The following is a 72089-nucleotide window of genomic DNA, read 5'->3' as shown; positions in this document are numbered from 1 at the left end:
CTGACTTTTACTAGTCACACCAAATTGTGTCTGACTTAGTTAATTTGTCTTAAGTTATCTAAAGTGTCAGTGCCTTTTCCTTAAGAGAATTCATACTTACATTAATCGAGTTTATTACTCTTCCATTATTTTATAAAGTGTATTTTTGAGAAAAAGGGTTTGAGTGAACTCTTGTAAGTGTGAGAAAGCTTTGAGTGAAGCAAAGAGAAAGAGAAAGGAACTTCGAGTGAAGTTTGAGAGAAAACGTCAGTTTTGGGAACTGTCGTTGGGAACTTGAGTTAGTGACTTAAGTTGAGAATCGAGAGAAAAGTAATAGGTTGTAATCAGAGTTGTTTTGGCCTATTATAGTGGAAAGTTGTTTAAAATCCCTTGTGGTCGAGGTTGTTTCTTCCTACTAGGCCTAGGAAGTTTTTCCTCGTAAAATCTCTCGTGTTCCCATTGTTTGTTCCCAAGTTTACTTTTAATTCCGCAAAAAGTATAGCTTATTCTCTCACTATAATTCACCCCCCCTCTTATAGTGCTCATATTATACAATAGATGAGATTGATTAATTGGTTTCCAATTGTCAATTGGTTTAATTGATTTGCCATATGACATGTCAACAAACTACATGAATATTATAATGACTATCATCTTGCAAAAAAATTTCATCAACTCAATTTCCTTTTATTCTATATGTAAAGTTCAAGTGAAGATCGACATTCCTAAAAAAATTTGGATTATGAGATGGAGCATTACTAATTTACTACAATATGAGATGGAGGATTGAGTATAAGCAAGCAAGAACGATATGAAACGATGCAGGTGTATATTTGTATAACATAGCCAGCAAGAATTATATATGTGTATCATTTTCATATACTATGTCATAATATTTCAAGACAAGTAGTTAGGTGCTGATTTGAATTATGTGGACTTGGTATAATTTGGTTGCATATTTCTATAACGTAGTATTTTTTTTTTTGTAGTATATGGCAGATGAAATGAATTACTGCCAAAGACTCATGGTAATAAGATAGATATATTTTGCAAAGAAAAATATTTCAGTATAACAACAATTATTGTTTATTCACAATCACTTTGTTTTTCGTGATCAATATTATTGTTCTACATTGCCTCTAAAATTGTGTACTAATTATAGTATTGGAAATTTATGAGCAAAAGCACAAAAATATCATGAAACATGCATTATTACGAATAATAGTCATGATGAAACTTGGTCATCTAATAAAAGTATAGATGAAACACAGTTATCTGACAAAATTATAGTAATGGGATTATTTTTATTCAGGATAACATCATTCATATTTATAAAACAAAATTTCTCATAACATAATTTTCATTCAAGATAACATCATAATTCATATATTTAAATATTAAGCCGGTCTATTAGATCGTCATATTAAATTTCTTATAACTTAAAGTATTTCATATACCTTTTTAATCATTTTATCTTATAGTAATAAGAAACTGGAAGGAAGAACGATAAATTATTGGAGTTTTGATGTTTGATTTAGAAAAACATACTATAAGATTCCAGAATTTGATAAGCCATGGAAGAATAAAACTTTTTAACACATATGCATGAACCTCGATTTTGTTTGTTGTTGACAAAAACCGATTATTTGACTAGACAAATAATTTGAGAAGATAAATACTCGATGTCTTTGATTTGATTATCTAATTGATGACATGATTTTTTTGGAGTATTTAGAGACGTCAATTAGAATCGGTTTGGTGTGTAAGCTAAATGGTTGAAATGGAAGTTTTGGCATTTTGAAGATGGAGCCATTAGAAAATTTAGGAAATGAGAGCATGAGTTTCTTTTCCTAAAATGGTTGAAAATAGAATGGGTTTAATAAGTATGCATATCAATTGTCGGATAATGGTTCTAGAAGATATAAGAAATGGGTGATTGTTCTAAAATAGCTAACATAATGGGCCTACCAAAAAAAAAAAGCTAACACAATGGGATGTCATCTACAAAGTTGATAATATTATTGGTAAAATATTTTGTTTATTAAAAAAATCCATGAAATGATTTAAAGTATGTTTTTCTTATAGATTATACATCGGTGCCACTAAGTTTTGGTTTCTAAAAACATCTATAAATTATTTTTAGATTAGGTCGATTAAAATTGAGTCGTATAAGTGACTATTAAGTATTACATTCACCTTAATTTTAGTCATTATAAGATTCTTGATTTTCAACTTATTTTCGCAGTTATAGAAAATAATAAGTTCATATGTGTTATTGTTCGAACCCAGTTAAGATGATTTCAGATTTAATATAAAAACAAAAAATGTAAGGTTTGACATACTACAAAAAGATAGGGTATAAGAAGTCAGCTAAGTTCATTTATAACAAGGATATATGGGAGTGAAACCGAATGAAGAAAGTCTTATAATAATATAAGAAGGTGGAGAACAAACAAATATAAAGAAAAACAAAATGTAAAGATAATATGACACTCACACTTTTAGGAATAATTGATACTGTATTTAGCTCTACATCATGTTACACATACACTATTAATTATGCACTATTATACCAAAAGGCATATTAGCAATTAATTTGGAAAAATAAATTAAAGGTAAAAAAAGTTTATATGAGTTCGAGAAGTGAGTATGCGATAAGTTTGAGCATTAATAATTTATCAATTGAAAGTTACTTAACTTACCTTTAGCATGTGCATTTTTAACTTTAGTGTGAGTTCTAAATACTTCATCCGTTTCAATTTAGACCTTACATATAGAAAATGTGAAGCTTTAAGAAACTTAAAGAGAGAAAGTGGAGGACCAGATTAAGCTACCACTTTCTTGAATTAAAAAAAAAAACTACTATGTTAATGTAAATGTAATATATCATTCTACCATTATCATTTACAGAAAATTACCCAAGAATTTCTAATGATATAATTCATCATTTTTTTTACAAGAATTATATAGTTCATGATTATCTATTGGGAAAAAAAATAAAGTCGTTCTATTAGTATTGTAATTTGGGAATTTTCATTGTGTGACGAATAAAACATGGATCTCATCTTAATAAAATAGTCTATACTTGTGTTGTGTATCAATGACACCAATGATTAAGTTTGAGTAACATATTTTCCTTCACATTCTAAAGCATTGTAAGAAATATATGTACGAAACAAGTGAAATAGGAAAGGGGGATCAGTCCATAGAATTTTCACTTCAAGAGTTAATATTTGGAGAGAGAAAATACTTTGTTAGTATATCTATCTAATACTATGAAACAAAATCACTTAGCTACGTGCAAATTTGTTAAGTATTTTCAAATATGTTCACTACATGATGAACTCAAGGTTTTACAAATCTAATGTTTCGAATGATAAGCGAGGTTCAAATTTGTGAAGCATTTCCATTGTTTGTCTTTGACAACATGATTTCAAGGATATGCTGAGAGAAATTACAACTATATACTTTCAGCTTCTTTCAAGGATTTAGTTAAGCAAAAAACTTGAAAAATTAAACTGAAGGATTGCTTTCAAACCGTCAAAAACGATCTACAAGCAGAGGAGTTTTGAGCATTCTGAGAATCACATCAAGTGATATTAGTGAAGACATTTGATTTAGTAAGTAATGTAATAAGTATTGATTTACTTATTGTCTTAGGCTGGTGTTCATAGATTGATATTTTGTCGGGCCTAAATTCCAAACTTGATGTGTTGAATTTCTTTAAATATAATAATTAGATTTACAAAGATATAATACAACAAGGATTCCAAAAGATATAAGTGTTAGTTCAACAACAATTAATTATCAAGAATATCTTTTACATCTTTTACTAGGTTTTGGACCCGTGCATAATGCACGGGAACTTTAATACAATAAAAATGTTTATATATCTGCTACATTGAAAACATATAAACGATTATTTACGTCTACTTGATCAAAAACTTTGTGTTTAAGAGAAATACACATTTATATTAATTATAAAGTTGTTTAACAGATACATGATATTCATATATTTTGGAAGACTTCTTTTTAGAGCAAAACAAAATGTTTTAGGAAGCTACTTCATCCGTTCGTAGTCTAATATAACAATGAGATTTTTACACTATTCATTCACTATCATACCCTTTCACTATATATTGTTATTTTTATGTAAAGACAAATATAGTCATGTGGGGTATTGTTAGATTTGTCTTGATATATACTTTCAAAATATCAAATGTGTATAATTTTACTAAATAGTAAATAAAGATATTAATAGTAAAAATTGAGCATTGGCAAGCGTGAAAACCCAATTGCTGCAGTAGAAAAAGAACGGAGGAAGTATAATATAGTCGGAAGCAATTATATCATCATAAGTAAAGCCAACAACACCTTAGGAGGAAGATTGGAATTCCAGATTTTCTTCCACACTTCCGATACAATAGGATCGCCAACAACTGTATGGGAATTCTTAAAAAAATTAATAAAGTGATGGTCTTATTTAGTAGAACATACCAATTTTGGTGTAGCCCCATAGAAAGCCATTATCTAAAGGTTGAGATGGTAAAGGTTAAGGATCTCAACCGCCTCAACAGGGAGAAAATTTGCACGAACTTGGTTTTCGTCCCAGTAACCAGTGGGGGGGTCAATCGTCTCAGAAACTCTCTCTACATTACATCTTCATTTTTTCCTCGAAATGGCCTTAAAGTATTAGACTTCCCATTATCTTTCTGATATAGGAGTACTATTAGGCAATTTTTACCAATGACGGATAAATGACTACATAAAATTGGCCATGACTGAGAACTGGTATCGGGAGATACAAACCCACCATGCGATAGGGATTGTCCTTGACTTTTGACACACGACCAACTAAAATTGCCTTTTTTGAAACCTCAGAGGAAATTTGTTCCATCTGACGGAATGAGTACCATACGGGGTATAAATACCTTATTCCACGTTGCTACCTAAAATGACCACAATTTCGATGATATATTGTATCATACTTTATTCCCCATTTCATCTGGTGGAATGAGTATCATACAGGGTTTCCCCATCTACTTTTTTCCTAAATACCTTATTCCCCGTTGCTACTTGAAATGATCACAATTTCGATGATATATTGTATCATACCTTATTTCCCATTCCATCTGACGGAATGAGTATAATACAGGGTTTCTCAATTTACTTTTCACCTCCCAAAGACTACCTCAAGTGACTTCAATGGTCCACAATTAACCCTTATTCATTAATTTCTTCCTAAAACCAATTTTCGAATATATTAAGCGAACTAAAGTTTTAATATTCATTAAGACTAATTTAGAAAATGTAAACAAATATAAATACGCGCACTACTTGTATAATATATGTGTGTTTTATAGGTTCTTTAAAAATGTACATTTCAATATTATCTTCTACATCAAAGAAAAAAAAAACCAAAACAAAGTTAAATAAATTAACAACTTTTCCAATTCAATAACTTTATTTGATCTTTTCAAAACAGTTTCACTCTATTATAAACCAATTAAACTTGAATACTTATAAATCCCCCTTTTTTTTTTACGTATAAGCTTGACAATTAACTCGTCTTGTTGATTCACCTTCTAAATTAGTGTCGCAATGCTCATTAGATATCTCTCTTTCCAGTCTAATATCGTCCACACGATTTATGGTTTAAAAATTGTAACATTACTTTTATATAAAATTATAAGATAATTATTTTACTTGTAGTTCCCTAAAATGACCACAATTTTGATGATATATTTTATGTTACATCATTCCCCATTTCATCTAACTGAATGAGTATCATACAATATTAATTATATAAGAAAATCATGGCGCTGCTTAACTTTAATGATGAATAAGTGAGAAATATATATTTTAGCAAGGAAACTATATTTAATCATGCATATAAGAAATAATTATTGATATCCTATAATGTCAACTACTTCATGATTCACTCATACTTTCATATATAATTTGAGTTTAGGATGTTAAATTTATGAACAGTTATATTAGTTTTTTTTTTGCAAGAATAATTAGTTAAAGAATATTGGATTATATTGAAGAAAAATAATTACTATTCTTAGTTTCTTAATACACGCAACATATTTATTTTTGGGATATTTCATAAAACTTGCAAAATAATTCGCAAACTATTATAAAAATTAAAGAAAGATTTATTTTATAATTTAAGCACATGTGTCATGTTTTCACTCTCTCTCCTACTCTTTTATTTTATAATTTTTATAGAATGGGCCAAATTCAAAGTGTGTGAATTTTCTTTAAAAATGATATTAGTATCAAGCGTAAGTTCATAAGTGTATGTACTTATATCGTTTGTTTCATTTGAATGTAAGAATGTGGGAAAATATTTGAGTGACCCTAGTCCCTAAGCCTAAGGTTGTCAACCTTCTTAGTCGCAATAATAGAATAATATATTAATATATATCCAATAAATTGAGAGAGAATTGCCATAGATTAATGTTTTAATGTACTCTTGACCTTAACTTTTTAGTAGTGAGAAAAATATCCATTTTTATCTTTAAACAACTTATCTTGTCTGACATTTTCTTAATTCTCCCTTAAGTTGTCTGAAAAACACTTAATTATTATATCTAAATTTGTTTAATCTTATCTAAATTTTCCAAACTTATATTATCATAGTTATGTCAAAATTAGTTAAAGTAGACAGATGCTTATATATTGGTTTTCATTTTTTTTTACCTAATTCAATTTCTTGAACATATATATAGATGAACTCTTATTTTACCTCTCTCACTTTAACTTTGTTTTTAAAAAAAAATACTTTTAGTATGTATTGGTCATGGATATGATTTTTTTATGATTATCATATTAGCTTACCTAAACCACTTTGGGACTAAAAATTGAATATTTGAATTATTATTGTTTTTGTTATATGTAATCTCTAGTCATAATCATGGTGTGTTATATTTTTTTCAACAAAATCATCTTTTTATTTCTTGTTTGGTAATAAAATAAACTTGCATTACTATTATTATTACATTTGCATATTTTCTTGAAGGGGCTAACATCTCATGATAATGTTGTGGTATTCATTACCAAAAGTGAATAATATTAAAAAAAAAGCTTATTAGACCAATGTACCCATTGGCTTGAAATTAGGTAATTTTTAAATTACTTATATTATATAAGTTTGATAGGTGTGATGAAAAACTTAAAGTTGTTATACCAACGCACCCATTGGCTTGTACTTAGCTAATATTTGTTTTATATTTGAAATTTCATATTTTGACTTTTTGAGTATCTTGTATTAGTGAAAAACTTAAAGTTGTTATATCAATTCATCTTTTTCATTGTATATTTTCTCTCTCCTCTAAATTGGTATTTAGCTTGAAAATAATTCCATAACTGGTTTTTGTGAAAATAATAAGAATGACCGCTAAGATAATATATGATTTTCGTTTTAAAAAAAAAGATAATATTTGATTTGTTTCTTTAATTGATAATTGGTTGATTGATTCCTTTAGTTATTGTAGTTGATATTATTTCATTCATTGTTACACAATCGGAGGAATTAATTGATTATTGTTAAAAATTTTTTTAGCAATGCCACGTGGCATAAGCAAGCATTAGGTCAAAAAGTTGAGGGTGAAGGAGAATAGAGGAAGGTTGAGGTCTTGCCACGTAGGACAATTTTTTCTTACTTTAATATTATATATGATTTTAGATAACTCGTGCGGTGTTTCGTCAATTAAGTGTAGACTAACAACATATGGGTTAGTTGATACTATATCATAAAAGAGAGAGGTTGAGTGAGAATAAGGAATTTAGGAGGAAAAATGGTTGCATGAAGGTAGTGAAAATTGTCATTTTATCTGAACCTCTAAATGAAGCAATGAGTAAAGCGAATATTTTTTTCATTAGATATATAGGTTGAATTATAGTGTTAGCTAGAAAATCTAATAAATGGTTATACAAAATTAAATAAAAGAGCAACTAAAGCGGTACACTATACGATAAAGTACCATTCTGTTTATTTTTTATTCCTTATTAAAAACAAAAAGTTCAATAAATTCAATCAAATTCGTATAATTTCACATAAAATCTAATAACAATTAATAAACTCGGTGAGTTCAGACAAAGACTGTTCAACAAAAATAAAAAGAAAAAAAAGTTCGACATACTCATAAAATAAGGTCTAATAAATTCAGATTTGTTCAAATAAATTCAGTTAAGGTTCAATAATGACTATAAGTTCAAGGAGTTAGGTTTATTTCCAAATGTAAGAAAACATATTGATTATATTATTTAGAAATTTACACGACCCTATTAATCACACCCTATAAGTTAAAACATTCGTAAATCCAAACTTGATGTGTTGAATTTCCTTAAATTATAATATTTATATTTATAAAGTTATAATACAACAAAGATTGCAAAAGCTATAACTGTTAGATCAACAACAATTAATTGTTAAGAATATTTTTTATATTAGATAACACGCGCGGTGTTCAGTCCAAGAAGTGTACACCAACATTAGATGAGTTCATTGATACTATATCACAAAATAGAGGGGTTAAACGAGACAACAGATTCGGGAGCAGTAATGGTTGCATGAAAGGCTGATAGTAATAGTGCAAATTGTCATTTTAGAAGAACCTCTGAATGAAGCAATAATGGGTTAAGCGGATACTTTTTCATTAGATAGGTTGAACTATAGTGTTAGAGAATCTAATAAATGGATCTACAAATTAAACTTAAATAAAAGAACAACCAAAGTGGTGTACTATACGATACTGTACCATTTTGGTTTTTTTAGTCCTTATTAAAAACAAAAAAAATCATTAAATTCAATCAAATTCATATAACTTATGAGAAAATCTAATAAAAATTGATGTGGCCAGATCAGTTGAAACAAAGTCAGTTCAGCAAAAAGAAGAAAAAATAATTTAACATACTCATAAAATATGGTATTATAAATTCATATTTGTTCAAAGAAATTTGGTTAAGATCTAATAATGACTAATAAGTTTAAAAGAGTAGGTTTATTTCCAAACGTATGAAAATCGATTGATTATATTATAGAGACATTTACGCTATCCTATTAATTATACTATATAAGTTTAAATAGTCATAAGGGTAAACTTGACGTGTTGAATTTGCTTAAACATAATATTCAAATAGCAGTAGTAATACTCCCTCCATTTTCGTTTTGTTCTACACACTTTCCTTTTTGATATGTTTCTTTTTAATCTAATATTTTTTGCATTATTTTCTATTCTTGATAACATATTCCATCTACTTTCTCCTCTTTTTTGCACTTCTATCATCTACTTTTTAATAATTTAACCATTTTTAGTTTCTCTCTCTCTCACACACACATTTCAGAATCTCTCCACACCTTTTCAGTTTGAATTTTTCAATTTCTCACTTTATTTGTTTATATGCATATAGTAAAATTCAAATTTCTATATAAATAGGTATATTAGGACAAATTTGCTTAGCGAAAGGTGAAGTCGATACATAGGTACGGTATGGTTTACCTCTATCAATCATTGACAATGTCAAATGCACTTTGTACAATGAATTACTTATAAATGTTAAATATATGTTACTATCTAGATAAGTATATTACTACTTGAATTTTTGGCGCTCAATACATCTATATACCTTTTTATTTAGTTTTCATTGAACGCACAATATTATGTAATGTTTAAAAAATGGATTGATATTGGTGTTGATAGTTTTAGATGATATGATGCATTGCAATAATAAAGTAAATTTTTGCTCTTATGTTAAGGTGGGGGTGGGGTGGGGACGCAAGGGTAGGGTAGGGTAGAGTAGGGTGGGTTGTGGTGGGATTGCAGCGAGGGTTGTGAGGGTTGGGTGAAGGTGCTGGCGGGGGTAGTGATAGTGGTGGCTAGGTGGTAGTGGTTATGGAGGAAGATAGAAGAACTACGGGAGGGAGAAAAAAAAGCTATAAATACGAGCATCAAATAACATATATGTTTATATTATAAGGAATGGTTAATCGTCGAAAAAAAAGACATTTGATTGAAACAAAATAGATGCAATAATGAATAAATGACAAAAAAAATAAGTAAGAAAAAGAAAAAAGAATTTAGTAAAACAAAGTATAATGACATTTTTAATAAAGGGAGAAGTAATATCTTGGGTGACACTAAATAAAAGGATAATATGAATCGAATCCCGTAAGTCTTTGGTGTTGTAAATGAATAATTGACAAGCAAGAAATCTTTTCAAACTTGGTCTCTATTTTCATCCTTCTTCTCTCGAATCACCTTCAGTTCCATCGCCAGCTTGAATACCAATTAAACTAAAGAAAAGTGACATGTACGTTGGAGGATTGCACTTCGAAATTCACTAACATCTAATAAGATATTGAAGGTTGTTTGGTTTGCCTAAACTGTCGAAAATTGATATTTTCCTATTCAAATTCAAGGAAGAAAGATTGGATCAAGAATTTTACTGGATGTTTTTTCTTTTTTAATGGATGAGGAAATGCAGAGGAAAAGATGATGGGTATGAGCCATGAAGTTAGTGTTTAGAGATAAGGGGGGTAAATCTTACCTATATTTGTGTTGAAATTGGGTATGATTATTAGGAAAATAACATGTGGGACCGGTTTAACAAAAAAAATACTATCAACAAATTGCTGGATTATCTATAAAACCTAATCTAAATGTTAAAAAAAATATTAAAAAAGTTATTTACGAAATCCATTGTACCATAAAGATAAAAATTATTAGTCAATACGTCCCCCATTGTATAATAAATGAAACAAGGGGGGCACGAGAATAAAGGAGAGGAGAGCGATACGGAGAAATATAAAAGGGATTCATATGATGAAGATAAAAAATATAATGTAATTCCCAATAAAACTATACTTATTGAACGAAAAAATTCTCAGATCTATAAGGAATTTGTTGTTGATGAATTATGCGGATTCTTAGATTGGATACTAAGCGTAGGAGACGGAAAAGTTGGGCGTCCTAACGATGGTGAAGCTATAATTGAGGTTACAAAAGATCAATATCCTTATAGATCTTGGGGCAGTTCCAATTTCATCAATTGTTGATAACACATACCTAGAACTACAAAAGCATATTTGGGAAGCTAAATACTTCCAATTTCATCAATTGTTGAAAATAAATGAAAAAGTATATTGTATATAATGTAATTTTTTTGAGAAGTAAAAGTATAGTTAAACAAAGGAACATTTAATGCCTATATTATTTCATTCACCTTTATGAATATCTACATAGCATCATTTAAGGAAAAGTATATTTCAAGAGTATTAGAGAGAAATAAACACTTTTAACAATATATCGTGCGTTGGTGAGTAATTAATGATGGTTTTAGTAAGATAAAGTAAGGGTAATAATGTCAACTAGAGTTGTTTTTTATACCAAAAGTAGGAATGTTGCAACAGATGTGAAACTACCCAACGTAGTAATTGTTGCAACAGATGAAGAATTGGAAAATATAATATACTTCTATTATGTAGGGTTCGCAAGAAATATTGTCAATCCTCACAAAGTTGTGATGCGTTACTTCAAATAATAATGAAAACAATTTGAAACTTGGTGACTATTAATGTAATACCATTTCAAGTGACAATATAATAAAACTTCAATTTCATTCATGTGGTTTTTGGATTTAAATACATTAAGACTATAACAAAACATAGAAAGCTCATTCGTTTCATGAATTAATTGCAACATAATCCTTTTCTTTTATAAATATACATTTTGCATATATTATTGGGTATGTTGTAAGATCTATAAGGTTTGTCTTTGAAAACATAATGAATGAAAACTTTACTATACAACAGAAGAAGTGATATTAGTACTTTTAGAATATAATTGGTTCAATTTATAAATTTTGCATTTCTTTATATTAATGTTGGCTTGTAGGCTTATAGCATAATATATACAAATATGTACTTTCTAGGACGGTTAGAGACTTAGAGTTATATATATTGATCGGGTTTCGAATTGCTAACTAATATTCTTAATGTTAAATGAAATTTTTATGAGCTATATACAATATTTCTTTTTAAAAATATTTATGTCATAATAAATGTTTAATGTTAAGCCACCCCTGAGTAAAGTTAGTTTTTGGATCAACCACTATTGATAGACGATTCAGGTAATTAATGTAAATGTTAGATTTCCATAGCTAAATTTATTTAGGAAATAATGGATGATTTAAGCTTAGAACTTTCGACAACTCATGAAGTACCATTGTTTAGCAGCTTCTCTGTCCAAAAGAACAAATGGTCAAATTTGGTGAAGGAAAATAGGAATGGGTTTGGGCTTTAATGAAATTATGTAATAACATAATATGATCTTAATAAGCTTAAATTCTTAAAGAATGGCTCATTAAAACCCAAAACACAATTAAGATAATTTAGAAAAAACTCATTTAGTAGATAATACAAGGTTATGATTGCAAAACTAATATGATATTAGTAATATCTATATTTAAGAGATAAAATTCATATTTTTCATAACATTTAAGAAAGATAAATATTATCACATTATCAAGCTAATAAAATATAACTAGCCTTTAATCAAACTTGCTTAATATTCAGCTATTATACTAAAAGAGGCATTGATTTAGCTATTACAACTCTATAAGGGCATGTTCTCTTCGGCATAAAACAGCTGAACTAAACTGAACTGAATTGAACTGAATTGAACTGAACTGAACTGAAATGAATAGTGATATGTGAGAGTAAAAGTATTGTCAAGAGCTGAACTGAACTGAACTGATGATCTGAACTGATCTGAACTGAACTGAATTGAACTGAACTAAACTGAACTGAAAATAAGTTGGGGAGAACAGGCCCTAATTCGGTTTTTTCACCATATACCCCTGACAAATTTTTTTTTGCACCATATACCCTTTCAACTTTTTATCGAATTATTCAATCATCATAAATCATCATCATCAATCATAAATCATCATCACCAGTTCATCATAAGCACAGCACCACCACCACCACACCACGGCTCCACCCCCAACCAACACCACTGCACCACGCAACAGCACCACCACCGCACCAACATCACACACCAGCATCACACACCAACCCCACGCACCAACACCACCAGCACAGCACCACCACAGCACCACCACCAGCACCACACACCGACACCACCAGCACCACCACACACCGACACCACCCGCACCGCCACACCCTTCGAACCCCCTAGCCACCATCAGAACCACCACCTACCGCCGCACTCCTACAAATCAACCCCACCCCCATCGAACCCATAACCCCCACAGAACCACCACCTCTAATCGACCCAAATCAACCCCAAACAACCCACCCATTCAAATCGCACCACCTCCACCTTCAAATCGCACCACCACCACCTTCAAACCACCCCCACCCCCATCGAACCCACAAACCGCCACCCCATCCCGTCAAATCGCACCCCCACCCCGCCCACCGTCGAACCCATTCGAACCCCGATCCCGCCCACCGTCGAACCCATTCAAACCCCACAACCACATCATCGCAACCCCAGCCACCCCCGAAAACCCATTCGAACCCCAACCACCCCCGAAAACCCATTCGAACCCCAGCCACCCCCGGAAACCCATTCGAACCCCAACCCCAAAACCCATTCGAACCCCAACCCCAAAACCCATTCAAACCCATCCAGAAAAAAAAAAAAAAAAGAAGAAGAGAGGAGGTCTGTGGTGGTGCCGGTGGTGACGCGAGGGAGGAGAGAGAGTGGGGAGGAGTGCCGGTTTGGTGGTGGTGGCAGAGGTGGTTGGGGGAAGAGAGAGACGGTGAGGAGAGAGAGTGAGGGGGAGAGAGGGTTGGGGTTTAATTAGATTTTGATCTTTTTTTTCTGATTTTTGTTTTTATTTTTTAATTTCTGATTTTTTAATTTTTACTAAATTAAATTGTTAAATATAATAATAAAAAAACTTAAGTTTAATCATTTGATTAACTTGATTAACAGGTTGCCGGTCAAGTGGGATCAAAATTGGAAGAGTTGCAATTAGTTTAGATTATACTATAATAATCCATAGTTGGGATTATTATTGGAAGATCGCTTATAGTTCGGATTATTCATGTGAATTTTTCCTTATTTTTATTCTATACACTTTCCTTTTTCATATGTTTCTTTTTAATCTAACATTGTTGCATTTTCTATTCTTGGTAACATGTCCCAGATACTTTCTCTTTTTCCATCCATGCCATCCACTTTTTAATATTTTAACCCATTTTTTAGTTTCTCTATCTCACTTTTCAGTTTCTCTCCCCGCCTTTTCAGTTTCAGTTTTTCAGCTTCTCACTTTATTAGTTTGTATGTATATATGAGAATTCAAATTTCTACAGAAAAAGGTATATTAATGACAAATTTTACACATCAAAAGGTGAAGCTGATACATAGTCGGTAGATATTTACCTCTATCAATCATTGGCAATGTCAAATGCAATTCATACAAGGATTCACTTATGAATGTTAAATACATGTTATTATCTAGACAAATTTATTTATAATTGAAATTTTGACTCTCAATACATCTATTTACCTTTTTATTTAGTTTCTATTGTATGTAGAACATTGTATAATGTTCAAAAAATTGGTTGATATTGATGTTGATAGTTTTAGATGATATGATGTACAGTATTGCAATAACATATAAAGTAAAAGTTTGCTCATTTTTTAAGGTGCGGGGGTTGGTTGGGTAGGGGCTGCAAGGGTTGGGTAGGGTGGGGTGTGGGTGGTGGTTGTAAGAGTATGGTGGGGGTGCTAACGGGGGTGGTGATAATGGTGGCTAGGTGGTAGTGGTTATGGAGGAAGAAGTAGAGTAGGGAGGGAAAAAAAAACACCATATAAATACAGGTGACAAATAGCATGTATGTTTATATTTTAAGGATTTGGTTAATTGTCGAAATTTGATTGAAAAAAACAGATGCAAAAATGAACAAATGCCAAAAAAAAATAGTAAGAAAAACAATTGAGTAAAACGAAGTATAATGATATTTTTACAGAAGTAATAACCTGGGTAACACAAAATACAGGGCAAAGTGAATTGAATCCTATAAATCTTTGGTGCTCTAAATGAAGAATTGACAAGCAAGAAAATGAGAAATCTTTTCAAACTTGGTCTCTATTGTTTTCGTCCTTCTCTCGAATCACCTTGATTTCCATTGCTATCTCGAATACCAAATAAAATAAAGAAAAATTTCATGAAAGTTAGGGTATTGCACTTCGAAATTCACTAACATCTAATAAGATAGAGAAGGTTATTTGGTTTGCCTAAACTGTCCAAAATTGTTATTTTATATATAGATTCAAGGAACAATAATTCAGATCAAGAATTTGTTGGATGTTTTTTCTTTTTTGATAGATGAGGAAATTCAGGGGATTAGATGATGGGTGTGAGCAGTGAAGATAACGTTTAGAGATAAACGGAGTAATTCTTACCATTGTTGCGTTGGAATTGGGTATGATTTAGAAAAATAACATGTGTGATCAGTTTAACGAGAAAATACATTTAGCAACAAATTAAATTGCTGAATTATCTAACAAAAACCTAATCTAAATGTTAAAAGAAATTAAAAAAGTTATTCACAAAGTTCATTACACCATAAAGATAAAAGTTATTAATGAATATGTACATCGTTAGAAAATAAATGAAACATGGGGGCACGAGAATAAGGAGAGAAGGAGCGATAAGAGAACTAGAGAGGTTTCATGTGATAAAGATAAAGAAAGATAATGTAAAAGCCAAAAATATTATACTCATTGAACAAAATAATTCCCGTGCATCATGCACGGATCCGAAAGCTACTGTTATTTTCAGAAGCAATGTAATGTCAAAAAAAAAATATTTATCCCAAGAATGACACTGACCTCGTTTGACTCCACCAAATTTACTATTAGATTTTAGAAACGACAGTTTCCTTTCATGATTTATCTTGCTATGACTATAAATAAAAGTTAAGGACAATCTCTGTCTCATGTAAGCCTGTATCTCCCGAGACCTGTTTTCAGCCACGGACAATTTATGTTGCCTTTTTTAGAGTTACGAGCAAAAAAGGTCTCAAGATCCTTCCGTTTGATAAAGAACACGGTGTGGATACAAGTACAACAAATGTTTACAAGGAAGTGTTTGCAAACATATAAATTGATTTAGATATTTATGTTTCTAATTTGTGTTCCTCACCACTCTTACATTATGATTTTATGATTTTTTGTAATTTGTGTCATTGTTATTATGTGACTTCCTTCAAATATATAATAAAACAATAAATACTCCCGTGCATTTTACGTCGGTCCGAATTTACAAAAAATATTTTGTACATTTAGGTAATCGTGTTATTAAGCTACTGTTATTTTCAGAAGTAATGTGAGAGCAAAAGTTTTTATCCCAAAAATGACTTTGACGCCGTCGGACTCCACCAAGTTTCCTATCAGATTTCAAAGACGTCAATTTCATTTAATTGTTTGTTTTGCTATGACTATAAATAAAAGTCAAGGACAATCTTTGTCTCATGTAGGCCTGTATCTCTCATGATCTGTTTTTAGCCATAGCCTATTTTAAGTTTATGTTTCCAGAGTTACGAGCAAAAAAGGTATGAAGATCCTTCCTTTTGATAAAGAACACGGAGTGCGTACAAGTACAACAAATGTAGTTTACACGGAAGTGTTTGCAAACATAAAAGGTTATATATGTAATTAATGGTTTGATAACTCATATATGATGATTTTATGATGTTGCGTTATTTGCATTAGTGTTATTTTTTGATTGTTCCTTAGTTATGTTATAAAGCAATTAATACTCCCGTGCATTATGCACGGGTCCTAAAACTAGTTTTTGTAGAAAGGAAGAATAAAATTGATGAGATGACAATCCCATGTGACGCGCTCTATATTATCAAAAAGTTTCTTATACATATATATATATATATATATATATATATATATAGAGGTGATGAGATCCGCTAAAAACAGCTATTAGGCTGAAAACTGAAAACTTCTAATCTCAACCGTTAAAAATCTCATTCTAATCTCAGCCGTTAAATTTCACACATCCATAATAACATCATCTAAACTCTATAACGCGTATCTAACTTCGTATGCACCTCTCTTTCTCTCTCCATAATACCAAAAACTTTGTTTCCAAATCCATGAAGTTTGATCTGTAACTATGAAATCATGCTTCAAACGATGCTAATTAATTTTTTCCAGCTTCAAATTCTGATATCCTAATCTTTATTTTTTCAACTGCTCGTGATTTAATTCGAGTGCTTCAAGTTTGTTCAAGATTGTTTCCGCAGATTCAGATTAAGGCGAATTTGAAGGTAATTGCTATATTTTCCTTGTTTCTTATGATCGAATTGCTATATAAACAAGTAAAAACAAACCAAGCTTTAGCCTTTTCTAGTAATATATACTACAAGTGACAAATCATAGGTATCAGTTATCTAGATTAGTCATATAATACATGTATAATAAAGAAAAAAACTAAAATTTGGGGAGAAATAGTATAGGAATACATGTTCACTGATTCTAGGTAGCCAATTACCGTCGTGCAGACGTGCTAGGAAAACATACCGACGACAACTTACTTTTGGGAAAATTTTGATTATGAACGATCTAGTTAGTATAATGTACCTAATTTGGGAAATTTTACTTTTAGGTAACTTTCAGCTTAATATCAGTAACTAACAACAATTAATGTGTAACTAAGTGTATTCTGAGCTTTGTGTTTTTGTAGAACAGATTGTTTGCCTCATTGCCACTATTAGTAATAGATGGGTAACATGGTTAGTAAGGAATGGCTATCCGTTAGTTCCATTTTTTCTGAAATATGCAGAGTTCAGGTCATGACCTCTCGTGTTATATCTAACAAGTTTTAGTCAATCAAATATCAGGGTATATGCATGAACCTTTCATTGAAATAACAAGACGTGAGCTCATGTTCTTAAGGAGTACTACTAGTACACATGTTTAGATGGCTAAATTGTTTCGTGTCTGATGGTTTGGTGCATTAGTAAGATGATGTATTTCCAACTTTGATAGTTAGACCAACAAAGTATATGTGGGTAATCCTTGATAATATCATTGGAAGTTGTTTGTATGGAGAGCTTTAATCTACACTACCAAAGCCTTCCAGTACTATGCATTAGAGGTTTCTCTCGCAATGGTTTTCTCCTCTTTGGTAGGATTGAGCTTTGCACAAGATGGATAAGCAATTAAAAAAAACAATTGAATAGGTGTCGGAAAATTATTCTAGCTATGCTAAAATAATTAAGATTAAAAAGTAGAGCTGAAAGATTAAGTACGATACTATGAAAATTTGTCAGCAGAAATAGAATAGGTGTCGGAAAATTACACAATTGAAGTAAAACCCCATTTTTATGCTTGTTGTTCTTTTGATTATAATTTTGATCAATTTGTCAGCACAATGGCTCATTTTGCGTGTGTTTGGTTAGGTTGTGACCATCGCTACTGTTGTATCATGCTTGCCAAGTATTACAGTATCAATGGGTATGAGACTTCAGACTAGTACACCATCTAGAAGATCATTTTTCTTGGGCAGTATGTCTTGAGAGCAACAAGGAAATTATGCAGCAACAACACACTTCCGTTGATGATGACGATACCTTCTCTGAGGCTTCTGGGGATCGATTCTTGAATATGCCTAGTATGAAAGCTGAATGACTTGAAAAAGGATAAAATATCGGTATCCGGGTGGACACTTTTGGAGAGGCTGGATGACTTGAATATGCGGTGTTCATAATTTCATGGATGCATATTATATTTCACAACAAGTGTTCTTCAAGGAAATCAAGTGCAAAGCTCATACCATCATATTGATCAAAAGAAGCTCATTTGTAAAATTGATAATATTCTTTTTGTAGCATCCAAATGTGCAAGTTTCAATCATTTATACGATATCAAGAAGTAGTTCATATTGAATTACTCTCATTTCTCTAAAACATACAAGTTTCTTTTTATCCATTGGAACCACGAAGGCAGTACAAAGTACAAAGAAGGGGATGTGGATTAGAACATGTGACCTATCATTCACAGCATCTCAATCTTAACACTAGGTCAAAACATCATTGGTAAAGTTTCCCATTATGTAATATTAGTTACCCATATTAAGCTAAAAAGTTACCCAAAAATTTTAGTTACTAGGTGCATTGCTATCTCAAAAATTAGTATTAGAAGGTCTATGTTCCAAATTATGAGATTGATCTCACAAAGTAGTCTTACGTTAGCACAAAAATTGAGATGAAAAGTTAATGTTAAGATAGATAACACTATTTAGGTCTAGTAAATAGAGATTTCTTTAAATAGTTATTCATTAATAATTATTAGTCACCCATATGAAGCTAAAAGTTACCCATATATTATACACTGATAAGGATAACTAAGTAGATAGTATAATTAAACAACTACTAATTATTCAAACTTAACTAGTAATTTAAATAAAAAGGTAAACTATTAAGGAAATATAGGTAACTTATAAGCTCATAAGGTAAACTAAGGTTCACTAAATAGAAAATCTGTAAATAGTTACCCATCAACAATTATTAGTCACCCATATGAAGCTAAAAGTTACCTATATATTATAGACTGATAAGATTAACTAATTAGACAATATGAGCAACTACTGCTCATTCAAACTTAACTAGTAATTTAAATACAAAGGTAAACTAATAAGGAAATATGGGTAATTTAAAAGCTCATAAAGGTAAATTACAAAGGAAAAAGGGGCAACTTGTAAGCTCATAAAGGTAAACTCTTTTTATTCATGATCCTCTGTACTTTTATCACTTTCCACTTTCCTTCTCCAAATCAAGCATCTTCTTTCCTTTTTGCATTCTCTTGATTCACCTTATCCTCCTCAGGAGCAGTTGTAGCAACAACCCTCTTCTTGGCTCTCACCTCAACATCCAAGTAAGGCAAATTTCTAATAAAAATTTATTTGACCTTCCCAGCAAGAACGGCAGATTTGATGACGACAAGAAACCGAATACATCAAATTTCTTGGAAAGTCCATATGACATACTCTGCAAGCAATATGCAAAGAGCAAGTCCAAATTCGTTATCAATATTAAGAAAATAAGGCGGTCCTGAATAAAAGATGAATTATGAACAAATCATGTTGATGGAGTTGCTTACCTGAGCTGCATCGGCTGGGGTTTACGAAACAGGTATAAACAGACCAACTGCCCTACAAACCTTCTCTTCACATGCCAACCATTCATCATTGGTTCGATTGACATTTACCTTCTCGAATAAATAGGTTCCTGAAAGATAAGCATAATCAGGCTTATCTTTAAAGCGTAATGATCTATAGTAGTGGAAATATGATACAAACTCTGACGGATATGATTTGCAAAGAACCTGTAGAACACATATCCTAGTTAGTATGATAATCTTTCTAGTTTCCAGATATAGCAATGCAAAGTGTGAAGAAAATGAATTTTTTTAAAATATATATACACTTATGAGAACACTTGAAGGTATATGCTCGGTATTTTTGAGGATTACGACCTCAAGATACAAATGATATACTATTAAACATGAAATATAAGGTTGAGAAATGATGCCATAGTACCTCTATGGGAGTCAACATCTTCTTTTCATTGATTTTATCATATTTCTGCTTTTTGGTATTTGCTTTTAGCACTTGCCAAGGAAGTCTAACACAAATAAAACACATAAGAACATCTTAAAAAGAATAAAGATAGCAAACAAAAGGTCCTAGCAGATGACAAATAAGAGACAATATAAAAACAAAAACGAAGCAATACCTTTCTCTAAGGAAATATATGAGAACATAACCAAGAGATTCAAGATCATCCCGTCTACTTTGTTCTGCAAAACAATCGGACAAAATCAGATTCTGTGCAAGCTGACAAAGTGAGCCATGACTCAGTGGCACAAAATTTATACATCAGCTACTAACCAATTCCAAGATGAGTATTGACACTTGCATAGCGTGCAGCTGTACAACGGTACCAGTCAGGCTTTTGTTACCCCTGAAACAACATAGGTAATCATTTAGTCATGAAACTGGGGACAAAGAACAACCTAAAAGGGGAGGAAGGTAAACACACAAGAGCCCTCAAAAGACATTGATTTGAATGGATGGGACTAAGAAAGCAACTAAATAAACAAAATTCAAACAAAGAACACATGTACAATAGAAGAGGATAGACCATTCCATTATTACCTGTAAGGTATGTGCTTATGAGTTTGCAGATCCATGTACATCTTAGCTAACTCATAATCAATAATCTACACCTACATGAGAATAAACATGGCAGCATGTCATCTCCTTGTTCTTATAAAAAGTCATGTAAATTCTATAAAGAAGTTGACATTCTCTCAACTCGTAGTTGAAACAACAGAAAGCCTACTCAAATATGTCAGCAAGCTCTTTTATTCAATGTTCTTTTTCTCCCCTAAATACTAAGTATATCATAAATTATCCTTTCGCTCATGTGACAGAAAAAGCTGTTTCGAATCTCATTAGTCATGCATTATCTTCAGATGAGAAGTGTGTTAGTTGTTGCACAATCAACTTTCCTTTCCTCAAAAATTAGTCCTCCCTGAGCATCACATATTTGCACGAAAAAAAGATAATCTAACAAAACTCAAATCTGCGAAAATCAAATTCAACAACATACAACAGTAGATTTAACAACTTATGGTCAAATTCAAAAGCATCTATAATTGTAGCTTGTTAGAAAAATATTTAACGAAAAAGTTCAACAAAATTAGTAAATCCTACAAAATTCATATAAACCTACGCAATCATCTCTTTTAGAGCTAGAAAAAGCTTCACATGATTTCGAATTAGAGATTAACACAGATTAGAAGAATCAAAACTTGTAAATGACGATAAATTAAACCTAAAACATAGTCTCCACATCAAAAAAATAACGTATAGCGAAAGATTACAAAGATTCAACTGAAATTATCCAATTAAAACACAAATAAATATGAACACATACAATTTTTCAAACAACTAGAGAAAAATTAAGCTAAAATTGGCAATTCGCAAGTTTAAGAATGAGTAATTGAACTTTGAAATTAATATTAACAAAAAAAAAGCAATCGATCTTACCAAAATTTCGAATCGTAGGAGAAACGGATATCGATTTGAAAGTGAGTGGAGTAGCTGCGAAGAATTGATTGAACGATGGTCAGAAAGTTGCGTTTAACAGGGAGGAGAGAGAGAGAGATAAAGTAGTGTTTAATAGAGGAGGAGTAACCGCGCTTGAGAAAAGAAAGTTCTGGAGCAAGCCTCGTGGTTAAATCATAGCCCTTCAATATTTTCTTTTAAACGCATGCGATTTTTAACGGTATAGATCCTCCGTTTTCAGTTTTCAGCTTAAGGATGATTTTCACAAGATCCTATTCATATATATATATATGTATATGTATATATATATATGTATATGTATATATATATATGTATATGTATATATATATATGTATATGTATATGTATATGTATATGTATATATGTATATGTATATGTATATATATATATATATGTATATGTATATATATATGTATATATATATGTATATGTATATATATATATGTATATGTATATATATATGTATATGTATATATATATATATATATATATATATTATATATATGTATTATATATATATATACATATATATAATATATATATATATATACGTATATATATATATATATATATATATATATATATGTATATATATACTTCCTCCGTTCTGTTTTAAATGAAACATTGGATGAAATGACACTATTCACCAATCAATTTTAACTCCAATCTATCGCTATTATATAAAGAAAAACATAGTCAAGTGGGATCTTGTTAGATTCGTCTCGATGTATACTATCAAATTATAACTTTTTTATATTTTTTACGTTTACACAACTAAAGATATTAATGACTAAAGAAGCGCATTGGGTTACGTGAAAAAACAAACGTTTCATTTAAAACGGAACGGAGGAAGTATATATAAATTTTATTGAAAAATCTCATTTTATAAAATAAAATAAACAATAACCCTAGCCTTCAAAACTAGTTGAGTCATAAAGGAGAGGTTTAACAGAGGTTTTTGCAGTCGACTAGAACCAGAAAATCCCCAAGAAATTTACTTATTTGCAAACACAGGTTTCAGAGCTTTGATTCAAAAGGTTGGGATTCAATCATGGGGTTCACTCGAGATTCTCTCTCCAACTCTCATCAAACACACAAGTAAATTATCTTTCCCTCCTCTCAACAGTTGATTTTCTTCCTTTTTTTTAGTTTTTTCGGTGAAGCTTTTTTTTATTTTTTTTATTTTTACGATGGGTATTGTGTAATTCAGCCTGGACAAGGAATTTCTGTCAGCCCCTATAAAATCAACTGTTGATAAATTTCAACTCATTCCTGAGTTTCTGAAGGTAAATATTTTGTATTTTGGTCGTTTTTTTTAGACATTTTATTGATGAGAATGAAAAATAATTTATAGGTTTTATTGGTTTATTGTCGTTTTTACTTTTTATGTCTGTTTTCTGAAGTATACTGAATAAATGGTATTTGGGTATTGTGTAGATGAGAGGGTTAGTGAAGGAACATCTGGATTCTTACAACTACTTTATGAATACCGGGATTAAGAAGATTGTGCGAGTTAACAGCGAAATTCGATCATCTGTTGATCGCGAAATCTACCTCAAGTACCTATCCCAACTGCTTGTATTTCTTATTAAACGTAGTAGTTTTACATATTAAGTATAGTGTAACATTTTGAATTGGAATTTGGAACATTGTTTTTGGAACGGACCAAGTCTTGATTCTTTTAAGTATATGTTTCTGGGTTTTTCTTTATGGTTCTTGTGTTGTTTCTTAGACTATGGTTTAATCATTTTTCCAGGTTTAAAGATGTAAAAGTTGGTGAACCATCTGTTGTGTTGGACGGTGTGGCAGAGAAGATCAAACCTCATTCGTGCAGACTATCAAATATGACGTTTGTTATTGTACCCTTTCAATCTTATTGGTTTATATGTTCATCCTTATGGTGATAATTGTTGCTATTACTTTTACTTTTCTTGCCGCAATTAGAGTGTCTACCTATGATACTTTGTTGGCTTATGTTATACGGATTAACTACTTGTTGTCTTTTGTGCATGATTCTTTTTAATATTTTATCAACCATATGACAAGATTTGGAAAATGATCTTCAATAATTTAGCGAAAATTCTTGCATACTTTTTCTTTTCTGCAGAAAGTCAAAACCCTTATTTTGCTTTGAAAGGGGGTCCTTGATTTTGTCAGCCTTTGGTGTTTGTTATTAGGGAGCCGTGGAAAGATGAATCATATAGATCTATCTGTAGATCATGTTTGGTGGTTATTTGGCTAATGCCTACTCTTGTATTTGGAAGCGGTAGCTTTTCCGAATCCTTTGGCAATATTTATGGAATTTCACCTCCTCATTTGTGTGTCTTTTGTTAGTGGGATTGGAGCTCTTTGGATTTTTTTGTTTAGCCTTAGTAGGTTGTGGAAGATTATTTTATATGACTCTCTTCATGATGGAGTAAGAGGGGAAGGCCATGCTAAAGTCTAGTATGGGCTATGGTGTGATATGTTTGTATGTCTCTGATTGTCTATTGGTAGATTTGTCATACAAACGGAGTATGTGCATAGTGGGTTGATCAGTTAAAGCAACATTGATGTTTCTAGGTTGGATTCTTCTTTCTTAATCGGATTTGTGAAGGGAGGATTCCCTAATTTGGATAAGATTATTGGCCTTAAAAGTGTATTTAAAATCCAAATTTTGGAGTCAATCTTTGTCATGTGGTACCTTATGTCCCTATCCTGTTTAGGTTATCAGAAAATATGTGGACCTTTCATCAGGATGTTTGAGGAATGATCAAGGAGTGGTAGGATAAGTATAATGTTATAATTAGATGGGCTTTGGATTATGAGGAAGCTATAATTTTCCGCAATGGGCGAGAGCCTGACGGAGCAATGCCGCATGGAGGTAGAAGGCCCACGGGCCGTGAACTTCTTTTCCCGGAGAAGAAGCAATGACGGTATTCGGGGAATAAGCATCGGCTAACTTTGTGCCAGACTGCCAGCAGCCGTGGTAAGACATAGGATGCAAGCATTATCCGGAATGATTGGGCTATGTGAAAGAAAAGTTCAAGGATTTTGTGATGTTTGGGTGAGAGAGGGATATGCTTTTAAAAAACTTAAGTTAGTTCGTGTTGGTGACGTTTTGTAGAACAAGGAGCAACGTATTTTTGAGTAATGATTTGTGGAAGAACATGGAGTAATTGATGTTGGAGAACAAGATTTGATAGCCAATTTGTTACTTAAGGTGTTGAATGGTAGGGTAGTCTTAGCGGTCATATAAAGGTGACCCTTGCCTCAAAAGAATACTTTGCTCCTTAGATGATTGACCTAGAAAAGTGAGGTTCTTTGGCTCCATGATTTTGTTCACTAGTGTGTATAAGATCTTATTAAAGGTAAAGTGTTTATCGTAGTGCTTTGAAGTATGTCTTTGGGCAAAGTGCTTTTTATTCATAAATCTTTGATGCCACACTAGGATGGAGTAATTTTAAATTGGAATTTATGAAAGCATATTATAAAATATATGGTAAATTATGGGGTTTAGATAGATTTTTAAAGTGTAAGAGTTTTGGAACTCATTGGAGACTTTGTGGTGATGAATTTTGGGTTGTTTTCTAATGCATGTTTCATAGAGAATTAGAAGCCTAGATTTTAGTTTACTGATCACAGGGAGAGACCTGCAATGTCATGATTTGAATCTGTTGACGCTGAGAATTATTGTACACTCGTGCCTTTTGTTGCCAAGCATGTGAGGTTGAATCAATTGGGGGCTTGTACGTGCATCGAGGGTGAACTTTGAAATATGCGGCACACTTTTGCTTGTTGATGGCAGGTTTGTGGCAATGATACAAAATAGGGATTAGACACACATAGTTGACACAAGTAATCATGACTTAGGCGTTGAGCAGGACTCTGTTAGGAAAACAATTTGAATAATAAGAGCATATTATCACAAGATCTGACACACCCCTGGAATCCTCACAACTCGTGTGCTAAAGAGAAAGGGATAACCCGGATGAAGCTTAAATTGATTCAGTCGTTAATGATCAAACAAAGAGGGTTGTTACAGGGTAGCAATTTTTCCTTTTGACACACAAATCATTATGAAATCTAAAGGCTAACAATGTGAAAAAACAAACTTATTCTATTTTTAGTTAGTTTATATAAAAAACAGTAATCTATTCTAAGCTAATGGAATGATATTGTTTGCTTGTAATTTATTCACGCAAGAAATATAGGATTACCTTTAACTTTGTAAGGTTATCTTGATTTCATGTAAAGTATAGATAGAGATGTAATCTCATTTAAAATATAGACGAGAAAAATATATATATTTTATTTCCTGGGCAATTCTATCTCTTCTTATTATAGTTTTGGAATTAGCAAATTCCTTTCTCTTACAGTTGGTATCAGAGCTAGGATTAGTTTCTATATTTTGCAAGTTTGTTATTTGAATAATGGCAGCAGCTACAAATAACACAGTGCAAGTTCAACTCCCAAAATTGAACGGGAAAAACTATGATAATTGGTCCATTCAATTAAAGGTGTTTTTCCGTTCTCAAGACATGTGGAGTATAGTGGAGAATGGTTTCACATATGTTACTGAGGCAGCGGCATATGCTGCTCTTAGTCAGGATGCCAAAAATACTTTATTGGAAACACGCCGAAAAGATCAAAAGGCGTTATATCATATTTTTAGGCAGTGGAGGAGCCTGTATTTCTAAAAATATCTATGGCAGAAACATCGCATGAGGCATGGAAAATTTTGCGAAGTTCTTTCAAAGGTGATGAACGTGTCAAGCAGATACGTTTGCAAACACTACGAGGGGAATTCGAGTCACTATGCATGGATGACTCAGAATCAATATCAGCCAATTTTGACCGTGTACAATTAATTATCAATCAAATGAGAATTAACGGTGAAAATGTTGAAGATGAATGAGCTGTACAAAAGGTTATACGATCTCTAAATAGTGATTTTGATGGTATCGTTTCCGCTATCGAAGAAGCACACAATTTGTCAACCTTGTCCATTGAAAGGTTGTTGAGCTCGTTGACATCTCATGAGCAAAGGATGAGACAACGAGGTAAAAGTTCCAATTCAGAACAAGCTTTGCAAACTAGAGCAAATGTGAGCAACCGTGGTGGTTACCATGGTGGTCGTGGACGAGGTCGTGGTAGAGGAAGAGGTAGTAATTTCTCTTCTTATAACAGAGATAAAAATGTGGAAAGCAGATCTACTGGAGACTCGAAAAAGACACCGTTTGTACGCCGTGATAAATCAAAAATTCAGTGTCACAGGTAAGGACGAAGAGAGGGGTTTTTCGTATCTACAATTTGGGATGATATCTTATCTTCTCCTTTTATGGTATTGTTCAATGTGTTTTGTTTAGTTCTAGAAAGCGCACTCGTGAAGCGAAAACGATGGCCTTTTCGCCTTGTACAACTTATGTATCTTGCTGTGCAAGAGAGATAAAAAGAAGATTTAAGTTGAAAACTTGAAGTAAGACCAATTTTCTTAAAAGCAAAATCTTACTTAGGCTTTAAGATTCAAATTAACGAAATCCCTTTGCATGAAATTAGTTTGTTCCTAACACTAGATTGGAAGCTGCAATGAGATAGAATCCTGATTTCACAAGGCGAGTGGTAAGTCAAATTGAAGGTTGGATATATGATTATGAACGAGCCTTTTTTGGTGATTCTTGGCACCTATATGCCTCCGATGATTCCCCTTCGCTCTTACTATCTACCTCCTTCTTTCATGTTTCTCTTTCTAGTTCACCTTTCATGCTCCTTTTCTTTTTCTTATTTTCTTCTAGCTTCTTTTCAGTTTCTCGATGATGTCATTCTGTATAGTCTTTGCGTTTATTATCTCTTTGTAAATGGGATTTCTAATAGGTAATTCATGCTAGTGAGACTTGTTAGCTGCCACACTTTGTGTTCTTATTGTTTTCCCCAGGTTACACCTTTTTTTTTTTTTTTTTTTTTTTTTTTATCATCTTACATTTTTGCATTCTTTCCTTTAAACCTCTTTCCTAATATTCATCATCATTCTGTATTTATTATATTGACTGCTGAAGCTAAAAAGGCTATTCTATATAATCGATATCAATTGTACTTTGGGGTTTCTTTTACTGAAATTCGTAATACAACAGTAGTACAGTACTATGTCACAACCTATATTCAAGAATTTAAGCTCAAGTGAACCTCACGTGCATGAGCTGCACGCCTTTGCGTCTCCTTTGATGTGTCTTGCTCCTCTTAAAATTTTTAGGTGTTCGAGCTTACTTCTAGCTTAGGATTGACTTTGGTAAGTCTTGGTGGGTTCCGCAGTTCAGGGTCTTATTGATGATTAAGTTGGGGTTCCTTTAGAGTAATTTAGGGTTCCTTTTAGAATTTTGTGATTGAGAGGACCTCTTAGGGATTAGATTGGTGGAAAGGATCTCTTTTGCCTTGAAGGTCTGGAGGACTCTTATTACATCTTGTTTTTCATTATCTCTCTTTGTTATGTTTCTTTTTCATGATACTGGTTATGAGCTAGAAATTTGGAGGCCACTTATGCGGCAATTTTTTTAGTTGGTGGTTGATAAGGAAGAAGTCACCATGTTGCTGGGGACTGAGGAAGGAAACAGGGTTGTTTTTTTTAGTGTTTTGGTGTTCAAGAATATCAGTTAGTGAAAAGTGGCTGCGGTGGTTTCATCTGGACCTAATCCTTCATGACTCAGTGGTTGCACCAAATCTCCAAAGGAACCATTTTCCACACCCTAAAAGATTTTTGAAGTTTGGTACAAAAGTTTTCAGTTTTGCCCTTAGCTTTATGATGTAGACCAATAATAATCTTTTAATTGGCCCACTTTAGTGATTAGTTGAAAGTTCTTATTTTGTCGGGGGACTGAGATGTCTCTGTATTCCTTTTCTTTTTATTATATATGTTGTTTACCATTAAAAAGTTCAGCAACTTTAGCATGTCACCTATTTTCTTGATTGACACATCTGATAATAAAAGAGTGTGAAAAGGGGGACAGAAACCTTCTGTGAGATAGTATCTATAATTTTTCTGTCTCCATGGTATGGCAGGTATGCAGCACCTATAGAAGCTCATATAGAGTATGTCACGGAAAGTGGTGGAAAAAAGGAAGTACATGAGAAGGTATTTGTTATATCATGTATGACTTCCACATAAGTAAATGCTAGTTACTGCTAGTGATTCTCAATTCTTCAGCATCCATATATCGCAGAAAGATGTAATTATAGGAAGAATGCCTGTCATGTTACGAAGTCGTTGCTGTGTACTATATGGGAAGGATGAGACGGAGCTAGCCAAACTTGGTTTGTCACTACACTACTTTATTAGATATCTATGCATTTTCCCTCTTAATGACTCTTGTATCATCAAAATATGTTTCTTGTCAGGTGAATGCCCCCTTGATCCTGGAGGTTATTTTATCGTGAAAGGAAATGAAAAGGTGCAGTTTTAGTTGTGCTTTATTTTTAACATTCGTACGTCTAATATGTAAAACATAGTCTTTATTTTTTCATTGCTCTATCATATTGAGCTTTATGAGAACTCAAAATGCATTTATGAAGTAGTTTTTTTTTTCCTTTTTGAGGATGTTGCTTAGTTGGAGAGCAGTGATGAAATTAAATTTTGAGCGGCACTTGTCTCTAGAATTTGTGTATAATATTATACTTAAGACAAAGGGGTCAATAATACTTCCTCTGTTCTTTAAAGGATGCAACATCTGTGTAGTAACCACTTATCATCTACCAACCTTATCTCACATTCTCTTATCTCACATTCTCTGAAAAATGTATAAGAAAAATATACTCGAGTGGGATCTTATTTGATTCATCTTAATGTATACGTCGTTCATAATATCAACTTTTTATAATTTTTACTTATACAAAATCAAAGATATTAAGGATCAAAGTACTGCATTAGATAGCGTGTATTATGCAAATGTTGAATCCTTTAGAACGGACGAAGTATATGTTTATGATGCTGCTTTTGTACATGGGGGACATCCCCTGAGTGAACAACATCAAAATCACCCCATTTAGATACTTTTGCCCTGACTCGACTCGGGTAATCGAAGTTGGATGTACTTAGCCATATAAGAGAGTCTGTTTTCAGTTGCCCTTTATTTGATACATCGCCTAAATACTGATTACTCTGCCTCCATGTAGACCACCAAATACCAAAGGAACCATTTTGAACACTTAAGCACTTCATTGATGCTTCAATGTTCTTTAAGTTGCTTACACATCGTTCACCTTTCCAGGCAGTTCATCAACACCCTCCTCCCGTTGCCCCCTTTTCTGAAACAAAGAACACTTATGTGGGACAAACTACAAAGACAACATCCATAGGTTTCCAATGGAGGGATCTTGTGATCAGTTGCATGTTCTTAAGCATTGTGCATACTATCTAGTTTGATTACTTCTTTCAAGAAACTAACAAATTTTTGTCTTATTTGCTTTACTGGTGACCAAGGTAGGAAAGAAGACTTAGAACATAAGAGCTTTGGACCCCTAACTCCTAAGTAGCTTTGTACGGGAAATTAGAGATGTTAACCCCACCTAGCCATGTTATGAGAAACACATGCTTTCTCATGTAACACAATCATTGAATTTTCTCCCTTAGGGCCTAGACTAAGTTGATCTCATAGAGCTGTTTTCCATAATAGAGTTAGGAGCATGTTCACAGTCTCTCATGGACCGTTTGCAGGTGTGTCAGTTTGCTTTCGGGAGGCTTAATGGTAGGCAAATGATATGGTGGAAAGCTTTTGTGGCTATTGCTACGTTTTTTGGATAAAAGACGTGACGTTTATCTCTTGGGACTGATCTTCTCATTTGGAGCCTATGTGGGGGATACTTTGCTTAATCTTACTTCAGTACGGTGTTCTTCTCTTGGAGGTGTTTTCTCCGTTGGTTTAATAGTAGTCAAATCGATTATAACCATAGTTCGAAAATACGGTTTCGGTTACAATTGCAGTAACGGTCACGGTGATGCGGGAATGGGGATGATGCGGTTGTCGTACCGCTGAATATCGGTTAAACCATGAAATATCCCTATAACCTGCTTAAAATGCGGTTTTTTTTACACCTTTACGATGCGCATAATATTTGTTCGGTAGATTTGAAAACCTTTACCACACGAGCGATACGATACAATGCGCTTGTTTTGACACCATGATTATAACATATTATCTCTCTCGTTAAGTGCTTTCTACACAAGCCTGGGCTTCTAATAGACGAACATACTAGTCTCTTTTTCCTTTCTTTTTTTTTTTTAGAGAATTTTGAACGTGGCAATTAGTTTATTTTGAAGACCACCTTGGAGATCTCAGATTGATAGTCATGTCTTTTGAGATCAGTGACTGAGCAGTCCTGAACCTGGAAAACCTCTCCTTAGTAGAAGAGGTATGGAATATAACCAAGGAGTTCGGCATATAAAGTTACCTGGACTAGTTTGTTTTAATGTAACACTTATTGAGCACCGTTGGCAAATTGTTATGATTGACATTATTGGTCTCTTCATAAATTCCATGAAAAAAGAGGCTTTTCAGAAAAGCTTGAATGCCACTATCATTTGTTTGCTTCCTGAAGTAGTGAGAGCCAAAGTCATAAAAGCTTGGGGGAGGGGGGCTACAAAGGGGTAGAGCCCAACTAAGGATGTTATTGAGAGAAGGTATCCACATTGCAATTGTAATTTTCGCCTTAGAAGGAAGAGTATGTTAATAGTTATTTTTCTTTCCTTGGCAACTGTCTGATTCAACCTTATTTTATGAAAGACATTCTAGGAACTTAAAGCTTAAGAAACAAGGACGCATAAAGTTTAGCTTGCTGAATTATGGAGGATTGTTTTGTTGGCAATTTGGGGGTGCACATGCAAAGAAAAACCCGTAAAAGTTTTTAGGCTATGCTTCCTTTGCAAGGTTTCGGTATCCATTTTGAGGCTTTTGTATAGCCAAATTTTTGATTCTAAGCGATACTTGACGTATCCTGATTTGTACAGAAACTGCTTCTTGATATCTTGATGGCATTTTTGTCTTTATTTCTCCTTTTATGGCAGACTTCCACTTGGTGTTTTTCTAATATAACCCTTTAGTGTCTGTATACTTGCTACCTTTGTTATTAGTTGTTCCACTTTACTTATGACACTAGTCTCAATTTCACATACCCCACTTTGAGCATATATTCTTACTATTATAGAGCAGCAAATGTTATTCTGTAAGATGTTATGGCAAACATAAAAGTCAACATATAACAACTGTTAACAAAATGGAGGAAATATATAATGAAAAGTCTGCTTAGCTTTACACTTGAATGTGTACTATGGGTTTATTGTTGTCGTCCTCTTCTTATCTTGCAGGTGATTATGATCCAAGAGCAACTTTCAAATAACAGAATAATCATTGAAATTGATAAAAAGGGAAAGTGAGTTCAGTTTTCTAATTTGTTTCTTATCTATCTGCTTAGCTTTTCCTTTTCCTGATTTAACCTTAATGGATATGCATTGGACCCCTTCTGCAGTTCGTGCACATCATATTTGTATCTAAAAAGAAGAAAATAAAAATCAAAGGAGAACAAGAGGCTGCCGCCTCCTCATCTTTTCCAACTTTAGAGATCAGATGTATGTGTGATATATTCTTGGCTGATGTAGCTATTCATATATATATTTGGATGCTTACAGCATTCGTACTCATGATCAAATATCTGGTTCGTGGGTTGGTCACCACTTTTGATTTGTGCCTATGATAAACGAGGTTTGCCCCAATCATGACCTAAAAGAGTCCATGCCCTAATCATGATCAATGGCGGATCTAGGATTTTCAAATCGGGGATATTGTGATTAATTAAATTAACTTGGTCTCAACATTTAAAAAATATTCTACATTATAAATATTACAATCCAAGACATAATTCCACTTGTACTTTAAATTGCCGAAGATCGTGTTGTTGTTTCCCCTTTGATCTAGATGTCATTTTCTATATCCAATACACAAATAAACTAATTACTCTACTAAATACTGCACATAAATTAAATCAATAACCAACAATCAGTCTATCTTATAAATCAATCAATTCAAACTAATTTATAAATAAATACATTTAAGTGGACCCGATTCCTATATACTAGTACTAAACTACTACTACTAATTACTATGATAAAAATATTACGGTTCAAAAACACTAATAGAATTATATATTAAAAGCAAATTAGAAGTAAAAGTGAAATATATTAAGAAATTATTGGTACTACAAAAGCTTGTCTTTATACTAGAAAATGATCCTCATGGGAAAAATGCTTATTTTTAGTACTATCAGCATATGTTAAGAGTGGTGATTAAAGCTTTTTTGAGATTGGAAACAAGAATTGCCGAAGAGTACTACAGCAGCGACTAAACCGCAAGCATGCAGGGCGGTGCCATCGCAGTATTGATTTCCTGCCATGTCACTAAGTACTGGGGGCAGACGCAGACAGCAGATGAATTCCGATGCGATGGCGAATGGTCTAGTAGCCTGACAGATCTGAGAAAGCGAGAAGAACTGTCACATTTGACGCTTCTCTTTCTCACGACAACGACGATCAGCGAATGGGCGGCAAATTCTTTTTTTTCTTCTTTGGGGGGGTACTGCAGTACCCCCAACGTCCCGTCTAAATCCGCTAGTGATGATGATCATGACCTTAAAAAATAAAAACACAAAAAGTTAAATTTCTTTTCCAGTTGTAGTAGTTACTTTGTAGAATTTCAAAAAAATAAACTGAAATGATCAGTATTCGTAATTTTAAAGATCTACAATAGATACTAACTCCTTTTTTTATTAAAAAAAACTTAATTTCAGCTATTTAAAGTAATTATATAAAGGATAATGTATTTGAGAGTGTAGAGCATGCCACCTTATTGGGCCATGTCACAATATTTAAAGATAAGTTAAAGAAGAAATAGAGTTTATAGAGATAAACATACTTCCTCCATTTCATATTACTCGCTACACTTCTCAATTCACGGATTCCTAGGCAATTTTTGGAGAAAGAGGTAGGGAGTAAAAAGAAAAAGGACCCATGTGAGAGGAGAGAGATAGAGAGAGCTTATTGCCCAAAAAGGAAGTGTAGCAAGTAATGTGAAACTTCCCACAATGAAAAGTGTAGCGAGTATTATGAAACGGAGGAAGTACATATGATAGAGTTTTAGATGATAGAGATTAGAATATTAGAATTTGATTTTGAGTAAACAACCTAAGATTATCTAATTTGTAGATTGGTACTTTTTTTGCTACATTATTCAGATTATCATAATTTATACCATTGGAGAGTGCTCAAAATATGTTTTAAAATAAATTTTCATATCATATAGGTATATAACCTCTGAAAATATAAAATTTTAAGATGAACAATTATAATATCTTTATGTAAAAAGGGTGCAAATGCCTCAAGTTAAGTTCGATTACCAAGTGCTATGATGTTGAATTACCCTTGCCAAACTCCGAGGAAAAGCTCGAAAACCCTTTAACTTAAGGGTAAGTCGAGCCAGTTAGGTAGGTAGAGAATACCTTGCTCCACCACTTGAGACTTGAGGCATACGAAATAGGTGGTCATCCTCACAATTGTACTTAATCTATGAAATTGATGCCCCTAATTTCCACAAAAGGATTTCCATGTTGGCGAACTAAAACAGTTTATTGGAAGTTAAAAGGATTTTAGGAATCATCATCTGAGCTTGTAGGCTTTTACATATCAACTACAGTGTTATTGATGCAATTTTGACTGGTACTGCTGTTCTACACAGGGTTTAAGATAAGTATAGGTGCATACCTTTGGTTTTGCTGGGTTGTTTTTTTTTGCTTGAGTCGACCGTCAAAATTGCTGATTTTGTAAATATATTAAAATATTGTTTAAGCAATCATAACAATACCAAAACAGAAACTGGGAGGAGCCTTGAATGATAGGTGCCATGTCTAACATATCTTGACCATTTCTATTTGACTCTTTATTTTTGAAAAATGTGACAATAGTTTAATGGGAGGACGCCAAGTAATAGCTTTGAAGCGGGGACTATTAATCATAGGTCATCATTTTTTTATGCTGTGCTTAACACTGGACATGGACCCTCCTTTACTTTATATTTTCTTACAAATGCTTAATGTAGTTAGATTGATATAATGGCATGGTGCTTTTACCTTCTCTTCGCATTTGAACTTTTGATGATGATATTGGCTGACAATTAAAGATGGTCAGGTTGAGCACTCTTTCTAATTTTAATTTTTTGTGCAGTTTGGCCGCATCTGTTACATCTAGCGGTGTAGCACTAAGGAGTAAATCTGTTATAGTAATGGAAAAAGAGAAGATATACCTACAACTGAATCAATTTCAGTCCAAGGTAATTTCATATTATATGAGCTGTAGCTTAAAAGATACAACCTCTCATCATTTGATGTTTATTGGGAGTATATATATGCCTATTTCCTTTAGGTTCCCATTATGGCGGTGATGAAGGCTATGGGAATGCAGAGTGACCAAGAAGTTGTACAAATGATTGGACGAGATCCGCGTTATAGCTCTTTACTTTTGCCTTCTATTGAGGTAACTTCCATACCATAAAATTAACTTATGGTTATGGACATTATATTTGATGTGAGAACTTAATTCTAAAAGCATCTTTAACTGCATATAACTAAACCAAATTCATCTAATAGTCTCATCTACTATATGCTCAGTCTTTGGCTGGTTAGTTTTTGTTTCCTGTATGGTCAGTTGCTGACGTTTCAGATTGGTTTTTAAATTTCTAAATGTTTACTTGTTTTGGTTACTGATCTCTAGTCAGTCACTAGTTACCAAGGGGCTTTCTTCATGGTAGTTGAGTAAGCTAACCTCATTGCTGATTTGTCTTTAAAGTGGCTAGCAAGTGGTTTTAGTTTGTTGGTCATACGGCAATGTTGATGGTTGTACTGAGCTGAGTTGATTATCATTGATGGTTGGTCATAGGCTCATAACTCTCATCTTTCACCTTCCTCCCCTAATAAATGTGGAAATAAATTTGGGAGAAATGGCCATCTCCTTGTTATATGTATCTCCTCTTCAACCCTACTCTGGAACCATGCTTAGGAATGGGGAGGCATGCTTTCATGTCCGCTTGTCTGCAGTAGCTCATGATCATGTCCATTTCTCAAATGAGAATCGGTCCTTATGAAATGTCATTTAATTTCACTGATTGTTTCAGACCATTTATGCTTCTCTTCGTTGTTCCTTGGTTATTTATTTCTAAATTGTCAGTTTATATGTGTGCTTTAGGAATGTGCAGGTTTTGGTGTACATTCACAACAACAGGCACTTGAATTTCTGGAGAAAAAGGTATGCAGTCTTGTTTTGTGCTTCACTTTTGAGATTAAAGTATGTGACTTAGACCCAAGCATGTTTTAGTCATCTATCTTGGTCGCTAAATATTGCTGATAACATTTTCCAGGTCAAACCATCACAATTTCCTAGTGCTTTACCTCAAAAGGTGCTATTCTATCTCTCTTAACATTCAGAATATGGTTTCTTTCTGCACTGTTCCCTGACAGGAATAAAAAATTTCTCAGGAAAATAGAGCTTTGAAAATTCTTCGGGATGTATTTATTGCTCATGTTCCGGTTAGTTGTTCTGTTTCAATCACGATAATACGTAATTCTTCTCTCCTTCATCTAGGATAGATTTTCTGCTGAGAAGCTTGAAGGAATTTTTTTCCAAAAATTTCATATTAACATCTAGTTCCTGGCTCTTGCAGGTGCGTGAGAACAACTTTCGCTCTAAGTGTACATACGCTGCTGTGATGCTGAGGCGGATGCTAGATGCATTCTTAAATAAAGCTGCTGTAGATGACAAGGTGGGGCAATCTACTTTAATTAGAGAGTGGACTTCTACAATTTTGAGTGCTCGACTTCGAGCCTTATGCGTATTTGTTAAAAAAATATCAAGTTTATAAAAATTAAGCCTGGCAGAATTACTTTATTGTTTTGTATGTGCTAGGATTATGTGGGGAACAAGCGGTTTGAACTCTCTGGACAGTTACTCTCACTGCTTTTCGAGGTAGTGTCTGACATGCACTTCACTTTCTTTCCTACATACTTCATAGAGTTTTGTGTCTATTATGTTCCAAACTAAACAATGATGATAAATTAGGACTTGTTCAAGACGATGGGGGAAGAAGTCAAAAGAAAGGTGGATGCGGTATTAATGAAAAAAAGTCGGTCTAGCAGATTTGATTTCTCCCAGGTAAGAGCTCATGGACTGTCCAGTTCGATATTTCTGATTATATTTTTTTAATGTAAACAAATCATGTTATGTGTTTTGAGTTGCAAACTTTCAATTGAGATTTTGGTGGGTGGGAGAAGGCAATCTAGGTGTATGACTTGAAATAGCAACAAGGAACCAAAAAAGCTACAAAATAACTACCATGTGGTTGATTTAGGGAAGGTTAATAATTATACAATCTAAATAGTAAGAAATTGTTCGTTGAAGAATAAATGTCTATCAAATATGTTTTAGGATTGCAACTGGGAATGATACCATAAGAGTAAGGCCAATGGTTACCCTTTATAAGTGGGTATTGGTCATGCTCTAAGAGACTGTTGGGAAGATGATTGCTGGTACGCAGTATAACTATCAACTTGTTGAGCATAATAACAATTTTAGGGATCTCGGGTTTCAAGAAAGATAAGGATGTTGGTTTAACTTAATGCTTTGTTTTCCATGAGGACCATGAGGGTGTCCTATAATCGTTGTTCCTTGCTCTTACATCTCTCTTGCTCAGGAATCGAATTATTTACTTGCCATCTCTTGTGGAGACCTTAGGGATGTTTCAGTGGTCGATTTACTATGTCAGCAATGAGTTTTTCTTTCCATTGTAATTTATTGTTGATTTTCTTAGCACAAGCTATTGCGACCCGATCCTGTATATATGCAGTGTTACATAATTCGCTCCCTATCCCAAATTTCGCTTCTGCATTTTCTCGTGTCAATTTGTGATCTGTTCGTGACCCAATACGCTATGGTGTCTGTAATTAGTAGATTAATTGCAAGGAGGGGGGAATGTCCTTCAAAAAGAAATTATGCTTTTCCAATTACTGCCCATAGAGATATCATATAAATATGTTTGACCTCATTGTTTGAACTTTGAAGACTAAGTACTTGGATTGGCTCCCTAATGGAACAGTAGGCTAATGTAAAAGAACTATGTCAGATGATGCATATCTTTGAGAGTAATAAGGCAACAATGTGTGTACAACTGAGCGAATTCTTTGAGATATATATGGCTAGTTTCAGCTGCAAATCCAAGAGGCATATAAATATAGCTACTTCCTACCTTATTACTGCATATGATAAAGGTATATGGCCTCTGATAAAGACCTATGTTTCCTGTTGATGATTGGACAGGAGGCATTAGCTGAGCAATTGCTTATCGACGGTCATCTAGCGTAAAACCCTTTTGACTTTATCATTTTTGAATGTTTCTAACTAACCATGTTGTAAACTCTCAACTGGTTTCCACATAGGCTGTTCTCTCCTTGTAACATCCACCCATGGTCCTTCAATTTGCAGTATGCTCTGTGTCAAAAACTTTTGTCATAAAAGTATACCATTGTCCTATTGAAGGTCACTTCTAAATGTCTTGGACCTTATAAACTGAATGAATGGCCCTCAAATATCAAAGCTGGGAGCAATCTTTATAGCAACAGTAATCATAAAGGTGAAGTAGTTGTTAATATTAGAAAAAAAAAGAAGTTTCACTTTACAGTGCCATGAGCAAAGAACTCCTAGACAGTGAATGAAGCATTTTTTTGTTCAGTGTTTCTGAAAGCCAGGGCAAAAATTCATTCCTTGGCCCCTTGTGCATTTTTTGTCTAGAAAAATTGAATTTGAGGTGTTTACCATCCATTTCTTGGCTTTTTTTGCTATCATGTTCTTGTGCTATTGGAAATTCTAAGCATTAACAGTGACTATAGAAGGCCACATTTCTTGTGTGATATTGTTAAATTATGTTCATGGTATCAATGGCGATTTCATTACTTGACAAATGTTTGCATGGTTCTTGCTGGAGAGAAGAACAAGATTTTAACTGTATGTATGAGCAGAGCAGGCACCTTCTGGTGTGAATGGAGGCATGAAGTTGAGTAATGCATGCAATTTTTTTTGATGCAGACTCTTATATGGTGTCTTACTATTGTATCGTTGTTATGTACACAGAGGGTGCGTCATTTTTTGATTTTATGTTTCTTTTAGCGTCTTTGTAGTATATAGTTCTTGTTTCGCTGTTGCTTCTTCAGCAATACACAGCCTATATTATTTTCTGTTTGTTTTAGTGAGTATCTTCACTTTTTGTTAATCTTTGCAGCATATCATTAAAGATACTATTAGCTTTGGTTTAGAAAGAGCTCTTTCAACTGGCAATTGGTGCGCCAAGCGGTTCAGGGTAGACAGGAAAGGCGTGACACAGGTTTACAATCTCTCGTCTCGTTCGTTCAGCATCTTTTTCTTTTTTGATATGTTGAAGCGAGCTTTTAGTTAATGAACCATTGGGTATGACAGGTACTTGCAAGGCTGTCTTACATTCAAGCATTGGGTTTTCTCACAAAGATTCAACCACAATTTGAGAAGTCGAGAAAAGTTAGTGGACCTAGAGCTTTGCAACCTAGCCAGGTAATGCACAGTTTCTTCCAAGGTTTTGACTTTTGAGCTCTGCAACTTTCATGTTTAAGCTCTTAAATGAAAAACAGTATTCTTTTGTTGCAGTGGGGAATGCTCTGTCCATGTGATACACCAGAAGGTGAATCTTGTGGATTGGTAAAGAACCTGGCATTGATGACTCATGTTACTACTGATGAAGAGGAAGGCCCGTTAGTATCTTTGGTAAGTTTTTTTCCCGATGAAATTCCATTCCCTTTCACATATTTTGTTGCCTAGATCATTCTATCGACATGTCAAACAAACATTGGGTTGGGTTATGTTTCTGCTCTTGTGATTCACTTGCTGATCAATTGGTTTAAGTTGGATACTGGCTATTCATGAATCATGATCCAGAATTTTTTGTTTCAAGTTGACCTACACCTATATGTTATTGGAAGCATCGTTTTTCTTCTATTATAGATACGTATACTTTATCCTAAGCTTTCAATATTTTACCATTGCGATCGTATGAACAATTTTAATTTGTAGATTAATAAGCTATTGTAATTTGGTTGTTCTAAATTTTTATGGGACAACAATCAATGAGTGGAGGAAAAGTGAGCCTTAGGCATATTAAATTGATGAGAGAAATATTAATTTTATGAATAGGGGAGGAAGGTGTAGTAGGGAGTTGGAAAGAAAAAGGACTTTCAGTGAGATTTCTTGAAGCTTGGCCTAATTACAGAAAGGCGGCCTCACCTTTTGATAATCGCAATGAGGTGGTACATTTTGTACTTCTAGTGGAATTTTCATTTTGTTTACCAGTAATTGTAAAATACAACAGTATCCCTATTGATGAATATAAACCTATGAGCGAATCATCCAAAGTGAATTACATATTTGAGCTAGTTTGATTACCAGCAACTAAAGGTGGAATTTTTTTTGACATAGCAGGGCCTAAATGTTTGCTTAGTAGAAGTTGGGATATATAAATGTTGCACAGTTTAATTAGAACCACCTGTGGAGAAAGGGGATGTATCTACTGCTAACTTCATACAAGAAGTAATTAATAGCACTCTCGGGGAGGAAAAAAAACAACTTTGAGAAAATATATCCGGCTGGTGGGTTTGAACTCGAACCCACTGGCAGGAGAGAATAATATTGTAGAATTTTGAACCAAGATCTCAACTTGCTCTTGATACCCTATTAAGTTTCTCTCAGATAAGCAATACCAATCTCAATATTGGTCAATACATGTTATCCTCCAGAAGACCTTGGCCCAATAGTCAACCAGATCATGCTGAATCCAATATTTAGCAGGTTCTTAGGGTTTTGTATGTTTCAGGTTTTTGGTTGTGACTATGTACAAGACTCCAAATTTTCTGGTCGATTTAAGAGTTTGCATGTCTAATTGTGATAGTCATAGTTGACCATTGACACATTGGGGATTTGTAAAAGAACCAACAATAATAAAGCTGTGCGTAAAATGCATATAAAGAAATAGTAGTTTTTTGGATATATCAGATGATGTCAATTATGTATATATGTCAACATAAGAAATGCATTGAGAAATGTATCATCATATCTCAATTTTCCCACCATATTACACCATCAACATTAACGTTAGCATAGTGCCTTTGAAGAGGCTCTTGTAGTAGGGTGGGATAAGGGGTATCTTTCCAAGAAAACTAGTATATCAAATCAATGAAAAGTACATGCATGGAGCTAAGTACAAAATATTTCTTTTGCTAATTTTTTTCTTTTCCTATTTTTTTCCCTTCCATTTTTGACTTTGAGAAAGTTACTTCTATATTTGGAGCAAATAAAGTAATATGAAGCAGGTAGGAAAGATATACTTAACAATCAAACTCAGGATTTTCTAAGAGCATATCCTATAGAGACAATGTTGCTCTGTACACCACTGCCCATATACCAAGTTTCTTAGTCACTGTTGTGGTTCTTTTGTGTAAAATAAACTTGACCCTTCTTCTTCCCATTGTATCAAAGGTATGCAAGCCTAGTCTCATTTCTCATGTAAGGAGCATTCTCATGTGATCTTGCCCCTATATATATATATACCCCTTTTTTTCCTGTTCACTGTCCTTTGCCTTCATGTATCACTATCTTTACAGTTTACACAGTCTTGTAGTGTTAATACTTTCTGCAAAATTGCCTTCAGTGTTACGAACACGGTGTTGAGGACCCGGGACTACTCTCTGGTGAAGAGCTGCACTCATCAAAGTCATTCGTTGTAATGTGTAATGGGCTTATTCTTGGCAAGCAGAGAACACCACAGGTATTCACGATTACTACACACCCCTAAAATAGTTAGTGCTAGAATTTCGAGGCATATTCGTATGTGTGGAACTATGATTAGTGAAAAGCATTTGTGCTGTTTTGAAGCTGCAATTAATCTTTACCTGGAAGTGTAATTTTATTTTCTCTGATTTCTCCTTTTAAATCAGAAATTTGCCAATGCTTTAAGAAGATTGCGAAGATCTGGAAAGATTGGGGAGTTTGTCAGTGTGTTTGTGAATCAACAGCAGGTAATGTTGTTAAGCTGCTGATATGAACTCTGTGATCACTTATGGTTATCCTGATGTCTTCCTATGAATCAGTATTTGCTTGAATTGATAATGTTTAAGGAGTCACTATCATTATTTCTCTAAGATGGTGTTCATTTTGTTACTTGTCAAGCCTGTTTTATTGCCAGTGAAAGTCAGTTGCTGATTGTCATATTGCTTGTATGTGCATAAGAACTAAGAAGGCATGGTTATTATAGGATGTTGTAATGAATTGGATCTGTTCAATTTACACAAGCTAGCAGCAGCAACAATAAAGAAAGGAAGGTAAGAAAATAGTGCAGCAAGAAGAGTGAGAGAGAGAGAGGTAGCTCGATTAACAAAACTGAAAGTTAACAAGATAAACATGGCATTCGGGAGGCCAAGGCTCTCCTAATAGCTTGAATTCACTCAACAATTTTCTGGATAAAAACTCTCTCTAGACCCATTCTTTATATAGACAAGGATCTCATATATTCTCCTCCACTGACTCTTCTGCCACCTCACTAATTATCCTGTGATTCTGTTATTCCCCACATTCTCCCCCTCTTTCTCCTTTTTACCACTCTTGTGTAGTCACCACTATTGGAGGCCTGACCCTACCCTGATGTGTTGCATTACCCCAGGCCCAAAGACTCACCTTGTCCTCAAGGTGAAAGTGAGGAAAACATAGTTGGATTGAATGGAACTCTTCCCATGTAGCCTCAAATGCAGGACTCTGCTGCCACTTAATCAGAACTTCAGTGGATTGGTTGTCTCCTTGGCCTACTGTGCGAACATCTAATAGCTCCTTGGGTTCAATCACCCACTCCATGTCAGGGGAGATGGAGGGTGGCGGTTCAGTATGTGCAAGAGCATCTCCCACAGCTCTCTTGAGTTGAGAGACTTGAAATACCGATGCAATTTGCTGTGGTCCGGCAGGTCCAGCTTATAGGTCACCGTGCCCACTCGCTGGAGAACAGTGTAAGGCCCATAGAAACATGCTGCATTGTTTCCCAAGGGGGCGACGAGCCAGGGATTGTTGCCGGTAAGGTTAAAGTTTGAGATAAACTTGGTCTCCTACTTCAAACTCAACTTCACGCCGCTGCAAATCCACATACTTCTTCACTCTTTGCTGCGCCTTAATCAAGTTAAAGCGTAATGCATCCAAGATGGCCTCCTGTTCTAACAACATATCCTCTAAACTGTCCACTAGCGTATTACCCCTGCCGAAGCGAAGGGTGTGAGGAAGGTCTCAACCCGTATAATGCTTTGAAAGGTGTCATCTTTGTTGCCAAATGACGTGAAGTATTGTAGGAAAACTCAGCCCAATGCAACCATTTACCCCAAGTACGTGGTTGTTTGGAAGCGAAACAGTGGAGATAAGACTCCAAGCACTTGTTAACAACTTCAGATTGACCATTCGAGTGCGGGTGATATGTTGTGCTTCGATGTAAGTGGGTGTCTTGTAAGCAAAAACAATTCCTTCCAAAAGCGGCTCATAAAAACCTTATCCCGATCTGGCACAATCGTTGTATGGAAGCCATGTAACTTCACAATTTGACAAATGAATAACTCAACCACACTGATGCGTCGAAGGGATGTTTTAACTTTTAAGGAAGGAAATGCGCATACTTAGAGAGGTGGTCAACCACTACTAATTTAGTATCATACCCCATAGAACAAGGCATAGCGATTCTCTTTGCAAATGTCCAAGTGTGTTAAAAAATCTATAAATAGCAGCTTTACTTCATTACTTGTATCTGTTGTAGGGAGTATCGGGTGTTTCACTGAATTATCTTTTGGACATATAACTTGTGACATGTTTACATATCATGTAGTTTGTACATTCTGGTGTATGGTCCTTTGCTTTTGTCCATTTCTATATGATCTTGAATCTTAAAATTCTATTAAACTTGCAGAGTTGTGTATATATTGCATCTGACGGGGGTCGTGTCTGCCGCCCTCTAGTCATTGCTGATAAAGGCGTATCAAGGATTAAACAACATCATATGAAGGAGTTACAAGTGAGTTAGGTGAAATGTTAACATGGTAATGAAGATAATCAGATTTACGCTAATTAGATGATGATTCTTCTGTAGGATGGAGTGCGTACCTTTGATGACTTTTTGCGTGATGGTTTGATTGAATATCTTGATGTTAACGAGGAAAATAATGCCTTGGTTAGTCTCTCATTTACTTAATTGCGTTGTAGTGTCTGTTTGGCTTTTCTATGCTATACAAAAAATGACATATGTTTGTGTGTGCTTTGTTAGATCGCATTGTACGAGGACGAAGCCGAACCGGAAACAACTCATATTGAAATTGAGCCTTTCACAATCTTGGGTGTTATTTCTGGCTTAATCCCTTTTCCCCATCACAATCAGTCACCTAGAAATACATATCAGGCATGGATATTTTCTTCTTCGTCATTGTTTTCTGTTCATGGATAAGTACTTTCTCATTCAATTTTTCTATTCTTCTGCTGAAATATTGAATCTCCTTTGCTCTCTAGTGTGCTATGGGGAAGCAAGCAATGGGAAATATTGCTTATAATCAGGCAAGTGTTTATCTAGATTCATGCTTTTACTCCTCTAATGTTAGTGAAGGCAAGTTGACACACAATAATTTGTTGGCAAGACTTGTAGAAGATAGAGTAGCATAGCTTGAGGCCTTTACATATTGACGTTTTTGTTGTAATGATTATTAGCACCCCATCCATTAAAAACGTCATATTGAACTTTTCACTAAACAAGGCTCATTGACTTGTCATTTAAAGTGTATTACATTAACCATCCCCTGACTTCGTTTGAATGTGCTTATGATTCAATCATGTGTGATAGCTGATAGTACTCTTACTAAAAGTTGTATTTTAAGGGTGAATTAGAACTTGACCTAAATTGTTAGTAGTCGTTTTTAGCAAGTAAACTTTCTATTTGTGAGTAGAACTTCTCATCTTTGGTACTAGATTATTTTCTGGTCCCTCGTTGCATTGTTTTCTGAAATATTAGGCCAGTAAATTTTGTGCTGTAGCATAACTCTTCATTAAGACATCCTACTATCTGTAATGAACTGAATATCTTTGAATTTAGATCTTTTGTTTTAATTGCATTAATAGAGAAAGTGGGGAGTTTTTAAGAAAAGTAGAGAGATAGTGGAGACGGCCACTTCTTTAATATAAAACTATTTGTTAAGGAAAAGGTATGGGTATTATAATGGAGAAAGTGAGGATCACCAACTTTGGCAGAGCGTGGTTTATGCACCGGGCTCCACAATGCTCACTATCCACCCCAAAGAACATGTCGTTCATCTAAAAGAACATATAACTTTTTTTTAGCAAATTTTCTAGGTAAATAGAACATGCTGTTCAAAATCAAAGAACATGTTTAATCTTTCATGCATCAAAGAACATAGATCATAATGAAATGAACATATATACTAAAAGAACATACAATTTAAAATAAAAGAACATATTTTTCAAATTTAAATTTGAAAAAAAGTATGACCAACAAATTTGAAAAAAAATATGACAAAAGAAATTTGAAATTAAATACTAATGTCATATTCTAATTAAACTAACTGTATGTTCTTATTGTATAAACCTCTTAAATTAAAAACATACCTATTTGTAACTGCATTCATTATTTTCTAGTAAAACATCTTTGTGTTCCTTTTCATATTGAGTCATGTTCTTTTTGTGTGTATTCGGTGGTAAATAAATTCATGTTCTTTTTTGTACAACGTCATGCTCAAAAGAACATAGGTCGTAACGAAAATAACATTGAATCTTAGTTTTTAAAAGCGTGCCTAGGCGCTGGACGAGTGGAGGCGCGGGCCAAAATGCCTCCAACAAGCCGGTCGCAGCGCACAACAAGAGGCGCATGAAGGCGCGCGCCTATCAGAGACTTCTCTCCCTCTCTTCGATCTCCTCACTACCCAGTCATCTTCCTTCTTTCTTTGCTTTCATCGTGAGTTTGTTGATATGCTTTTTTCTTTTTTTTCTCCTCTACATTTATTACGTGGCTGACAAAAATACCCAGTACCACCTTTATCATATAGCTAGTCACGTGATCTCCCCTGCTTCTTTTTTCTTTCTTTTTTTTCTAAAATGCTCCTCTGATTCTTATAATTATTAAACCTTGTTTTTTAATGCTTATATTTCAGCCATTTCACCAAATATTTAATACCAAAAATGAAACAGAATAAGAATAAAACATAAGAAACTAGGTTTACTTTTCTTTCCAACTTTTTTTTTGGTTGATTGAAGTTTGGATTTGGTAGTTTTGAACTTTTGTGGTAGTTTAGTGATGAACTATGCTGTTTTAAGTCCTTTTATGCATCTTTAATATAATTACTATGTTGTTTATAATAAAAAAAATGTTATAGAATTGATTTTTAAGAATTTTGGCATCAAAGGTGCGCCTCAAGTATGAGATGCATGCGCCTTCGCCTTGTGCCTTTTAAAACTAAGCATTGAATAAAAAGAACATACGGTTTAAACTCAAAGAACAGGGTGCACGATGAGCATTGTGCACCTTCTAAATTGCGCATTTATGATATGTGGCAATTATTGTGACATTTTATATGTTAAGGAAGTGTAGCAAGTATTTTCATAGATATTATAGGACAAGTTGGAAGATAACACGCCCCATTTTTTAGGGTCTGGGTCTATGTTTTTTAGACCCAGTCGGTCCATGTTGGATCTAGATCTGGTCCATGTCCTGGTCCAGTGATGTCGGATTCAGACCCGTTCGTGATCCGACTGATTGACCCATATACAGTTTTTTTTTTTCCAAAAATCAAATATATCGAAATTGCAAAATACAGCTTGCATGCTCATCATAAGTCTTTTTTCCAAATAATTGAAATCTATGATGAAAATGGAGGAGAATCAGCAAATGATTTTTTATATATATTCTCGTTATATATTGATGTATATGATTCCTATTTAAGCATAGTACAAATTTTTGATAGTCTTGTGTACTAAAATCTTGAATTGCAATAATTGTTTTGGTTTACAATTTTACTATTTCAGTATTCACTTAGTAGTTAATAGTCGAATCTCGGCGTTAACTTCGTTGTATATTAATAAATTAGGAGAAAAAGCGTAAATCTTAAAGAATCAATGGACGAAAAAAATCGAGAGTATCTCAAGAACCCATTTTAGACCTAGGACCCTCTGGACACAGCAGGTATGGGTAAGGGACCGGATCTTTGAGACCCAGTGTACCTAAAGGCTATGTTGCTCGGACTCTTCATTTCACCTCAAGTACCCGTGTCGGATCCTTGACACTCGGACATGGGTGGGACACTTGGACACTTTGTTTTGGGCTAATAAATAGAAAAAATTTCAAAAAATAGCCGAGTCGGACACTTGGACACGTATCCGTGTTGGACATGGATACCCGAGTCTGAGCAACATAGCCTAAAGGCAGTCTAGGTTCAGTCAAAAAATTCAGATTGGTCTGGGTCTTGTTGGACCCGCCCCCCATTGCCATCTCTATTGTCCTGCTCCAACATGGTCGTCATAAATAATTGTTTTTGATGTTAGTCATAATTCTAAGTAGTAAGATGAATTTGGTATTCAGAACACTCAATGAGAATTGTAATTCGGCTTCGTTTAATTAACATTAATTTTTGTGTTTTAAGAATAGCTTTTGCCTTTATATATCTGCGGTCTATCTCGCCCTCTTTTATGTTCTGGAGTTCCTCTTTTGAATTACTTCCCTATATTAAACTAATTGTACACATTACTCTAATGGCAATACTGTAGCTATTCCGGATGGACACATTACTGTATCTCTTAGTATATCCTCAAAGGCCGCTGCTGACAACAAAAACAATCGAATTGGTAAGTTCACTGTTTTAAAGTAGTCTCCAATCTTTGGTTTTGTTTTGTCATTCTGTTGTTTCATACTGCTATAACTCTACTTTGTGACCATTTTCTTGTCCTTTGAATAAGATGCATATTACCTGACGGTGATTAATAGCCTCAAAAGCTAATGGAAGTAGCCTTGTTAAAAATTAAAGTGTTTTCTGAGCGTATAGCTTTGTACTTCTTTTCAGGTGAAGTATGACAAGCTTGGTGCTGGACAAAATGCAACTGTTGCTGTGATGAGCTATAGTGGATACGATATAGAGGATGCTATTGTTATGAATAAATCATCATTAGATCGTGGTTTTGGACGTTGTATAGTGATGAAGAAGTATGGTTCATTTCTGAGCAAGTAACAAATGAATATTCTTCAACACTGTACGATGACTGATATCTTTTTGTCATTCTTTGTCTTATGCCTTCGACTTGATAGGAAGAGTACAATCATGCAGAGGTTTGAGAATAATGCATCTGAAAGAATAATTCCACCGAAACGAGAAGGATATTCTGCAGAAAGAATGCAGGTAGTACATGAAAACTCTGACTGAAGCTTCTTGAATATCTTTTTGTTCGATGTGAAATGCCACTTTTGGAAGGCCTATCATTCATGACACTTAGTATTCCTTGTTGGCTATCTACTTTTTGTCGTTTCCTCTTTTTTCCTTTTGTGGCGTGTGCATGCTAGTGTTTGGTTAATGATAGGCTTTTTCTGACGAGGTGTGTGGGGTCAGGGTTGGAGGATAGGAGCATTCACATAGGCAATGGATTAATCTGTGCTATGTGTAACTTCTTTCAGATACCTATCCATACAAAATTATGACCTGTGTCCAAGCTTAGCACATATTATTTGAAGACAACCGTCCAATTTATTTCTATGCGTGACTTGCATGTAGAAACATGCTTATAAGGTCAGAATGAGTAGCGTTGTTTCTCTCCCCTTGAAACGAGAGTAACGGAGCATAGCAAGAGTCAGTTTCAGGGATTTAGGAAGCACTTTCTTCAGTTGTCCTTTTCTTTTGTTGGGATGGGTATACTTCTTTAGGTTCCTACATATACTCTTGTATTCATGTATTGGAGTGAGATTTCTATCTTGGTGAGAAAGGGATTATCTCTTGGTTTTACAAATTTAGCTCTAGCGTGTAAGATGTGTTCTTTCTGCTGATTCTTCACCAAGGAGGCTGGGAAGTGAACATTTTTTTTCCCGTGCTGCTGGTGGAGTAAGCGATGCTGCCGAACCACCTAAAGCAGTAGTATCATGATTGATATATCCCATTTATGTTTCTCTGTACTTATTTTACCAATCTAGCTCACTTCTATCATCTCTACTGGCATGAGTCCTTACTCATCACATATGATCCATAGATCTATTGTTGGCATTGGCTACATGAATATTTCTCTCTAAAATTGATTTCACTGTTAATGCTATGATATCATTTTTCACGAAGCTACGTATGTGACTTGTTTAGGCATTGGATGATGATGGTATTGCTGCTCCAGGACAAATGATTCGTCAAGATGACCTCTTAGTCAACAAGCAAACGCCAATGGTTACCAGGGGGCCAATCTCATCTGGAGTAGTACCAGATAGGTCGCTTATACTTTCTCTTATGACTTTTAGTTTCGCTTTTATGCACTGTGACCAGTAATGATGTGTTACCTGGTTGATGGCTCACTATTTTCGGAGAAGCAATCTCTTGGAAGTTACTTTAGGATGGTCAATAGTGCTGAGGGAGCACTTGGTTTTGATTTATCACTTGTTCTTTATTCCCAGTTCTCTTTGATTGTTTCTTTCTGGCTTTGTCTGTTTTTAGTTTTTTTATGGGAAAAATTGTAGTATGATAAATATGTGGAGAATTTTTACGGGAGACGTATAATTGAGATAATGAGACACTAGTCTCTGGATATGGTAACATTCTGAAATAACTTGTTATGGATCTTTCAGTGATTATAGGGCTACACCCCTGAAATATACTGGTTTTACTGGAGATAATTCAGTGGTTGATCGAGTGGCACTCTTCTCTGACAAAAATAGCAATCTGTGTATAAACTTCATAATTCGCCAAACTCGTCGCCCAGAGGTACCAGCAATTGTGCTCTTCTTTCAATGCCACACTAGACTATTAATTCAGACCATTGACTCATTATGTCTTCCAGGTCGGTGACAAGTTCAGCAGCAGACATGGGCAGAAAGGTGTATGTGGTACCATTGTTCAGCAGGAGGATTTCGTTTTCTCTGAGCGTGGCATTTGTCCAGATTTGATTATGAATCCCCATGGGTTTCCAAGGTATTCATATTTGCTTGCCATTACTCAAATTATAAGTCGGATGCTGTTGTCATCTGGCTTATTAAGATAAAGGAGATGCAGAGGTATAAATAATAATATGTCCTGTCTTGCTTCTCATATATAAAGTCATTAGAGGTGACTCAACTTTTTTCCTTGTTTGGTAAATATTTATGTTGTGCTGGGAATGGGGATGGAAAGATAGGGAGGATACGTTTTGCATGTATTTGTTTGGATAGTAACTAGGTTGATCTGAATAGGTAAGAATCGTAAGATACTTGCAATCCACTCATGAAATTGCAATACTATACTTGCAGAATAAAATGTATTGAACCTGACCTGCTCAGCCTTATTGCTATTGGATTATCCTGATCTCGTCTAGTTACAACTCCAACTTGGAACTTTCTAATTAAGCCTTTAAAAATTTGCACAAGTAGAGGAGACGCAAAAAAACCAAACTTAACATATCAATCGCCAACGAATTAGAAGTAAACCGAGAAATATGGCGAGGGAAATATTGAATTATCTGTGTGATACAGTTCTGTTGAAGGTATGGCTTTCAAACAATGTGTGTATCTCTAAAAAGTAGTTGTAGGATCCGTTACGAATAACGATTGATTAGTTTAATTAAGTAATCAACTTCTCTTGATTAGCGAGTTATTATATATAATGAACTTGCAACTTAATTACAACTAATCCCATAGGGTTACACATATACAAATGGGTCGAACCATAAAAGTAATTGGGCCAAATATTGAACGAACATCAAAGTGGAAGCAATGGGCCATAAAAGACCTATGATTGGGCATGTGGAAACCATTTGGTCGGATACTTTGATTAGCTAGAAAAAGATTAGAATGTTTTGGGATATAGTCCTAACTCCTATATAACATCCAATACTAAAAGATAAAGATATAGCATCTATACGTATAAGGATAAGAAGTGTGATCTTTTATCTATCGATATGGCATATACATTCATAAAGCAAGAATGGGAAACCTATGATATCTTTTTCCAATTACACTTTTGACATAATGGAGATTAAGAGAGTATTTTTTTCAACTCTTCCTGCTCTAAGCTGTCTTTTTGTCGCGGTTTGATAGTGCGGTGTGCTAAACATTAGAGGGATTTTAGTGAGGTTCTCTAGAAAGTAACCTAATCGAATCTGTTATTTAGAGGCGTGCTACAAAGGCATATTAATATGTAAAATAGATTCATAGAACATTCTGTGTAGATTCATAATGATATAAATCTGCGAACAATAATATGTTTTTATCAAAACTCTACAAGCGCGATGTAAGCCAAGCCCGGAAATGGGACATGGAATTGTGGAATCACCAAATTGTGAACCAAAATAAGGACAATCTAGGGCTTCACTAGAGTTACTCAAGGAATGAGAAGTAGGGTTTTGCGGAAGTGGCGAGTGTACTGAGGTAAATGTCAGTGTTCTTGCGTAGAATAGGATGAAGGTGAGTAGTTGAGGGGTTTTGGGTGGGCATATTCACTGGAGAGTGGAACTGGTTCATAATATTTGATACAGCAAAGATTTAGCGAGGTTGCGCTGGTGTTTGGTAATTCTCAAGCACCCCTTCCCTTCCTTTCTTCAATGATATCCAAATTTCCCGTCTTTGGCGCCAAATTCTTACCTGAAACACCACATTTTTTTTTTTGCAAAGATGTTCCGATCCAAGGTTAAGAGTGGAGTTTGGGAGCAATAATTTTTAAGGTTTATCTAGTTATGTGTAGTCTGGTACACAGGAACAGATCATTCTATGCATATTTTACAAGTATTTGGACCTAATAGTTGGAAGGAATTGTGGGCATTTTGAATGACACTGGTGCTTGACCATGTGAGTTTCCCAGCTTTGCTTGCATATGCTTTTGGGGATTTTGCGAGTTGCAATGTGTCTGATGCAGTGTGGTTGCACCATAAACAGCTTATTGGAGATTGATCCACATACTGCGAATTGGATGCACGTTTTGAACTGTGGGTGGAACGCGGCCCAAATGGCTGCAGGTGGCAATCTGTTTCATTGACCTGTGACTCAACATATGCTTTCTGCAAAGAATCTTGTGGCTCTACATTTGTGTTGCTGGAGAAACAAGTATGAAGCGGAGAGACAAAGAGAGTGTAAAAGAGAGGTAGCAGAAGAGAGCGTAAAACAAACAGAGAGGAGAGAGGGGAGATGATGGAGAAAAATTATTTAATGAACAAGAGAAAAGAGAAACGAAAGAGAAGAGAGGGAGAAGGAAAAAAATATGTCTGGCAGCTTCCCTTTTTTTTTTTTTTCTTCTTTTCACATCCCTTCTTTCTTGATATGACCCACCAACTGCCCAATCTTTACCTCTTTCTAACAAGCCAGTAAGTTATAGGTTTAATTACTCTCCATTATTTCACTACCCATTAGATTTTTGTAAAGCTAATATATTTATATGTGGCCCAGTCGTTCCCGATTCACCATGGGTACCGTTTTGCGTTCCCGATTCACCATGGGTATCATTTCGTGTTCCCGTTTTGTTCCATAAATTGTATTGTATTCCAGTCCGGGTAACACTGGATTGCACATTCACACTTTCCAACCCCAGCTAGTGTTACTTTTTTTAGGATGCAAAGCAGGGAGTACTAAGTTTTAATGAGTTATTACGGACCCAGGGAGGTTTTTCCTCCATTAAAACATCCATAATTAGTCCCGGGGGGCTAGCTAAAATAGTTTCTACATTAATTGGAGAGATAATATAATGCAATGTCCGACACTGCTTTGCCAAAAGATCAGCTACTCTATTCGTTCTTTTGCCCACATACTCCATCTTGCAATGTTCATTATTTGAACTAAGGTACCTGCAGTACAGTGTTAAATTCTTGTTCACATCATAAATGTGGCTAGTGTCATTGATTCTGGAGATAGCTTCCATAGAATCTAAATGAACAATCACTTTGGTCCATCCTTGTTGCAAAGCAACTTTTGGGTTCTCTATGATTGCTAATTTCTCTCCTATTCAACTAGACTTCAACCTGATCTTTTTTGGTAGCCTATAAGCCAGTTTCCTTTTGAATCTCGTCAAGCTCTGAGTTACTTTTCACAAAAGAAATATCACACTGATTTTCACAGTCTCTGAGAATGTGAAGGGAGGTTTCAGGAATAGAGGGGTATCCATCACAACAAGCATAAGAAGCCATGTGTGTAGAAAGAATAGCCAGCCAGAAGGGAACAACAACTCCGTAGATGGTGTACACATGCGTATGCTGAGGAAGGTGCGCACATGAACATGGCTAACAAGTCAAATGTACATGAATAACAAGTTAAATGAACACATATACATGGCTAACAAGCCAAATGAACACATGTACATCTATGTTAGTATTTGTTCATTGGTATTGGTATTTATGTTCATAACCTAGTGCTTGATGTTCATCGTGCGCACCTTCCTCACCATACGGACGTGTGTACCTACTAATTTGCACTCTATACCCAGTCAGGTTTAGATTTTGAGATTCCTTCATATTGGACATAGATTGAAGAGCTTCTGTGAAGTCAATTTTTTTTTGTTTTTGAAAGATTTGAGAAAATGGAACCCTCGTAGACCAAGGGTCAGGGCTAGGAATTGCGTGCATAGTATCCAACATACAGTCAGGCAAACACATGGACAGATTAGAGAAGTTCTATGCAAAAACTCAATGTGCTTCGTTTAGGGCCTTACAAGGTTCCATAACTTAGTCAGATGAGCTTTTTTTAGGGCCTTATAAGTTACAACACCTGATTCCAAGACCCCTCTTTTCCTTGTCACGAGCAACTATTTGCCACCCTACAAGATGGATACCCGTACGATGCTTTTATTTGCTCGAAATAAATTTATTAATAATGCTATTGATCTCATTTTTCATAGACATAGGAGAATGGAGAGCTTACATATAGTAGTTAGTAGTAGTATTAAGGGTAGCGGTGGCTAGGCACAATTTGCCCGCCTTGCACAGGAGTTTTGCTTTCCAGAGAGATAGCTTGCCTTTGATCTTCTGAAGAATGAAAGTAGCTTTGAATTTAGATACTTTGAACTTTGATGGGGGAGAGAGGAAAACCAAGATAGAGAGATAGATCATTGATTTCCTTTCTTCCTACTAGTATATTGCTTTTGGCTTTTCAACAAAAAGTTTCTGGATTTGGAAAGGGGAATAAGCATCTTCAGTTTGTCTTCTAAGAAACTCAGTTGTATATTGCATACAAGTCTTGAATGCAGATATTGCGCTTGGCAAATAATAGGTTAACAGTTTCTGTGCCTGTAGAAAATAGCTGTATGGTATTGTAAATTATAAAAAAACACGAAATTCTATGGTCTCTATAATCTATATCTTGTAATGCTAGGTATTCTTCTGGTGCTCTGTAGATAGTCATAATCAGGTATGGTGAAACTTTGGCAGTTAATTTAGGCATAACCTACATGCTATTGCTATGCTCGACCTGACTAGAATGCGAATGATCATCGAGACTGCATCATATGTGGTTATATGATTTAGTTCTTTGTTTGGGTGGAGAATCGTGCAGGTCACTTGCTATGCATGTATTATTGAACTGACTGTTCAGACACATATTATGCTTATAATATATCATATGTATCAGCTGCTGATATGTTTTTGGCTATCAGTCGAATGACTGTAGGGAAAATGATTGAGCTACTGGGGGGTAAAGCTGGAGTTTCATGTGGCAGATATCACTATGGAAGTGCCTTCGGAGAACCAAGTGGCCATGCTGACAAAGTGGAAGATATAAGGTCTTTTATCTTGTGGTATCATAGAGTTTCTGTTTTCTCAATGTCTTCTGAATGCAGATCTTTCCTTTTCACAGTGAGACCTTAGTGAAGCATGGATTCAGCTACAATGGCAAAGATTTCCTTTATTCAGGTTCTGATTGCCTATCGAACCTTCTCAATTTGAGTTATGCAGTTGTTCAGGTTTCTCATTCTCAAATTCAGTTCTTATTTCTTTTGGGCACAAGTATTAAGGAGAAATCATAAGTGGCACCTTAGTTGCATTAAATCAAAATTAAGCATTGAAGTTGGTATACTATTCATGAATTGTTTATTGAGGAGAGATAATGTGGGCCACTTTACAAAATCATCTTGTTTATGGGGAAGTGGGTATATAATAAAAAGTGAAAGCTACGTGGACCCATACCAAATAAGGAAATGGGAAATGTATTTAGGACAAATATAAATAGAAAGATGGGATCTCTATTTAGGACGGAGGGAGTAACTTTATTTATAATACTCTATTTGTTGTTGTTGTTGTACTTGGACTACTCTATTTGTAATGATAAATATTAATATAATTTACGTTATTTTAGTTGAATTAATTTTTGTAAAATTTGTTTCGGTTAAGAAAAAAATAATTTCATTTCGATTGAGCAAAATTTATTTCACTTAGTTGAGTTCAACAAATTTCAACTCAAAAGAGCAGGGCCCTAACAGTGTTTGTCTTTTCTTTTTTTAATGGTAGTTTATCCCTTTGCTTTTGTTCTCTTTTGTTTTCATGCATATTCATCATTATTATTTTTATTAGATATGATCTGTTAATTACACTCAACTTGATCCATAACATAAGTCAATTTAGCTAATTCGATTTCAGGTTAAAAGGATTATCATATAATATCATAAAAATGATACATGCTTACTAAAATGGATTATAACTCCACTGCCCACAAGGAACAGACGTAAAAACAAAAAGAAAGGTTTGACGCGGCGAGTCATCATTAGTTCGTTACATAAGTGATGACGCAGCAAAGAGAGGCTATCACAGGGTTCTGTAATAGCATTTCGTGAAACAACAAGTTAAAAATCCATTGCATGTGTGGTTATGTAATGGACGACCGAATATTGGTACCTTGAGTCAATTTGATCAAACACATCAGAGATTGGTGTAATATGCATCTTGGAGATGCTAAAATTAAATTATTTTTGCTTGCTAGGTAGATGAGTTTGAATTATATTAGTAAAAGGATGTCATGCTTAGCTTCTTTAATGCGTGTTCTAGCATTGTAGTGGCTTTATAATATTGACGCAATAGAATTGTGTGAGTTGAGATGATTTACCTGTGCATAATTTTTTATATGAATGCGAAGTTTACATTTCCTGATTTTGCTTCAGGCATAACTGGAGAACCACTGCAAGCATATATATTCATGGGGCCAATTTACTATCAGAAATTAAAACACATGGTGAGATGCTTTGCATTTGGTGTCAGTGATTTACTGTGCACCAAACCTCATGTTGTGAACTGTCTACTAATTGCTCATTTGCTCTGGCCTAGTTTTCCCCCCTCCAGAAAATTGGAGTCTTATTTGTTTGAAGTTGTTCTACTGGCCTCCCCCCCCCCCAAATGCCCAACATAACTTTAAATCTTTATGATATGACCCTTCATGTCTGATACGGTTTCTTTGATGGAACTGGAGACAGCTGGTTTGATGTGTATGTTACATGTTTGGTTTCAAGATAGAGGAGTCCGAGGATCACAGGCTCTTTGGCACATTTTTGGACAGGCTCTTTAAGGCTTGCCCAGTTGCCCTACCATTAACCTGTTTCGCAGGGCTCTCAAAATAGTTATGTGGGCTTTGTTTCTAAGATTATTGATGTGAGCCTAGTGTTATTAGGTAAAGTTAAAATGGGGTTTCAAGTTGTTTATACTTTATACAAAAGAGGAGAACTCAGTCTTAAGGACAGTGCGTATTTGTGAAAAAATAATTTCTTTTCCAGGAAATGAGGAACATTATTAGAAAGACACCAATATTTGTGATCCATGTACAAAAGGAGGGCTATGGCCAAAAAGGCTTAGACGCGTAAGCTATTGTAGATCATTTTATCTACAAAAGTAAGATAAGTGAAACGATGCGTATAAGCTAGAACTTAGCTCGAACTATACAAAAGCCTAACTATTGGAACTCAAAATCTTGATTAGTAGAAGCTAAACCCTTTAAAATCTCTTGGTCTCTTTCTTTTCATGTGCTTTACCAAATTACGGACAAAATCATCTTCCACACCTTGGAAATCCACCCTTTTCCGTCCTTTTCTGCAACAAGAACATCTTTCACGAAAAAGATTGCATCCAACCCAACCAAACAAGGCTAATGATAATTAACAAAGAGAAAGAACCCAAGGACAAAAGAGGAGAAGATGATTAACAGATTCTTCCGCAAAGCATAATCTACAACGATTATTGATGAAAAAGTTCCTTCCTTTTAGAATGTTCTTGGTGGGGATTTTCTCTTTCCCCACCACCCAAGCAGAAAAAGAGCATAAGGAAAAAGTATTTCAAACCAGAATTTTGGAAACTTATTTGTCAAAATTTGATATGATGCATGACATCATGGACATCTATACTGGAGTTTTATAATTTTGTTGGGCAGAGAGTGATCTTGTCTAATCAGTTATAAAGGTTTTTAGGCTTCAGCATTGTTGCTTTCTATCATACTAGTACATTTATTTCTTCTTATCTTTAAAGTAAAAGAGAGAATTAAGACATTAATGAAGCACTGGTATGCGTGCTTTATGGGTTTCAATGGCTAATGTAGCAGTATGTAAGCAATGTTTTCTTGGAGTCCCTTGTACAGGACATAGGTACACGTATCCTTGTGAAATACTACTAGGATATTGATCTAAAATTAAGTGTCGAAGTGTCTATACTCATGTTAGGGTGTTGAGAATCCAATTGAGCTTGAGGTAAAGTGAAGAGCCTGAGTAACTTAGAATTGAGAGGTCTCACGGTGTCTTTTGATTTATCTGTTGTGAAGTAGTGGAAGAGCTTATGATTTTCAAAAATGAAGTCCAAGTGAAATAATTTGTGGATGAATGCAGCGGGTAGTACTAAATACAATAGCAACCCTCTCCTCACCTGACGTAATTCCCTCGCCTGAGTTTGAGAAGGCGATTTGCTCTGCACCGCCTGTGTCCAACTGAATTAGACTAATGAAAAGAGCTTATTTGGAACAAAAATGTTCTTTCTAGGCAAGACCAATCTCACTCTGTCCTATTATCCTAGTCTGATGGAATATTTTTCTGGGCGCGGCTAGAAAGAAGCTTTAAAACTAAGTTCTTATTATCCTAGTTTGATGGAATATTTTTTCTAGGCAAGAGCACTCTGTGTCCTATTATACTATTTGTATTCTGTTAATCATGTATCAAGCTCTACCTTATTTGGAATCTTTTCATCCATCATAAATCTTTGGTGGTTATACTATTTGCCACAAGTCGTACTCCCTTTTTCATGACCAAAACGCACATGTTGAAGTTTGTTTTAAACTGTATCATTTTTCTTGGTGCACACAGGTTCTGGACAAAATGCATGCACGAGGTTTTGGTCCTCGTGCTATATTGACTAGGCAGCCAACTGAGGGGAGAGCTCGAAACGGAGGTACTTGTCTGATTTTGTATCTGTTCAAACTGCAAAAAAGCTATGTTTTCCTTAACACCAAGTCTGTGTTCAGGACTAAGGGTTGGCGAAATGGAGCGTGATTGTTTGATAGCTTATGGTGCTAGCAATTTGATATATGAACGCTTAATGATCTCAAGTGACCCATTTCAAGTTCAGGCAAGTGCATGTGTTTATTATTTTGGGATCTTTTGCCATGTTTCCTAGATGGATATTGCTCTGCTAGTAACTGCTGGATGCTATCTAGTTAGTCTGCTGATGTAGAGTTCTGATGGAACTGTCCTAGTACTACATTTTGGCTTGGTACAAGGAGAAAGCAGAGCTCTCCTCTTGTATTTTCCTAAATAAACTATAAGTTTTGAGAATCAGGCTATTTATTTTATTTTATCTTTTATCAAAATAACCCTGAGGTGATTGCAAAGCTCATATAGCTATTTGTTGAACCCTGGAAGACTTGTTATATTTGTATAGCATCAATGTCTATGCGGGACATAAAGGGGACATATGCTGGCTTATCATCTCTGTTCCTTATTAAACTTGTTTTTTGAAATAGGATCAGAACCACACTTCGACTGTTTCAACAGTTTTGCAAAACTTTAATGTTTGCACTTTGCACTATTCATATAATAACTTTGACCACATTAATTTATTAGATCACAAATGTTATTGTTGAGATGTTGGTGCGAATATATTATTTAAAATATTAAATTCTATTTTATAATTTTTCCTAATAGATTCGTAAAGATATTAATGATCAAAGTCGTGCTTTGGAAAGCGTGAAAGGTGACGCGTTGCTAGTATTTTGAAAAGGATGAAGTAATGATTAGTTAAAATACAGATCATAGACTAGAAATCCTCAAATAATACAATAAGAATGCTAAAACAATGGTTTTCTAGTCTCTTTAGATATCACTCGTAGGAATTCCAGGAAAACTGTGAGCAAAATGAATGAGAAGGGAAGGCGTGAATAACTGAATATTGCCTTCTTCCAGACTTATGGAACATGAGAGGCAAAACTTCTGAATATTCCATCTCTCTTTTCTTTTATAATGTTCCAGCTAATGGAAAAGGGACCATAGCTCTATAATATCCTGGCCTCGTATGTACAACTCCTGAAACCTCTGTTTTATGTCTTAAGCATTGTTGTGAGAGATGGAGACACTTGGGAATTTAATAATGAATAGTGCAGTTGATTTATTTGCTTGATAGAGGAAGGGAAACCTAGTCACTATGTTACCTGGACTCTTCTATAAGTGTCGGGTATGGGTATGGATCGGAGTGTCCAGTACGCCACTTTCAAAAAAATCAGGTTACGAGGACTTTGTCCGAATTTTAGACACGGGTACGGGTATGCGGAATTAATATTTAATAATATATCTACTTATTTAAATCTACAGAAATAAAAAAGAAAATAAGAAGGAAGTAAAGAGTACACTTATCCATTACTTTCACATTAAAAAAGAGACAAACGGGAGAGAGAAGAATAAAGAAAAACTGGAAAAGTCAAATATTGAAATTGCTTTTTTATTCTCCTGGCCGCCTCCACGTGTCTAGAGTTTAAAAAACCAAACACCAAGCAGCCTAAAGCCCTAAACAAAACAAAGCGAAAAACAACACCACGCAACCACCATGAAGCCACTGGAAGCTTAAACTCGCCTGTCAATGACGACTTAAATCTTTGAGTAATCGTCTTCCTCCATCTACATTTACGGCCCGTTTGGTTGTTGGTCATAAATGGTGGTAATGGGAATGAATTTGTGTGTAAATTTGTGAAAAATATCATTGTCCATTCCCATGGTAATGCTAATTTATCTCAAAGTGTCCACTTTCCTTCTTGAATTTTCATTCCCATCCAATACCACCTTGTAAGGTGGTAATGAGTGGTAATGAAAATTGCTTCCCCTTGGAGACAAAAATACAAGTTTAGGAGTGAGATTGCTTGCTCATGGAAAAAAATGTCTCCCCATGGAGATTTTAAGGGTGATTCCCTAATAAAATTACACTTAAAATTTATTCCCATTACCGCAATTTATTAACATCTACCAAACGGGCCGTTAGTACTTCTATTTCCAAATGCAAAGTTAGAAACCATAAATCTGAAAAAACCTAAATTTGAAGTTTTTCAAGAGTTCTCTTTCTCTTCTCTTTGCATTCGAACTCTAGGGTTTGACCATCTAGGTTAGCCGTGTCCGTCTCCAAGTAATACTTGCCGCATCAGACACGTATTTCATGTGGGTGTCCGGTGTCGGCGTTGTGTCATAGCATAGTCATATTAATCTTTGTCATCATATTGTTTGTCGCACTTCGGTTGAACTCTCGAGCATCCTTGTCTTTGCAGGTTTGTAGAAAATGTGGATTGTTGGGATATTACAATCATAAACTAAAAGCTGGTATTTGTAGTGCCTGTAAAAATGGTGACAATATATCGACCATGAAATTGCCCTATGCATGCAAACTTCTTTTCCAGGTATACTTTGTTCTCCACTTCTGGTCTCGCCACTCAGTTTTTTGATGTAGCTTAACAAATTTGAGGTAGCCTAACAAATTGAGAAGTTGTCTCTGTTTTTCAGTTGCAGATACCTTTGTTTTTTTAATCTAACTATTCTTTCTTCTAGTAATTATGCTGACAATATGTTGTACTTCTATCCAGGAGCTACAGTCAATGAACATCGTACCTCGTTTAAAGTTGGCTGATGCCTGATTCATTTGTTGGTCTTAAAAACGTTGAGCTCTGAAATTCCACATTGTGATGATATTGATATAGCACATTTCTTACAGCTATCGTACAGATTTTGTGAATAATGATTCTAGTGTATGATGGAGAAAAGGTGCCTTTGACATTGTGGAATTGTATCCAAGAGTTAATGTTGCCTGTACTTGAGAGGAAGAAAAGAGATTAAGGTCAGAAGTAAAATGACTAATCCCTTGGACACCAAAATAAGGGATGCATCTCTTTCTTTTCTTGTGGACACCAGGATGACTAATTGCATACCAAAATAGAATAAGATGTCAATTTTGGATATATAATGAAATGATGTTGGTACCACATATATTGAAAATATAAATTTTGGATATCTTTTATGAATATGTAATTAAGAAATTAGTGGTCAAAGTTGTTTTAAAAATTTTAAAAATGCGTAGAGATAGCCAATAGTGTGGGCCGATCTAGCCCCTCGTGGGCCGTGTGGGTCGGGTTTGCAAAATGTCCGGTCTAGTCCAGTTGAATCATGAAATTGTTAGGTGAATTGTGGGTTAGATTCCTTGAGCCCAGTCCACTAAAAGTCCGCTATTAATATCGTTTAGTCCGGACTAAAATAGGTCCAATCCGGCCCATGAATTGGACAAGTTCAGTCCAAGTAAATATTGAATCAAATTGTGTATATTTTATTCGAATTGTTTATATATTTTTATTAAATTGCATATATTATAATTTACTCTAATTTAAAAATAATGAAATTATTCATTTTTATTAATAATTGTATATATTTTAATTTATTTTAAAATTTTATGTAACAATAATGAATAGTTTCAATGATTAAATAATGTTGAAAAAAATTCTCATGTTGGCCTTCCAGTTCGGTCAGCTCACTAGACCCATGAACTGTCATAACTGCTTTCTGAATTGTGAAAATTGGTAATATATTAGTGTGGATTATGATTTTTTAGCCAATGGACCAGCATGCCCGACCCATGAATTTCACGGTTCGGTCTGGTCCGGTTTGTTCTTGGACTGTAAAATCTTAGCCCAGCTTGCTATGGCCCACGACTCGATCCCTCCTGCCTACACCGGTAACCATCATTAAAAATGCGAATGATTCGAGTATTCAAAAGTTTCAATTATCAAGGTGATAATATAAGAAAAATGGATGAAAATAATGTCAATTATGAGCTGCCTACTTTTAATGATCTCAATTATAAATTATTTCGAATGATGTCAACTGAGAGTGATGTCTACCAAATTTTTTTTTTTGCATACCTTGCGATGATTTAGTTAAAACTAGCTTTCTAAGCATGCGATTCGTGCAATGATAATTTTTTCATTATGATACTTCATAATGTCGAGTAGTAACTTTTACATGCACGCAATATATACAGCGACAACTCATTATAATAGTTAACTTGACAATTTTTTCAATAAAAGTTATGTTTTGTTCAACTTATTAGAAATTATTTTCAGCAAAAATAATTTAAGATAAGTTCTTGATTTGATCTTATTATCTTCTATGTAATTGATTTACACAAATTGAAATTATATAAACCCATTAAAACGATCATTTTGGCAATTTTTCCTAACCAAAATGTTGTGGAAGTATTTTGTTGATTTTTTTTTATTTTGGCAATTCTAATTGTAATTTTCAAAATTGGCAAATATTTTGATTGGTTGATTACCCATTATTATTTTAAAAAACTAAACAAAGTGATGTAATTAAAAAAGTAAGAGTAATATAGTCATTTAATTGGGGGACACCATATCCCTTCAGTTATATAATAGAGATGTATAATTTTTCTTTTTTCTTTCCTATCCTCATTTTTCATGCTCCAACCATCAATATTTCTTTCTTTCCACGGTAGCTACCTGACACAACACCCTTCTTCCCCCAACCTTCCATAATTCATCCATTGACGATGGTTTGTTTAATCTAACGTCTATACCAGAGGAGAAGAGATTAGTTAACATAGAGGAAAAAAGTTCTTGTGGAATTGTAGGCACATGATCGTGGTTCTCCATTTAGTACATTATAATTATTAATATCCTGCTTTAAATTAGTTTGAATCGAGGAAAAAATGAAGAACGAGTTTAAAATAAAATGTTTTAGACCTAATTCATTTTTTAACTCTTTTTGTTAACCCATTTTCGAAAATCTTTTCTATAAAAGATTTTAGTAAGTCCATTTCTTAAAACGTTTTAAATAACTGTTAAAATAGTCCATCTCCAGAAACCTTTTAAAATTAGTTTTTATGAAAACGCAACTTTTAGAACTCCTTTTTTTTAGCCTATTTTAATTAATAGAATTAGTTAATTACATTGATTAGTTTTATTAATAAAAATATTTTTTAAAAAATAATAATTTTTCCCAAAGAGTTTTTGAATATTTTTTATCTAATTCTCTTCTAAAATCTTTTTAATAGAAATCTTTTAGATAACGAATAGGTTTCAAAAACCTATTGCATCTTAACTACCTAAATCTAATAACCTATATATATACCCCGTCTCCTCCATATATTGATACCAATGATGTCTTGGCCTAGTGGTTAATATTGAGTTATTGTAAATGATAGGTCACAAGTTCGAATCTACTTTCCCTTCTTTGTACTTTGTATTACATTAGTGGCTCTAGTACACTCACGTGGTCATCCAACCCTCCTATTTTCATAATCATCATCATCCATCCACACATCTGCATCTCCTCGCCTTACAACACAACCACTCCAAAAAGAATTCACGACGCAATATACTAATATAACTAATTAATCTCGCCCAACTGAGAAACCCACGACATAATTTATTATTATTTTTTTGGTAAGGAAAAAATATTAGGTTGCTATCCTCTCTAAGGGGATACCTAATGCGTTAGATATCAGAATAGAATAAAGAGAAGAATTACGGTTTTTTCACCAAATACCCCTGACAAAAAAATTTATTCACCAAATACCCCAACTTTTTTCAAAATTCATCATATCTCCTGGCTTCTAACAAAATTCACCAGATACCCTTAGTATTAACGGACGCTAGTGCTTCGGGAGCCTGTATTTACAAGTTTGCCCTTATTTTCTAGCGCCATTACGGTTATGTTGCTTTGATAACCTGACATAAAAGTTCTTCGAAAAAAATCCAGGCCCTTTCAACTCCCCCTCTTGCTTTGTTGTTCATGCGTTTTCAAACATCAAAGGAGCCCTAAAATCAACTGCAAATTTGAAGATTTCTTAACAAAAAGTTGTGATTTTGGAAGATAAAGAGGACTGCACAATTCGCAAATTGGATGTTCTTCAAAGGACTAAAAAAAGACAATTTCGAAATTTCACAAAGAGGGTTGGAACTGACACCATAGAGATGTGGGTTGAGGAAACAGACAAATCAGGAAAAGTGTTTAGGGCATATGTACATCTAAGGGATCAGGCTGAGAGAGAGAAGGTTGAAAACATTAAGAGGTTACAAGAGATACTGAGGAAAGAGAGGGAAGAAGAAGAAAGGAGACAGAAAGAGGAAGAGGAGAGACTGAGGAAAGAAGAAGAAGAGGAGAGGGACGTTGAGGAGGCTAGGAGGTACCTAGTTTCAATCGAGGTATCTGTACTCTCAGTGGATGACATTACAATTTGTGAGTACATGAGGGTGTATCAATCACAAGAAGAGTTATCCCCGGAGATTCCCAACCTGATCCCCCTACCCAACAACAAACACCCCCGGCCTCACCATTTAGTGACACTACTCCACCACTTACATCCCCTTCCTCACCTGTGAGGGACCCTTCACCATCACCTACATCCCCTGCATCACCTGTGAGGGACCCTTCACCCCCTACATCCCCTGCTTTACAACCACCTACATCCACTGCCTCACCACCCCCCACATCCACTGCATCACCAGGGGAACCCACACCAAAAACTGCCACACCAAAGGAACCCACACCACCCACTGATCAACCAAGCGAACCCACACCAACCCCTGTGCAACCAAGCCAAACCCCAACATAAACTTCCACTACAACCAAACCTCTAAGACAACCAAGAACAAGACCAGTTGGGTTTAAAGTTCCTAAGAGAACAACAAAAAAATTAGGGACATATGTGCCTAAAGAGAAGGGGCACATATTCTAGGGGTATGAGCAGCACCAGGTCCAGGGGTATCACTACCTCTTATACTACTGAAGAGGGAAAAGAGGATGAGGAAGGGAGTGAATCAGATGATGATTTTGAGGATGATGAAAGTGAGAGTGAGTTAGATGAAGATGCAATCTTCAATTCTAATTTTGTTGTTGAGGAACACATTGAGTCATATGCTGATGAGCTTTATCATCCTGAGTTTGAGGATTGCCTAGATGGAGGTTCTAAGAAGGATAAGATGTAATCCCCCACAATTTTAAAGAATTTTTATAAATATATTAAAGTATTTATGTAGTTATATTTAAATCCAAATGAGTTTGGAAAATGATTTGACTTTTAAAAAGGGTTGACTATTTTAAAAGTCAACTGAAATTATTTTTCATAGGTTAATAAAATTTGTAATGTTTTAATTAAGCATGTTTTAATAAGAGTTTTAAATATTAAAACTATATTGAAAAAGGTAGTTAATGGAATCGAAAGCCCAAAAGTGATAAAAAGGGAAAGAGTAATTTGATGACTAAAGTTTTAGATAGCCCATATTATTAGTCATCAAGGTTCATTAATTAAAATCTCTTTTCCTAAGGCCACAAGTACAAGCCTTTATATAAATATCCTAAAAACCCAATTATTTTACCCTACACACTTTATTTTCTCCTCCTTCCACGTGATTCTCTCTCTCACTCGGCATTCACTCTCTCTTTCCTTGTGCGTCGTTTCTTCAAGTTTTTCCTCAAAAGTTTGTTTCTTCTTCTTCAAGTAACGTTTCTTGTTGAACAGAAACGTCACAAATCTTTTCAAGAGCCGAGTATTGGCCGCCGGTCCCTTCTTTGCTGCCACTCTGTCCGCGCCCTTCCTTCTTCCATTGTTGGGTTGTTTTTCTTTCTTCCTCTCTAAGATTCCATTAAAGTACTAGTTTTATGTTATTTTATTATTAATTACATGTTTATGATTTAAATTACTGTTTTATATGCATATATATATTTGGTTATTATGTTTTATTATAATAAATTTCAGATTTTATTATGTAAGTTTATTTTAGTTTTTATCATGAAATTTATAGTTTTTAGGGTTTTTAATTACTAGAAACTATATATATAAAGTATAAATCATGAGATTTGGTTAGTACATAATTTTATATGTATTGAATATATTTTCAGAAGATTTATTAAATTTTATAATGCTGTAATTTCATAAAATAAGTATTTTAAGAGTTTTAAATGATTTTTAGTCACTAGAATAGTTGTAGTATACTAGGGATTAAAAATAACGAAAGTTTAGTACGTCAAAACGATTTTACATCACGTTTAAGGGGGTTTTAATCGTTTCAAAGTTGCTGTAAATTTTTAGTTCGAGATATTTATTTTCATTATTTTATTTTCTAGGCGGAGATTTCGCAGTAGGAGACTTTTGTCGAGTAAAAGTGGCCTACCGATTTGTTTATACAAGATACGTACATCGTTTATGTGCTATGTGATTTAGAAGCATGCTCTAAGAGTATTTTATTTATTAGTATCATGTATAGGACTCTATTTGTTCATATATATATTACTGGAATTGTTTTACATGTATTTGCCTGTGTGCTACATGTAAACTAGAAGTGTTTATGATTATAAATGTTTGTATGGAAGATTGATGCAAGCAGGATAAGTCAAGTTTATTTATTAATTCGTGAGTGAATTAATGTAAGTTAGAGTGAATCATGTTTTCATGGATTCTTGAGTATTGTTATTATCTTATAAGGACCGTGGATCTTATTTGGTAAGTGACAAGTTATACCTATATAAAGGTAAAGTTTATTGTTGGCTAGGTTCAACAAGTAAAGTTAGTAAAGTATAAAAAGGAAGCTAAAGGAGTCTTGATTGATATGTTGTGAACACTTAATAATATGAAGATAAAAGAGATTCTGTTATGATTGTTTGAGTATTAGTTATGTGTTGCTTGTTTGTTGTGTCAACACAAGTAATAAAATATATTCAACGTAAAGTGAAACGAGAATAGGTTATAGACTTTAGACTAGTGCACATCTGGAGTTGGACATAAGGGTTGGGGTTATGGTGAGCGTGCCATAGCTTTTCTAGGAATGGATTGATCACCATCCCTCTTTATTTAAAGGTTCCTCGATATCGCAGGTCACTCTGAAATGCGGAGTCGCGCCCACATTTCATCTTAGTAGGCAAGACAACTCGTCCTAATAACTATTCCATTTAAGTGATAAAAAGTTGGTTTAAATTTAGTTCAGTAAAAGTTGTCTACAGATTATTATATACTTACGTTATTGTTTGTTTCTGCATGTTATTTTGTAGTATCATGTTTAGGATTATTTATGTCTGATATGTAGTACTCAGCTTTGCTGATTACGTGCTTATTGTGTTTGTGATCATGGCTTTGCCTATTGATCCTGTGGTGATCCTACGGGGGAGCAGAGTCAAGACAACATTGACATTACAGGTTCGCAGATGCATTTCATTGGGAATCTGGAATGAAGAGACTCTTGTATTACTAGTATCATTTAAGTTGTTTTCGTAGGAACTTATGTTTCAGACAATAGTTAAGTTGGTGTGTTTTTAGTTCTGACATTGTTTGGTTCGAAAGTTTTAATAAAGTTGTTTTAGAAGTTGTTTTCCGCTGCAAAATTTTGAGTAAGCGGAAACGTTATCACACGGGCGATAATGCCTGGGTAATTCTCTAAGGTTTATTATAAAAGTATTTTCTAGAAAAGAGAATTATCGGGGTGTTACAAAGGCGTTATGAGATTTGGGAAAAAGGGCAAGCTAAGTGCTTAATATGTAGGCCCATATGAGATTTTGGAGCGCATTGGGAAAGTAGCTTATAGATTGGCATTGCCAATGGAGTTTGAAAAGATGCATGATGTATTCCACATCTCCCAACTTAAGCTCTATATCCCTGATGAGCGTCATGTGTTAGAGCCTGAAAGAGTGCAGATAGATAGTAGCCTCACATATGAGGAAAGACTTGTCAAGATTCTCGACAGGAAAGTGCGTACTACGCCCAACAAAGATATTCATATTGTCAAAGTTCTTTGGTCTAACCACGAGTGAGAAGAGGCAACGTGGGAAGCCGAAGACGATATGAGGAAAAAGTATCCAGATCTATTCCTTGATGTGAGTTACGAGGGCGTAACTCGTTTTCTTTAAGGGGGGTAGAATGCGATAAATTTCGCTCTTTTGTCTATTTTTATGAGATTTTCATGCATATGTATGCCATGTATGTCGGGCAATTTGCACATGTTAGTGCAAAAGAAGTAGAGTCTCCGCATAAAAAAGTGTTCATAAGAACACAAGTGTTTTAAAAATGGGAAGGTGCACAGAGGCACTATCTTTCTTCAAAAGTTTTCGAAATGATGAGTTCAAACTTTTGAAAGTACGAGGGGTTTTGTGTTCAAGTTTCGGACGAAACTTCTTTTAAGGGGGTAGACTGTAATCCCCCACAATTTTAAAGAATTTTCATAAATATATTTAATATATTATGTAGTTATATTTAAATCCAAATGAGTTTGGAAAATGATTTGACTTTTAAAAAGGTTTGACTGTTTTAAAAGTCAACTAAAATTATTTTTCATAGCTTAATAAAATTTGTAATGTTTTAATTAAGCATGTTTTTAATAAGAGTTTTAATTACTAAAAGTATATTGAAAAGGTAGTTAATGGAATCGAAAGCCCAAAAGTGATAGAAAGGGAAAGAGTAATTTGATGACTAAAGTTTTAGATAGCCCATCTTATTAGTCATCAAGGTTCATTAATTAAAAATCTCTTTTCCTAAGCCCACAAGTACAAGCCTTTATAGAAATATCCTAAAAACCCAAAATATTTTTACCCAACACTTATTTCTCTCCTCTTCTCACGTCATTCTTCCTCTCTCCACTCGGCATTCACTCTCTCTCCTCCTTGTGCGTCGTTTCATCAAGTTTTCTCTCAAAAGTTTGTTTCTTCTTCTTCAAGTAACGTTTCTTGTTCAACAAGAAACGTCACAAGTCTTTTTTTTGAGCCAAGAACCGACTGACCGCCGGCCCCTGCTGTGGCTGCTGCTGACCGCCGCCCTTCCTCATCATTGTTGTGGTTGTTTTTCTTTCTTCCTCTCTAAGATTCCATTAAAGTACTAGTTTTATGTTATTTTATTAATAATTTGCATGTTTCTGATTTAAATTACTGTTTTATATGCCTAAATATATTTCGGTTATTATGTTTATTATTATAATAAATTTCAGTTTTAATATGTTAAGTTTATTTTAGTTTTATCATAAAATTTATAGTTTTTAGGGTTTTTAATACTAGAAACTATATATATAAGTATAAATCATGAGATTTGGTTAGTACATAATTTTATATGTATTGAATATATTTTCAGAAGATTTATTAAATTTTATAATGCTGTAATTTCAGAAAATAAGTATTTTATGAGTTTTAAATGATTTTTAATCACTAGAATAGTTGTACTATACTAGGGATTAAAAATAACGAAAGTTTGGTACGTAAAAACGATTTTAAAACACGTTTAAGGGGGTTTTGATTGTTTTAAAGTTGCTGTAAATTTTAGTTCAAGATATTTATTTTCATTATTTTATTTTCTAGGCGGAGATTTCGTAGTAGGAGACTTTTAGCGAGTAAAAGTGGCCTACCGATTTGTTTATACAAGGTACGTACATCGTCTACGTGCTATGTGATTTAGAAGCATGCTCCAGAGTATTTATTTATTAGTATCATGTATAGGACTCTATTTGTTCATATATATGATTACTGGAATTGTTTTACATGTTATTTGCCTGTGTGCTACATGTAAACTAGAAGTGTTTAGATTATAAATGTTTGTATGGAAGATTGATGCAAGCAGGATAAGTCAAGTTTATTTATTAATTCGTGAGTGTAATTAATGTAAGTTAGAGTGAATCATGTTTTACATGGATTCTTGAGTATTTTATTATCTTATAAGAACCGTGGATCTTATTTGGTAATGACAAGTCATACCTATATAAAGGTAAAGTTTATTGTTGGCTAGGTTCAACAAGTAAGTTAGTAAAGTATAAAAAGAAGTATAAGAGTCTTGATTGATAAGTTGTGAACACTTAATAATCTAAGATAAAAAGAGATTCTGTTATGATTGTTTGAGTATTGTTATGTGTTGCTTGTTTGTTGTGTCAACACAAGTAATAAAATATATTCAACGTAAAGTGAAACGAGAATAGGTTATAGACTTTAGACTGGTGCACGTCTGAGTTGGACATAAGGGTTGGGTTATGGTGAGCGTGCCATAGCTTTTCTAGGAATGGATTGATCACCATCCCTCTTTATTTCAAAGGTTCCTGATATGCAGGTCACTCTTGAAATGCGGAGTCGCGCCCGCATTTCATCTTAGTAGGCAAGACAACTCGTCCAATAACTATTCCATTTAAGTGATAAAAAGTTGGTTTAAGTTTAGTTCAGTAAAGTTGTATGCAGATTATTATATACTTATGTTATTATTTTTCCTGCATGTTATTTTGTAGTATCATGTTTAGGATTATTTATGTCTGATATGTAGTACTCAGCTTTGCTGATTACGTGCTTGTTTGTTTGTGATCATGGCTTTGCCTATTGATCTGTGGTGATCCTTCGGGGAGCAGAGTCAAGACAACATTGACATTACAGGTTCGCAGATGCATCTCATTGGGAATCTGGAATGGAGAGACTCTTGTAACTAGTATCATTTAAGTTGTTTTCATAGGAACTAGTGTTTTCAGACAATAGTTAAGTTGGTGTGTTTTAGTTCTGACATTGTTTGGTTCGAAAGTTTTAATAAAGTTGTTTTAGATGTTGTTTTCCGCTGCAAAATTCTGAGTAAGCCGAAACGTTATCACACGGGCGATAATGCCTGAGTAATTCTGTAAGGTTTATTATAAATGTATTTTCTAGAAAGAGAGAATTATCGGGGTGTTACAAAGTGTTAAACCTTGGGACAACATTGAAAATGAGTAAAACCTTTCACCGTGCAACCGATGGTCAGACTGAGAGGACTAATCAGACTATGGAGGACATGTTGAGAGCATGTGCGATCGATTTTCAAGGAAGTTGGGAGGACCAATTAGATTTGATTGAGTTTTCTTACAACAATAGTTACCATGCGAGTATAAAGATGGCACCATTTGAGGCATTATATGGACGGAAATGTAGAAGTCCCATTTGCTGGAATGACTTTAATGAAAATATAGTTTTGGGGACTGAATTTATTGAGGAGACCATTAAGAATGTCCGACTAATTCAGGCTCGAATTCAAGCTGCGCAAGATAGGCAGAAAAGTTATGCTGATTTAAAACGTCGCGAAGATGAGTTTGCTGTAGGTGATAAGGTATTCCTGAAAGTATCACCCACTAAAGGCGTTATGAGATTTGGGAAAAAGGGCAAGCTGAGTGCTAAATATGTAGGCCC

The 72089-nt window shown here is 34.3% G+C and overlaps 1 protein-coding gene and 1 long non-coding RNA gene across 7 annotated transcripts; one reads left to right on the top strand and one right to left on the bottom strand.

The window, feature by feature from the left end:
* Positions 1-19598: 19598 nt before the first annotated feature.
* Positions 19599-21008, bottom strand: LOC109134745 (uncharacterized). Its single transcript, XR_007268458.2, has 3 exons — positions 20932-21008; positions 20777-20840; positions 19599-20269 (listed from the first exon to the last, which is right to left on the bottom strand). It is a non-coding gene; the product is annotated as an uncharacterized LOC109134745 (long non-coding RNA).
* A 2040-nt stretch (positions 21009-23048) lies between these two features.
* On the top strand, positions 23049-61922 carry LOC104905890 (DNA-directed RNA polymerase III subunit 2). Of its 6 annotated transcripts, XM_010694544.4 has the most exons (38): positions 23051-23231; positions 23344-23419; positions 23571-23692; positions 23890-23982; positions 29166-29238; positions 29327-29417; positions 29502-29554; positions 32464-32528; positions 35368-35473; positions 35566-35676; positions 36385-36444; positions 36557-36595; positions 36675-36725; positions 36860-36958; positions 37102-37161; positions 37255-37347; positions 39467-39568; positions 39661-39771; positions 39865-39981; positions 41918-42034; positions 42204-42284; positions 44201-44305; positions 44381-44461; positions 44555-44686; positions 44794-44838; positions 48052-48129; positions 48345-48484; positions 48587-48677; positions 49620-49741; positions 50096-50231; positions 50308-50438; positions 55074-55199; positions 55274-55329; positions 56571-56641; positions 58746-58830; positions 58904-59007; positions 61187-61315; positions 61499-61922. In XM_010694544.4, the coding sequence occupies exons 1-38, from the start codon at positions 23185-23187 to the stop codon at positions 61547-61549; spliced, it is 3450 nt and encodes a 1149-aa protein (XP_010692846.1). In that variant the 5' UTR covers positions 23051-23184; the 3' UTR covers positions 61550-61922. The 6 variants fall into 6 exon arrangements, 5 of the variants coding, with proteins under 5 accessions (XP_010692846.1, XP_057248434.1, XP_010692847.1 ...); XR_007275086.2 differs by lacking the exons at positions 58904-59007; positions 61187-61315; positions 61499-61922 and having other exon boundaries at positions 23049-23231; positions 55274-55379; positions 58746-58824; XM_057392451.1 differs by lacking the exons at positions 23051-23231; positions 23344-23419; positions 23571-23692 and having other exon boundaries at positions 23890-23992.
* Positions 61923-72089: the final 10167 nt, after the last annotated feature.

The sequence above is a fragment of the Beta vulgaris genome, chromosome 1, assembly GCF_026745355.1.
Source record: "Beta vulgaris subsp. vulgaris cultivar EL10 chromosome 1, EL10.2, whole genome shotgun sequence".
Taxonomy (NCBI): domain Eukaryota; kingdom Viridiplantae; phylum Streptophyta; class Magnoliopsida; order Caryophyllales; family Amaranthaceae; genus Beta; species Beta vulgaris.
Note: the sequence above shows the minus strand (reverse complement) of the source record. Positions and strands in the feature narration are given on the sequence as shown.

What these genes read in the sequence shown, in the direction of transcription:
- LOC104905890 (XM_010694544.4), top strand. Translation starts at nt 23,185, where the DNA reads ATGGGGTTCACTCGAGATTCTCTCTCCAACTCTCATCAAACACACAA. An exon ending in TGCAGACTATCAAATATGAC is followed by an intron (nt 23,983 to 29,165) that starts GTTTGTTATTGT and finishes ATGGTATGGCAG; the next exon opens with GTATGCAGCACCTATAGAAG. An exon ending in TATTTATTGCTCATGTTCCG is followed by an intron (nt 36,726 to 36,859) that starts GTTAGTTGTTCT and finishes TGGCTCTTGCAG; the next exon opens with GTGCGTGAGAACAACTTTCG.